Source organism: Hordeum vulgare, chromosome 1H (genome assembly GCF_904849725.1).
Source record: "Hordeum vulgare subsp. vulgare chromosome 1H, MorexV3_pseudomolecules_assembly, whole genome shotgun sequence".
NCBI lineage: Eukaryota > Viridiplantae > Streptophyta > Magnoliopsida > Poales > Poaceae > Hordeum > Hordeum vulgare.
This window is the reverse complement of record NC_058518.1, coordinates 504,953,793-505,025,881: the sequence shown is the minus strand read 5'-3', so window position 1 is coordinate 505,025,881 and position 72,089 is coordinate 504,953,793. Positions and strand designations below refer to the sequence as shown.

At 47.5% G+C, this 72,089-nt stretch overlaps 3 protein-coding genes across 3 annotated transcripts; 1 reads left to right on the top strand and 2 right to left on the bottom strand.

The window, feature by feature from the left end:
* Positions 1-4,258: 4,258 nt before the first annotated feature.
* LOC123451100 (transcription factor WRKY19-like) lies at positions 4,259-5,634 on the bottom strand. The gene has a single exon (XM_045128113.1). The coding sequence runs from the start codon at positions 5,488-5,490 to the stop codon at positions 4,747-4,749; it is 744 nt and encodes a 247-aa protein (XP_044984048.1). The 5' UTR covers positions 5,491-5,634; the 3' UTR covers positions 4,259-4,746.
* Positions 5,635-38,130: 32,496 nt separating this feature from the next.
* Positions 38,131-39,506, top strand: LOC123420228 (transcription factor WRKY19-like). Its single transcript, XM_045107305.1, has one exon. The coding sequence runs from the start codon at positions 38,275-38,277 to the stop codon at positions 39,016-39,018; it is 744 nt and encodes a 247-aa protein (XP_044963240.1). The 5' UTR covers positions 38,131-38,274; the 3' UTR covers positions 39,019-39,506.
* A 17,718-nt stretch (positions 39,507-57,224) lies between these two features.
* Positions 57,225-58,475, bottom strand: LOC123420202 (transcription factor WRKY19-like). The gene has a single exon (XM_045107292.1). It carries the CDS (start codon positions 58,297-58,299, stop codon positions 57,511-57,513), a length of 789 nt encoding a protein of 262 aa, XP_044963227.1. The 5' UTR covers positions 58,300-58,475; the 3' UTR covers positions 57,225-57,510.
* Between the last annotated feature and the right edge of the window lie 13,614 nt (positions 58,476-72,089).

Sequence of the window (72,089 nt, the reverse complement as noted above, 5' to 3'; positions counted from 1 at the left end):
AACTTGACTCTTTTTGACAAGAGATCTAGCTACACCATTCTGGGTAGGTACACGACGTACTGAATATGACCATGAATTTCTCGTGAATCAAATTCAACGATATTTCCATTCCGATGGAATTATCCCATGCATATGCTCCAAACTCGTCAATTTGAGCACTTAATTCAGTAAACACATGGTTTTGTGTGGATTATACACACCTAAGGCCATCTTCTAGATGTGTCTATGAATACAATGAAGTACCAAAATAACCCAGCCAATGGTTGAATAGTTTGCATCATTCTTGAATCCGTTCAAGAATAATGAGTGTCCCATTCAAATTTTAAGGTGAGAGTGCCTTAAAATTAATTCCTCTATGGCACATGTAGTGCACATAAATCTTTCGATTGTTAGGAATATTGCAACTTTGTTGTGGCCAACAGAATTATCAATAATTTTTCTAATCGTCCTCATACCAGACAGGTAAAGGAGGAAAAATTATTGTGTACGCAACAATATTATGTATGAATTCTTCATACACTCAGTTCCTCACAGCTATCATGTCCCGTGGACAAGATGTTGCAAATTATACCACCTATAATAGTTCAATTATAGGCTAATGATATATTGGGATAACTAGGAGACTACATAAGATCTCCAAAATATCTTGGGAATGTCATTCCACAAGCATATCATTAATGTAGAGGAGTGCATTCTCCTTCTACTGCACCAGAATATTTTCTGGTTGTCCATTTGAAGTAGAACTTCAAACTTCTCCCATTTAACTCATTTGCCTTTTCCAATGGGTCGGTGACATGATTCAACCCAAAACATGGTAGTTTGGTAATCATTAGTACGATATTTCGTACAACCACCTCTTTGAAAAACTTGGGAGTTGTCATTGTGATCATTTATTTAAATGACACATTCCTTTGTGAGATATACACTCCATTTCAGCTTGTCTCTTTTTCCACTTTACTTTCAACTCCTAGTGGTTCTCTAACCACATATTTGTTTAGTACTAAAAGCACTAACACAAATTGAAGGTAATGATATTGCACCCATTGGGGTGTACCAGATGATCTTCACAAGAAGGTCATCATATTTTTACCCTGAAATGAAGATGGTATTTCTTTTACCATCATAGGAGGATGTAAAGTGCAGTAAGGACATACAATCAGATCAAGATCTGAGACTGCCTTATCACGTAATCTCAACTAAGTGTTGATTTATAGACAACAAAATTATAAGCATCAATGGGCATGAAGTCCTTAATACAAATGAATACTCATTCGAGTGATGCTTATGAGAACATATCTCTCCTTAAGGTGGTATCAAAAGGGCAAATGGATATTCATCATCCATTAAATAGTTGGTTTTAGAACCAAGACATTGCGATGTCACATAAATGCAAATTTGCACATTTCAGGCATTTATAAAATAGCCATGACATTCTGTGCGGGTGGAATTTCTATGGCGACAAGGCCACGGGTCGACAAAATCATTAATGTCAATGACCTATTTTCAATAGTTACTTCCACCTTATGTCATCACATCGCATTTCCTTTCGAAAAAGGTCATCCATATATTGCATGAAATGCTCATGCATTAATTTACCTTCAATAAATTAAGGACAATGAAAATGCTATGGCTAAGCATAATCATGATCATGGTGATTTTTAGTGACTTATGACGAAGTCCTCACAAGAAGATAATCATCACAATATGATGTAGTTCTTCAAATTGAAGGTATGGTAACCTCATAAAGAATAAATCTTTAATTCCCATAAAACACAGAGGTAATCAACCACCTAGTGGTGCCTCACTCTTATGTATATTTTATTCAATCATAGCCCCTACACAACCTTATGTTATTTAAAACACATGAAGGTAATTACCACGAAGTGGCATAAACCTCTCAGTTGTGCATGAAATTTAATTCATTGCTACGACTACATCTCATAAGTTGTGTACTCATCGAAGGTAATCACCAAAATATGCAAGTCTTTTGCATAATTATCTTCATAGCATAATATGTAGCATATCCGCTACTAATGCCTTGGATTCCTCTCTTGATGGAGCATGTGACACTGTAGTCACAACCAATGACAAATGCTATGAAATTAACAAATATTTGGAAAAACATCATGAAGGTAGGCACCAACGGTGTAGGCCTCATAATGATTATGTCAAAAAAATTATGCCTTTAATTTGCTTTGAACACATGGAGATAATCACTACTGAGTAGTGTATGCCTCATTCTTATGGAGCTTCTCACAACCTTATGTTTTAAAATACATTGAAGATAATCACCACATGGTGGTGTAGACCTCGCAGTTGTGAACGAAATTTAATTCGTTGCCACAAAGGCAATCCATAAGTTGTGTGCAAAATTGAAGGTAGTCATTATGTCTAAACGACATAATATAGACCTCTCAATAACATTGAGTAATCTGCAATTAAGCAGTAGGTACCATTTATCGATTCCGTGTGACAAATGTAAATTTGACATAACGTGGCAGTGTCAAACAGTTCACTACCTCATGTTTTCCAAATTTGCAAGCAAATTCCATATTCTATATGAATAATGGAATTAACATATTGCTTTGCAAAGTATTACTCATGTAATACAAATAAATACAAAAGTATTAACATACTTGTGCAATATATATGAGGACTTGGAGCCTCAAACAGTCATTTTACACGATGTAAAATGATGCATAATCAACTATTATGCAATTCTGCAAGACCTTGTAGTCTATCATGTATATTTGCTCTGAATGCTCGGGGCATAAAATGCAAATACCAATAACCATATGGTTAAAGTGCTGAAAAACAGCAAACGAGAGGGCTAAACTACAAGGAGATAGATATCTGATGGCTAAACGATAGCCAAGGAGATAGATATCTCCTTCCCCGTGCGGTTACAAATCCTGAAGGGGAATTTCCACTAACTGCCGCCGATGGCCTATAGACCAAGGCCATCTCGACGAATGGTGCCACCTGACGTGTACCAGCCATTTGCCACTACCGAGAGGTCGCGACCATGAGCGCCCGCTTCTACACTGGAGCGCATCGATTTACACAACTAACTTCGCATGGTCGCTTTGTCTTGGCGCGGTCATGTCTAGATGTAGACGCCATTGCGCTGCAACGGAGCCGAGGGTCATGGCTGAAGGACGCCGATGCGAATCCGTTATTGATGCGTACGAGTACCAAGTAGTGTGCTGCTCTTGATTGCTCCGTGTCAGGCCGTCTTGGTGAAGATCTTCCAGTCCTCTTTTGGAGTGGCACACGCTCAATCCGAGCGATTCATACATGCATCATAGAAGAATAGAAATTGCACAATACTGATTAGTAGATGTTAACTGTATGAGCAACTTTCTCCTAATCAATTTATCATACATATGCATGCAAGCGGATGAATCCATGTTTTTGCTGTGGTTGTGCCCCAACCATCGGTTCTTCTTTGCGTGTTCCTGATTCACCGAAGAAATCTTCTTGCTTCATCAGTATGAAAACCCATCAAATTATGAAATTGGGGTGTTTAATCGCAAGAAGACAAATAAACTAGCATTGTCCTGATTGATTTCCTGTGAGGCAAAAAGGAAATTGCTCTCCGTTCTAGAAACACACGATCAGTGAGTCGCTGATGCTAATCAGAGAATGAAAATCAAATTGGCCTTCTCCTCATCGATTTCTTCAATGAACGTGCATGCCTTTGCATGCTTCTCTTTGCCGTAGACGCAATGATGGGTCCTGGGCTGAGCGCCGCTGCAGGGGGGCCATCAGCGTGCCATGCACCGGAGGTTGATCCTTCTTTCATGTGTGTGCTGATCCGATGAAGAGATTCATGCATGCTATTCACGAAAATACAATTATTAGATTGCTAATCTTAATCATAAAAAAACAAAGGTTAGCGCTTTGTGATGGATTTCTCTTTATGGATGCATGTCTGTCCTTGACGAGGACGTCCTAATAGCGTCCATTAGCGATCAATTTCCAAGGTCTGTTCTTTGTCTTGGAGGACGAGTATTTGCCGGGCTGCGGAGACTCCAGTTCCTTCCTGAATGACTTCTTCTGGTTCATCTCCACGTAGCAATTGATCCATTTCGTCACGCTCATGCGCCGCCGTCTTCTGTGGCCGGAGCACAACCTTCACACGTCTCGCGTCTGTGTAACCGCCGTCACGAACTTTCCTTTCTCTAGCCAGCCATAGAGACTATGTGCTGATAACGTATTGTAGAATGAAAGCAAAGAGACAAATAAAGAGTCTAAATGATCCACTAGTTTCATTGCAATGTGGGACACCCATTTATATACAAGATGAAGGGGTGTGTTGGAGAGACACATTTTCTTCAACAGACACCTCCTGGAAGGCATCCCTCCCATACAATTGATCACATGTTTTATTTCTCAACAGGGATGACCCGAAGTTTGAGCCGGATTTAAAATGTCATGGTGTAGATGCTCTGGATGCAGACTTTTTGGTGGACCTACAGGGATCAAGATTTGGCCAGAACCAGTTGTAGATGCTCCAGGGCAACAGAAACGACGGCTCCTTTGGGCGGAGGAGCACTGTTTGCCTGCTGATGCAGCGGTTCTCGTGGCCACTCGCAAGTGCTTCTACAGTTCCACAAAAAAGACGGCAGCGAAGTGATGGCTGAATTCGGTCCAGTCCGGTGCCGCCTCGGGCCGGAGCTTCGCATCTCTTCTACTACGTGACTGGCGGCAGCGCGCCTACAGAACCAGGTTCTGAACCTCGGGCTAAAAAAACTCTGACATGTGCAAGAACAGCTCGTCGAGTTGACCCTCGAGCTCCATGTCAACCCCGAGGCCTCCACCAGGCGCCGCGTAGCCGTAGCTCCCGGTAAGCTGGCACCAGGAGCTCGCCGGCGAGGAGGGGAAGGAAAACGGAGTCACGGGCTCTGCCGGCAACTGAACCCCTTCCGGCGCCGCGGCCGGCGGGCTCTGCTGCTCCTGGCCGAAGGCAGCAGGCGGCGGCAGCTGCTGCTCCGTGCCGCCCAGGACCGCGGCCCCGGCGCAGGTGTGCGCGCCCACGTACACGACGTCGAAGAGCAGCGGGTCGGCCGTCGCGCGCTGCACCTGCTTGGTGGCGGCGCAGCCCTGCGTGTGCCGGTGCGTGCACCGGAAGTAGGACCTCGGGTACGTGGCGCCGAGGATGCCCTTCTGGCCGTACTTCCTCCAGCTCATCCCGTCGTCGAGTGGCCCGAGGTCCTGCATTGAGGCCACCCGCACCTGCGTGCGCACCTTCGCCGCTGCCGCCTTCCTGCCGCTCCTGAGCTGGCCGTTCACGCCCGCCCTGGCGCCGGCATTGCGGCCACGGCCGGCGAGGCGCACGGCCCGGTCGACGGACGCGGCCAGCGCGGAGCAGAGCTCCCTGGCGGCGCCGGGCGCGCCCTGGTCGCCGTCGACGCGCGCCTCCAGCTCCCTCGCCATGGCCAGCAGCCCGTCTAGCTCCGTCGCCAGCGTGGCCGCCGCGTCCTCCATGCCCGGCCCTCCGTTCAGCGCACGCACCTAGCTAACCGATCGATCAGTGGCGCCCGACGAGACCGTGAGCGCGCGTGCTTTGCGGGTCTCACTCTCACACTCACTCTTGTGAATTGTGATGATCGATGATGACTGATGAGCTTGGTAGCGACTGGGGAAGGAGGAGGAATCTTATAGTGCCAGACCAAGTAGTTAAGCGCTGAGCACTGTTGGTGCCTTGGTGGCCTGAATCATTGATCTGTAGTTAAGCGAGGTTCCGGTTGACTGAAGACCGGAGAAAAGCTGGAGACTTTGAAATCGAGAAAGAAGAGAAGAAGACCAAAACTGTAGTGCACTCGGGCAACCTCTTGTGGCAACAACGACACTGCACCGAACAGTCCAATAAATACTGCTCCTGTTACCCCTCAACTCTAGCCGCCGGACAGGAAAGAATTCAGTTCGCGGGCGGGAGGAGAAGCTGTGATGTTTTGTGAAGCGCATTCACTGCTATTTTTCAGTTCCTCTTTTATTCCTCTGTTGAACGAAAAAAATCGGATCCAGGCATCTCCTTTTACTGGATCGTGCCATCCCACGATCGGGAGCGCGCGTTTGCCGCTAGCTACAGCCCCGGGAGTGCACAGACCGCGTCCTCGGACGCTAACTGAAAAAATAAGTGGCGAAACTGAATCCTAACACTACTTGACCGACTATCAACAACCTGTCGGTCCTGTCATGCTATGTTATTAGCTAACAATCTCCCCCTAAGCTAGACATGACAGAAAGACTAAATTGCGATCATGCCAATGCACGCACGAAGCTCGTGAAACCGCGTGCGTCCAAAAGACTTTGTGAAAATGTCTGTCAGCTGATTGCCTATGGCGATGTGCTCCACCATGATCTTCCCCTCTTCAACACACCTTCGGGTGAAGGGAAATCGCACGTCGATGTGCTTGCTGCGGTCATGGAAAACGGGGTTCCTGCACAGCTGGATGGTGACGGCGGACTTGTTGTCGATGAACATGGTGACGGCGCCGGCGACTTCCTTCAGCAGATCACCCAAGAGCTGGCTGAGCCAGATCATCTGGCATGCTGCAGTCGTTGCAGCCACAAATTCTGCTTCACACGAGGACAAGGCGGCGATCTTCTGCTTCTGTGATTGCCAAGTGATCGGTGCCCCTCCCAGGAAGAAGAGGTTGCCCGAAGTGCTCTTGCGGTAGTCGACGTCGCCGGCCATGTACGAGTCGCTGTATCCAATGAGTTTGCCATCGCTTCCCCTGACATACCTGCAGCCGTACTTGCGGGTGCCTGCGATGTAGCGCAGCAGGTGCTTGAGAGCAGCGAAGTGGGTTGTGGCTGACGCCTCCATGAACCGGCTGACATACCCTACTGCAAAGGTGATGTGAGGCCGCGTGTGGGTGAGGTAGCGAAGCCCGCCGATGAGGGTGTGATGTCTACTACGCAACCTTCTTCTTCTAGACGTTGTTGGGTCTCCAAGTGCAGAGGTTTGTAGGACAGTAGCAATTTTCCCTCAAGTGGGTGACCTAAGGTTTATCAATCCGCGGGAGGCGTAGGATGAAGATGGTCTCTCTCAAGCAACCCTGCAACCAAATAACAAAGAGTCTCTTGTGTCCCCAACACACCCAATACAATGGTAAGTTGTACAGATGCATTAGTTCGGCGAAGAGATGGTTATACAGGTGCAATATGAATAGTAGATATAGGTTTTTATAATCTGAAAATATAAAAACAGCAATGTAATTAGAAATAAAAGTGAGCATGAACGGTATTGCAATGCGTGGAAACAAGGCCTAGGGTTCATACTTTCACTAGTGAAGTTCTCTCAACAATGATAACATAATTGGATCATATAACTAGCCCTCAAGATGCAACAAAGAGTCACTCCAAAGTCACTAATAGCGGAGAACAAACGAAGAGATTATTGTCGGGTACGAAACCACCACAAAGTTATTCTTTCTCATCAATCTATTCAAGAGTCCGTAGTAAAATAACACGAAGCTATTCTTTTCGTTCAATCTATCCTAGAGTTCGTACGAGAATAACACCTTAAGACACACATCAACCAAGACCCTAATGTCACCTAGATACTCCATTGTCACCTCAAGTATCCGTGGGCATGATTATACGATATGCATCACACAATCTCAGAATCATCTATTCAACCAACACATAGAACGTCAAAGACTGCCCCAAAGTTTCTACTGGAGAGTCAAAACGTGTGCCAACCCATATGCATAGGTTCCCGATGTCACGAAACCCACAAGTTGATCACCAAAACATACATCAAGTACTCACATGAATATCCCATTGTCACCACAGATAGACACGTGCAAGACATACATCAAGTGTTCTTAAAGACTCAATCCGATAAGATAAATTCAAAGGGGAAACTCAATTCATTACAAGAAGGGAGAGGGGGAAGAACATCATAGGATCCAACTATAGTAGCAAAGCCCGCGGTACATCGAGATCATGACATCTGAAGAACAAGAGAGAGAGAGAGATCAAACACATAGCTACTAGTACACACCCTCAGCCCCGAGGGAGAACTACTCCCTCCTCGTCATGGAGATCGCTGGAATGATGAACATGGCCACCGGAGATGGATTCCCCCTCCGGCAGGGTGCCGGAACGGGCTACCGATTGGTTTTTGGTGGCTACAGAGGCTTGTGGCGGCGGAACTCCCGATCTAGGTTTCTTTTGGGGGGTTTATGTATTTATAGGAATTTATGGCGGTGGAATTACGTCAGTTGGGCCCACGAGGAGGTCACGAGCCTGCTAGGCCCTCCCGGGGGGTAGGGCGCACCTACCGGGCTCGTGACTCCCTCGTGGCTCTTCTGGCCTTCTTCCAAAGCTTCAGGGGTCTCTTTTGATCCCAAAAAAATCATCGCGGAAGTTTTATTCCATTTGGACTCCGTTTGATATTCCTATCTGAAAAAGGTCAAAAGCAAGGAAAAACAAAAACTGGCACTGGGCTCTAGGTCAATAGGTTAGTCCCAAAAATAATATAAAATATCATATTAATCCTTATAAACATCCAAAGTTGATAATATAATAGCATGGAATGATCAAAAATTATAGATACGTTGGAGACATATCAGGGTGCAATACTCTGTGGCGTTGACCGACGGCTCAGTTCCCTCCTTTCTCAGCTTGAGGCGAGGCTCCATTTGGGACGTGTCCTGGGTTGCAATCTCACATGCCTGCCCGCTCCAGGAGTTTGCCCGCATACGCCGCCTGTGAGAGGGTTGTCTGTGCAGCCCCTGCTTCACTTCAATGCCAAGGTAAAAGTTGAGTAGGCCAAGATCGCTAATACAGAACCTAGCATTCATCTCCGTCTTGAAACTACGGATCGCCTCGTCATCGGCTCTAGTGTCGAATAGGTCGTCGACGTACACGCCGACTAGTAGACGTGCTCTCCCTTCGCCACGCGCGTACATAGCATGCTCTGAGGGGCAACTCTCAAACCCAAGCCGTTGCAGGGTGCTGCCGAGCTTTGCGTTCCATGCTCGCGGTGCTTGCCGCAGCCCATAGAGCGCCTTGTGGAGGCGGTACACCTTGTGCTCCTCGCCTTGCCGTGCGAAGCCGGGGGGTTGCCTGGCGTAGACCTCCTCCTTGAGCACGCCATTGAGGAAGGTTGACTTGACGTCGAGGTGATGTAGTTCCCGGTCGTGCCGTGCAGCCACGCCAACCATGGTGCACACTGCGTCCAGCCTTGCCACTGGTGCGAACGCGTCGTCGTAGTCCACGTTCTCCTTCTGCACGAAACCTCTTGACACGAACCTTGCTTTGTGCTTGATCACGGTTCCTGCCGCGTCCTTCTTCAGTTTGAACACCCACTTTAGACTAATGGACCAGTGACCATCAGGCAGGACATTGATGGTGCAAGTCCCGTTCTCCACGATTGAGGCCAGCTCGTCCAACATAGCACGTCGCCAGCACTCATGGGGTTCGGCCTCGTTGAAGTTGAGTGGCTCCTCCTTCTCAGCTAGCAGCACGCTTTCACACGGCTGGGGTGTCCTGCTCGGTCCGCCGAGGAGGTCCGCTAGATGGCGGAAGCAGTGGCCAGTCGGCGTCGAAGATATCGGGTCATGTCGTCGGTGGCGTGACGAACTCCACTCCCCTCGGGGCCTTGCCCGGGGGTGTTCTGCTGCTGGATGCCCTCACGGAGGACGTAGACGTGCCGGACCGCGGCATAGCTAGAGGTTCAGCCCTGGCGGTGCTCGTGAGCGTGGCTGGAGAGGCCGCCGAGGTGTCATCGTTGTCTTCCTGGAGCTTGCTCGCGTTGTCCGTCATGGCGGGCACCTCCCGCCCTCTGATGGCTGGCGCAAGCTCGTGGTGAGTGACGAGCGTCTCGGCTGCAGACTTGTCAGTGGCGCCCTAGTCCCATCTAGCCCTCTCGTCGAACACCACATCGCGCGACGTGTATACCCACTTGGTTAGCAGATCGTACATCATGTATGCGTTTAAGTCCGCTTCGTAGCCGATGATGACCATCTTCGTGTTGTGGTCGTCGAGCTTCTTTAGCCCTGGGCGCGTGTTCTTGACGTACGCGATGCAGCCGGAGACACGCAAGTAGTGCACGGCGGGCTTCTTGTCGTACCACAGGTCATATGGAGTCTTGTCGTCGATGTTGCGCGTGTAGATCCTATTGAGGATGAAGACTGCGGTTGCCACGGCCTCCCCCCCAAAACCATCTCGGCATGTTCTTGGCCTTGAGCATGCTTCTAGCCAAGCCGACGATGGTCTGGTTGCGTCGCTCCACCATGCCGTTCTGATATGGCGAGTAGGGTGCCCTATATACGCCTTGGTCCGCAAAGTACTCGCCGAGCACGTTGGAGGTCAACTCACCGCCCCGGTCAGTCCAGAACCTGCGCAGGCGCGCCCCCTGCTCTGCTTCGGTCGCGGCGATGAAGTGCTTCATGTTGGTCGCGGTTGCGTCCTTGGTGGGCAGCATCATGGCCCACATGTAACAGAGATGGTCGTCGACGGCGATCATGAAGTAGCGCTTCCCGTCGGGGGTTGCCGGAGTGATTGGCCCGCACAGGTCGGCGTAGACGAGCTCGGGTGCCCCCGTCGCGAGGTAGCGCGCCTGTGAAGGAAATTGTGGGCGCCATTGCTTCCCCACGAACCAGTGGCATCCCGCACACCATGTGTGCGCGACCCATGCGCCGGAGTGCGTCGAAGTGTTGATGGCCGAACCTGGCGTGCCATTTCCATGCCTCGTCACCTCCATTTGCTGCCAGACATACAGGATGCGAGATGTCCAGACGAACTACGTAGAGGTGCTTGCCATTATGGCATACCTGAGCCAACTCATGCTCGCAGCGATCGTACAACGTCAGGACCCTTCCGTGAATCTTGGTGGTGCAGTCGTGCTCGTCCAACTACCCGAGGCTGATGATGCTTGTCTTGAGGCACGAGATGAAGTAGATGTCGGTGAGTGCTTGTCGATCGTAGCTGCATACGGTGAAGGTGATTGTGTCACGCCCGTGGATGGCCACGCTGGAGCCATCCACTGGTGGAAAAAAGGCCTTTGGTCGCGGTTCGCAACTGCCATTAGTCGCGGTTGCGCAACCGCGACCAACTAAGTGCGACTAAAGCCCCCCACCTTTAGTCGCGGTTTCTTAAGAACCGCGACTAAAGGCCCGTCCACGTGGGCGCCAGGCGGCCGTCGGGGCGGAGGACCTTTAGTCGCGGTTCTTATGGACAACCGCGACTAAAGGCCGCCACAGGTTTAGGGCGCGCGCGCGCCCCCCCCTAAACCTGTTTTCTGTTTAATTTGTATTGTTTTATTTCTTTTGTGCTTTATTTTAATTTTGAAGGAATTTCATATATTCTACGGTACTACATACATGCATATGAATGTACAATTTCAAACAAATTTGAAATTAGAACCAAAAAGAATTCAAGAGGAATATACAATATATATTCAATATCATCGGATGACCATATACAATTTTGAACAAGTTTCCATACATAATTTAATGCATATAAAGTTCTACGTCCTCGTAATGGTGTTCTCCTTTAGGATGGAGGACTTCCCTGCTGAACCATCCAGCTAGTTCCTCTTGAAGTGGTCGGAAGCGAGCTTCTGGACTAAGCATCATCCGGAGGTTATTCCTCTGAGCATTGGTATCACTCAGAACCCGCTCAGAGGTGTATCTCCGGATCATCTCACAGACATAGTATCCACATAGATTGGTCCCCGCTGGCTGAATATCCCCACCATTCTTAGGCTTTGACCTTTTGAATTCTAGCTCTTTTTTGAATTCACCAACCTTTGTATCTACGAACCGTCTCCAAACCCTACGAGGCAAAGAAAATTAAATGAACAAGAGAGTTATTAGTTACTTGATATTAGGAAATGAACGAAATAGGCCGATCGATATAGAGCGCAAATGAATGAAAATAATTACTTCTGCAGCATTCTTCTCATGCCGCCCCAAAGCTTTGGATCCATATTCAGAGAGTCGTGGACGAGACATTCTGAGGTGTTAACTTTAATTACTAGCAGAATCCAGTGGAACCTGCGGACACGATACATGCACAGTACGTCATGCATAACTCATCGATTAGCCGGCCACATACCATGCATGGAGTAAACAAAAGAGAATGTGCTCAAGACAGAAACACTCACCCAAAATGGTAAGGAAATAGAATATCACTTTTGAGTTCCTGCTTTGTAAGAAACTGCCACAGGTCTGCCTCCATGTCGGCGGGGTGATGCTCCAACACATGTCCATTAACGATGTGTGGGTCAATGAACCCAACATCATGGATGTTCCTTACTCTGCATTCCTTAATCTTCATTCTGCATGTATAATAGCGGACACAACAATATAGTTAGGACATATATATAGTGCAGGCAATATGAACGAGATGGGGTAGAAATAAATCACTTACAGAACGTAGCAACTGATGATAGATTTGTCGAGATCGCGCAGATTGAAAAGCTGGAACAATTCACTCAGTTCAATTTGTACATAGTAATGTTTGAAGTGATGCTCATGTCTAACTTCCGCATAAATATAATCTTTGGCGTTTTTATTTTTTATGTAACCCTTGTACCATTTCAGCAGACCTTTCATTTGTGGAGGTAGATCCTTTTCCTGCGCAGGCTCGACGAGAGGCCCATTCTTGACATATGTAATTACTACCTCCTTCACTGGCGCCTCATCAAGGCCTAACAGTTCACGAAGAGTAATACCTAAGTTGGCCGCTTGTTCTCTGGCACTCGTTGCAGTCAATCCCTGTGCTGCCGCAGCTTGTATGATCTCGGGGGCATCCGGACCGGCGGCTTCCACTATAAGCGGGGCAATCGATTGTTTACTTTGTTCCCCGAGCTGGGCAACTTGTTTCCCGCTTTTTTTACTTTCGGCCTTCTCCCGCTCTTTGTTCTCCTTGAACATGAGTGCCTGCCTGCGAAGTTCACGTGCATAGTCGTCAGGCAGATTCTTCGCGGCTTGGGACAGTGTGCTCAAAAATGACTTAGCCCACTTCTTTTGCTCATCAGAAAATACTGGCTTGGGCTCGGGCTCTCTTTTCTTCTTGCAGTCCGCCTTCCATTTCTCCAAATCAGCAGCCGCGGCCGCGTCGACTTCCTCGGCACTACGTTCCCAAGGCCTTGTGGGGAGAGGCTTCAGTGATGGCTCCGGTACCTTTGTGGTCTTAGGTACATAAGGGTCCGGGTTAATAATCCAGGACTGCTTCTGCTTCTGCTTCTTTGCCGGAGGTGGATTGGGGGGCGGCGTCTGATCACCCGCCGGACGAGGACTGGGGGGCGGCGTCTGATCACCCGCCGAACGTTGTGGACTGGGGGGCGTCGGCTGACGTGACGGAGGTGTAGGTGAACCGCCACCACCACCACCACCACCACCACCGCCACCGCCACCACCACCATCGTAGGGGGGTGGACTTGTTGTCCTTGGCGCCTCGCCTGGAAACTTGATAAACTTCTTTTGCCATAGAATGAAATGGCGCTTGACATCTCCAAGTCTTTTCTCCCCTTCAGGTGTAGCAATGTCAATCTCCAGGTCCTCAAACCCTTGGACTATGTCCTCCACCGTGACACGAGCATAGCCATCTTGAATGGGGTTGTTGTGGTGGAGTGCTCCAGGTAAACATGGTAAAGCACTGCCGATGGCTACCTTCATGGACATGTTCCCGATAGGATAATACAGATGACATTCTTTCATCTCCTTTATATCGTCCACGGGGTAGCGAGGAGGCTCCGGTGCAGTAATTTCGACCACCAGAGGCTCCGGTGCAGTAATTTCGACCACCAGAGGCTCCGGTGCATTAATTTCGATCGTCGGTGCATCTGCACCAGCCGGTGGGGCCTCCGTGGAAGCCACGCTGCTTCTCCGCTGCTGGCTTCCGAGATCCGCTGGATGATCTTCATGCTGCACCCGAGCTGCATCTCTTTCGGCTACTAGTACACTCATGGTTTTCTTCATCACATCCATTTCCGATGCCAACCGCGCCACAACATCTGCTTCCCGATCCATCTTTCTCTTACGGCTTCTGTAACCGTACGGGTCATCGTTCTGGGGGAACCCTATTTTCCACGGAATGTGCCCCATGCCTCGTACACGTCCTCCGTGTTCAGGATTCCCGAGGGCTTTTGTCAGCGCGTCGTTCTCTCTGTTGAACTTGATCTTCCCCTCTTGAGCATCCCTCATTGCGTCAATAAGGGCTTGGGTGGGTTTAATTAATTTGCCCCGGTAAACACACTCCCCTGTCTCCGGGTTCAGCGTTCCCCCATGCCCGTACCACCAGCTTTTGGCCCTTGGGTCCCATCCCTCCGTACCTGGACGGATTCCTCGCGCCCTCAGCTCGTTCTCCATCTTCTCCAACCTAGGCAACAAAATGCGATACCCTCCTGGCCCCATAATATGATTGTACTCCTTCTTAGCCGCATTTTCCTTATTTTTTTTCGATATTTGAATGAACTGCTCCGATTTCTTTTGCTTCACAAATTCTGGCCAATCATGTTTCAGTTTCTCATATTGTCCTTTGAAATCCGGAGTCTTGTTCTGCTTGACAAAGTCATGGGCTAGATTTTGCTTGAATTTCCGGAATGCGTCGGCCATCTTATGAAGAGCGAACTGTTTGACTAGCCTCCTCCTCTCCTTGTTTTCCTCAATCTTGTTACCCTCCTCATCGAATTTGTTGTATTCCGGAGGTAGAACGAAATGTTCCATAAGCTTCTTGAAGCAATCTTTTTTTGTTCTCTTATCGACAAAAGTGAAACCTGCAGCAATTCGTGCCTTCTTTGGCTCATTCCACTCCTGGACGGTGATCGAGACGTTGTCTCTAACAACGGCTCCGCATTGGCTGACAAACTTGGTGGCGTTCTTGCGGGGCTCCAGCGGCCTGCCGGTTGCACTGTCGACAACCTCGATGGTGCATGTTTCTCCTTGTTTCATCGTCTTGGTTGCGCCACGCTTTGACGACGTACTCGATTGTTTCGACGATCCGGCCGAGGGCTAAAATAAGAAAGAGAGTCGCGCGCGTTAGTACACACATATTTATTCAAATTAGTTAGTTTGTATCACCAGAGGCTCAATGTATATATATACCTCGGCGCCGGAGGTGGTTGCTACTTCCATTTGAAGATCGTCGTTTATCGACGTTTGTTCGGCATCATCTTGCTGACGGCGCCCTTCATCTTCACCGTCAAGGTTCAGATAAGAAGAGATATCATCTTCTTCTTCTCCGGTCGGCACATATAGAATATCGCCGTTTATGATGCCGAACATATGTGCTTCACCGTCCGGATCATAGTTGTCCATAATCGGGTCAGCTCTATCGTCCGCCATTATGTCAGTCCTGAAAACATGTAGTAAAAACAAATTAATTAAGTGAAGAAGGGGGGCGGTGGCGGTGGCGGTGGCGAAAGGGCGGTGGCAAAAGGAGGGGGCGAGGAAGGGGTGGGAGAGGGTGTCGCGGTAGAGCGCGAGACGGGGCGCTCTTTGTTCTTTATTTCTTTATTTCTTTATCTTTGTTCTTTGTTCTTGCATAGTCTTCCCGACGGCTGTGGCTGAATATCCGACACATGAAAAAGTTTTAACTAGAGTTTTTGACCGTGAACCTGCTGCTTCAGCTTTGCACTGGCCGACCGCCGATTCGCTGGTTCATTTGCTAGTTTTTAATCATAAAAGAAAATACTTTCTTTGTTCCTAAATAATTGTAGTTAAAAAAACTAGACTATCTTTTTTTGACTATAATTATTTAAAAACGGAGGGAGTAAATATTATGTAAGTATCTCATTATTAAAAGAGGAGTTGGTTCCGTTGCCTCTCCTACTCCCTTTGTTTTTTCGTCCCATGACTCCCTCTCTTCTTGGTTTTCTGTTGATTTTTTGATACTCACAATTGATCCCACACATAATTTAAACTACACAAATAAAGTAACTTGAAATAATCTAAAAGATAATTGATACATTCCCAAAATCATGTCCTGCAATAACTCAACCAAAATAGATAGTCTTAAACTCAACCAAAAATGGTGAACTTTTCCAAATTCGCTAATTTTTTTCAATTTAGATTGATTAATTATTTAAATTGATGATTTTTTAACTCGATGATCTTTTTTATATTCGATGAAACTTTTTCATATTTGATAGTCTCTGTTCTTTTTCATATTCGATGAAACTTTTTATATTCGATGAAACTTTTAAATAGATAGTCTCTGTTCTTTTTCTTCCAAGACGAACTACCCACGGGACGTCGGGATGAGATGTTCGTTCTTGATTTCTGCGAGCCCTGTCGGCATCGATGGGCGCGGGGACGAGGGCGGCTATGAGCGCAGCGACGAGCGCAATGCTTCGAGCGGAGGGGGCAGTAGGCGGCGACAGGAAGCGAGGAAGGCGGGCGCGGCGCGGGAAAGATGAAAGGATAGGGGTGAACCCTTTAGTCGCGGGCGAGGGCGACGGCGGGCGGCGACGAGGGCGAGGGCGACGGCGGGCGGCGTCGACGAGGGCGAGGGCGACGGCGGCGGCAGGCCTTCGGCGCGTGCGGCAGAGAATCGGAGAAGACGAGAGAGATGGAGAAGACGGCGGCAGGGGAGGCGACCCGCACTTGTATTTATAGCCCCCCCCTTTAGTCGCGGTTGGGGAGGCGACCCGCGACTAAAGGGTACCTTTAGTCGCGGGTCGCCTCCCCAACCGCGACTAAAGGGTTTTTGGCGGGTTTTTTGCGTTCCCGCGCCCCCCCCTTTAGTCGCGGTTGGGGAGGCGACCCGCGACTAAAGGGTAACCTTTAGTCGCGGTTTGCCAGACCAACCGCGACTAAAGGCCCCCCCCAAATCTTCTTTTATTTTCAGAACCTTTTATCTTTTTCTTTTCAGAAAAATCATCATTGCTTTTATAGAAACTTCAAACATTTTATTTTCTGTTTTCTAAGCATATTTTCGTAGGAAAAATATGCATAGAGACAATACATTGAATCTGCCTAAAACGGGACAGAAAAAAGAGAATCCATTTAAAGGGAACATTGGCCACAGCCTCTCTCCCCCCCGGCCTGGGCCGGCCTTCGGCCTCGACCCATCTTGCTCACGCCAGCCTGGTGCGGTGGCTGTGATGCCCCGCTGAGAGGCCTCTCGCCCGAGCCGTGAGCGCGCCGCCCCTTTCTTCTCCTATCCGCCCGCTGAGAGGTCGTTTTTGCGTTCCCCGCGCGCAACGACCTTTAGTCGCGGTTGGTCTGGCCTTTAGTCCCGGTTGCACCAACCAGCCGGGACTAAAGGTTAGATGACCAGCTCGAAAATGGACACCAAACACATCACGGGTAATATAATTCACATGATCCATTCAACAAAGTTTGGTACAATAAATTATTACACATCATTTCTTCCCTTGTGTCCCTGCTTGCTTACGATTGTGCCGTATCCATGGAGCATCCTCATCATTTAACTTAATGCTTGGGTCGGTGTTCACTTTGAAGGGCGGAATTTCAGCAAACATATTATAATCTTCTGACATGTCTGTCTTGTCCTCCACTCCCACGATGTTTCTTTTCCCTGAAAGAACAATGTGGCGCTTTGGATCATCGCATGATGTACTGATCGTTTTCTTATCTTTCCGTTTCCTCGGTTTGCTACTCATGTCCTTCACATAGAAAACCTGAGCGACATCTTTCGCTAGGACGAATGGTTCGTCAAGGTAACCAAGATTGTTGAAATCCACCATTGTCATTCCGTATTGCTGGTCCACCTTTACCCCACCTCCTGTTAGCTTGAACCATTTGCACCGGAACAAAGGGACCTTAAAGGAGGGTCCATAGTCAAGTTCCCATATCTCCTCTATGTAACCATAATATGTGACCTCTTGCCCATTCTCGGTTGCTGCATCAAAGCGGACACCACTGTTTTGGTTGGTGCTCTTTTTATCTTGGGCGATCGTGTAAAATGTATTCCCATTTATCTCGTACCCTTGGAAAGTCGTTATAGTCGAAGATGGTGTCTTGGCCAACATGTACAGCTGATCTACAACATCATTGTCATTCATTAAATGTTTTCTCAACCAACTGCCGAAAGTCTCCATGTGGGCCTTCCTAATCCAGGATTCAGGCTTCCCCGGGTTGTCAGAGCGTAAAATATTCTTGTGTTTCTCAAAGTACGGAGCCACCAAGCTGGAATTGGTCAGTACAGTGTGGTGTGCTTCAGTCAGAGAATGGCCGTCCATACATATCGTTGATTTCCTTCCGATCGTGCCTTTTCCACTTAGTCTCCCCTCGTGCCGCGATCGAGGAAGACCAATCGGCTTAAGGTCAGGAACAAAGTCAACACAAAACTCAATTACCTCCTCATTTCCATAGCCCTTGGCGATGCTTCCTTCTGGCCTAGCACGGTTACGAACATATTTCTTTAATACTCCCATGAACCTCTCGAAGGGGAACATATTGTGTAGAAATACAGGACCGAGAACGAAAATCTCTTCGACTAGGTGAACCAGGAGGTGCGTCATAATATTGAAGAAGGATGGCGGGAACACCAACTCGAAACTGACAAGACATTGGATCACATCGTTCTGTAACCGTGGTAGAACTTCTGGATTGATTACCTTCTGAGAGATTGCATTGAGGAATGCACATAGCTTCACAATGGCTACTCGAACATTTTCCGGCAGGAGCCCCCTCAAAGCAATCGGAAGCAATTGCGTCATAATCACGTGGCAGTCGTGAGACTTCAGGTTTTGGAACTTTTTCTCCGCCATGTTTATTATTCCCTTTATATTGGACGAGAATCCAGACGGGACCTTCATACTGCTCAGGCATTCAAAAAAGATGACCTTCTCTTCTTTGGTCAGAGCGTAGCTGGCACGACCTTGAAACCATTCCGGATGCCGGTCATCAGGGTCTTTCAAACGTTGCTGGTCCTGCCGTGCTTCCTTTGTATCATTTGTCTTCCCATACACGCCCAAGAAGCTTAGGAGGTTCACGCAAATATTCTTCGTAACGTGCATCACGTCGATTGCAGAGCGGACATCTAGGACTTTCCAATATTCTAGCTCCCAGAATATAGATTTCTTTTTCCACATGGCTGCGTGCCCGTCAGCTCCCTTCGGAACTGATTGTCCGCCAGGACCCTTTCCAAAGATGACTTTCAAATCCTTGACCATATCAAATACCTCAGCACCAGTGCGTTCCGCAGGCTTCGGCCGGTGATCTGCCTTGCCGTTGTAATGCTTGCCTTTCTTTCTTACTGGATGAATTTTCGAAAGAAATCGACGATGCCCAAGGTACACGTTCTTCTTACAATTTGGCAAATGTACACTTTCAGTCTCATGTAAGCAGTGCGTGCATGCATTGTATCCCTTATTTGACAGTCCCGAAAGGTTACTAAGAGCAGGCCAATCGTTGATGGTTACGAAAAGCAACGCTCGTAGGTCAAATTCCTCTTGTTTGTGCTCATCCCACACACGGACACCACCCCACAGCTGTAAAAGTTCATCAACTAATGGCCTTAGGTACACATCGATGTCGTTGCCGGGTTGCTTCGGACCTTGGATGAGCACTGGCATCATAATGAACTTCCGCTTCATGCACAACCAAGGAGGAAGGTTGTAGATGCATAGAGTCACGGGCCAGGTGCTATGGCTGGAGCTCTGCTCGCCAAAAGGATTCATGCCATCCGTACTTAGAGCAAATCTTATGTTCCTTGCGTCAGCTGCAAAATCTTTGAACCATCTGTCGATCTTTCTCCATTGCGTTCCATCTGCGGTGTGTCTCAACTCCCCGTCCGACTTACGGTCCTCTTTGTGCCATCGCAACAACTTGGCATGCTCTTTGTTCCTGAACAGACGTTTCAACCGTGGTATTATAGGAGCATACCACATCACCTTGGCGGGAACCCTCTTCCTGGGTTTCTAGCCCTCAACATCGTCACCAGGGTCATCGCCTCTGATCTTATAACGCAATGCAGTGCATACCGGGCATTCATTCAAATTCTCGTATTCACCGCGGTAGAGGATGCAGTCGTTGATGCATGCATGTATCTTCAGAACCTCTAAACCTAGAGGGCAGACAACCTTCTTTGCTTCGTACGTACTGGTGGGCAACTCGTTATCCTTTGGAAACATATTCTTCAACATTTTCAGCAAGTTTTCAAATGCCGAGTCAGCTACACCTGCCTCTGCCTTCCATTTCAGCAAATCCAGTGTGCAGCCCAGCTTTTTCAGACCATCATCGCATCCGGGGTACAGCGCCTTTCTGTGATCCTCTAACATGCGATCCAAATTCTCCCTCTCCTTTTCAGTTTCGCAGCGTCTCCGTGCATCAGCAATGGTCCGACCAAGATCATCAACGGGATCATCACGTGCCTCTTCTTCACCTTCCCCTTCACCTTCAGCATCCTCCATGAAAGTATCACCGAAATGAGCAAGATAGCTTTCATCGATGAAATCATCCCCTTCTTCATCTTCTTCCATTATAACCCCTCTTTCTCCATGCTTGGTCCAACAATTATAGCTTGGCATGAAACCGTGCCGAAGCAGATGCATGTGAACATCTCTTGAGGAAGAGTAACCCTTCTGATTCTTACAGTTAACACATGGACAGATAACAAAACCCCCCCGCTTGTTCGCATTAGCCACTACGAGGAAATCTTTCAAACCCGTAGTGAACTCGCCGGAGAGTCGGTTAACGTACATCCATTGCCGATTCATCTGCATTATTATAATATAAAATATATAATTAACCATCATGCATTTGTTAAACTAACTAGCTACAAACAATATAAATTAAACAATGAACTACACACATGCATATTTTATCAATGACACACATGCATGAAAGGTTCAAGTTGCTAACCGCGATCGAGGAGGAAAAAATAAATGAGGAACCTCAAGTGTGGCTCCAACACTTCATATCATGTTTGTTTCACGCTCTTGGGGCATTTCATCAAACACCTTGTGTGCATAAGAGGAACCAAAAGCAAACCTACACCCCCTTGTGAAGCTTGTGAAGAGAAGTGGCACCAAATGGCTAAGTGAGTGTGCTGAACTGGTATCTATAGGGGAGGAGATTTAGTCGCGGTTTGCCATGCCAACCGCGACTAAAGGCCTTTGGGCACCTTTAGTCGCGGTTGGCCTGGCCAACCGCGACTAAAGCCCCTCACGTGCACCAGCTGGCCACCGAGCGCCCTGGCCCAGGCCTTTGGTCGCGGTTCGTCTGCCGAACCGCGACTAAAGAAATCATTAGTCGCCGTTCCTACAGTGTCGCGACTTATGGGGCTGGACGGAAGCCTCTTTTTCTACCAGTGATCCCTGAACTTGACACTCCCGGTGATCCACTCGTCGAGCTCCACGACCGTCGCGTGGTCGCCGGTCATATGGTTGGACGCGTCAGTGTCCAAGAACCACCGATCGTCGCACGACGCGTCTTTCGCATCGAGGTTTACCTCTGCTCATTCCTCGACGAGTTGTACTTGTACGCCCGCACCTTGCGGCGGGCTTGTGGCGATCACCATCATTAGGAGCGTCGGGTCCTCGTCATGCCCGTCGGCGGCTTGGCATGCTTATTCAGTGAGGTTCGCCTCCTAGCACAGGCGGGTCCGGCACTCACGTGCCTAGTGCCCATATTTTTTGCAGTGCCGGCACTGGTCCGTGGGTTTGGCGAGACTGCTGGAGCCGCCCTCATGGCCACGCCTGCAACCTCACCCGCAACATCCGCCGCCACGTCCCGATCCAGAGCCGCTGCCTCCAGATCCGTCGTTCTAGTGGCGTTGCTGGCGCACGTGCCACTCCTCTACCGTCACGAGGAATCGGCTGCCGCCCCCGTCAGTGGAGTCCACGCCGTAGCATTCCTCCGCTGCTTTCAACTGCCCGACCAGCTCCTCCATCGAGAGATTGTCAAGGTCGACAAGGGTCTCAATAGAGAGTGCGATCTATGATTACTGTCGGGGACGACAGAGGGGAACTTGCGCACGACCTTCTTCTCCGGGATCAACTCGCCAAGAAGACTTAGTTGATTCACCATACCTGTCAGCTGCATGGCGAAGTCGTCGATGCACTCGGCGTCGCTGAACGCCATGACGGTGGACGGCTTGCTAAGGGTGGCCTCGCGCACACGGGCAACACCTAGGTGCATCTTCTTTAGGGCGTCCCACGCCTTTCCCTTGGCTTCGAGGGTCGCCAACATCTCGAGTGGCACCCCCCCAAGGATCACCTCTATGGCGAGTTGGTCGTCGTTGCAGACCGCCGTGCAGCTTTCGATTGCAACCCAGAGGTGACGCCCCTCGAGCATCACCAGCATCAGGATGTCCCAGTCCCCGTAGTTCGTACGGGTGAGCATCGGTCACGGCCCCTCGCTCTCGGTCACTATCTGAGCCTGCGCCACCTATCCCGACACCTCATCGCCGGCGATGATCTGCGCTCGTGGCGTGCTGCCCGAGGCCTCGGGAATCCTGGCCTTGTTGGCGTCTTCGTCCACCATATCCTAACTCGAGTCTGATGCCAATTGTTACCCCTAAACTCTAGCCGCCGGAGAGGAAATAATTTAGTTCACCGACGAGACACTGGTAGAAAAAGAGGCTTCCGTCCAGCCCCATAAGTCGCGACACTGTAGGAACCGCGACTAATGATTTCTTTAGTCGCGGTTCGGCAGACGAACCGCGACCAAAGGCCTGGGCCAGGGCGCTCGGTGGCCAGCTGGTGCACGTGAGGGGCTTTAGTCGCGGTTGGGCCAACCGCGACTAAAGGTGCCCAAAGGCCTTTAGTCGCGGTTTGCCATGCCAACCGCGACTAAATCTCCTCCCCTATAGATACCAGTTCAGCACACTCACTTAGCCATTTGGTGCCACTTCTCTTCACAAGCTTCACAAGGGGGTGTAGGTTTGCTTTTGGTTCCTCTTATGCACACAAGGTGTTTGATGAAATGCCCCAAGAGCGTGAAACAAACATGATATGAAGTGTTGGAGCCACACTTGAGGTTCCTCATTTATTTTTTCCTCCTCGATCGCGGTTAGCAACTTGAACCTTTCATGCATGTGTGTCATTGATAAAATATGCATGTGTGTTGTTCATTGTTTAATTTCTATTGTTTATAGCTAGTTAGTTTAACAAATGCATGATGGTTAATTATATATTTTATATTATAATAATGCAGATGAATCGGCAATGGATGTACGGTAACCGACTCTCCCGCGAGTTCACTACGGGTTTGAAAGATTTCCTCGTAGTGGCTAATGCGAACAAGCAGAAGGGTTTTGTTATCTGTCCATGTGTTGACTGTAAGAATCAGAAGGGTTACTCTTCCTCAAGAGAAGTTCACCTGCACCTGCTTCGGCACGGTTTCATGCGAAGCTATAATTGTTGGACCAAGCATGGAGAAAGAGGGGTTATAATGGAAGAAGATGAAGAAGGGGATGATTTCATGGATGAAAGCTATCTTGCTCATTTCGGTGATACTTTCATGGAGGATGCTGAAGGTGAAGGGGAAGGTGAAGGGGAAGGTGAAGGTGAAGAAGAGGCACGTGATGATCCCGTTGATGATCTTGGTCGGACCATTGCTGATGCACGGAGACGCTGCGAAACTGAAAAGGAGAGGGAGAATTTGGATCGCATGTTAGAGGATCACAGAAAGGCGCTGTACCCCGGATGCGATGATGGTCTGAAAAAGCTGGGCTGCACACTGGATTTGCTGAAATGGAAGGCAGAGGCAGGTGTAGCTGACTCGGCATTTGAAAACTTGCTGAAAATGTTGAAGAATATGTTTCCAAAGGATAACGAGTTGCCCACCAGTACGTACGAAGCAAAGAAGGTTGTCTGCCCTCTAGGTTTAGAGGTTCTGAAGATACATGCATGCATCAACGACTGCATCCTCTACCGCGGTGAATACGAGAATTTGAATGAATGCCCGGTATGCACTGCATTGCGTTATAAGATCAGAGGCGATGACCCTGGTGACGATGTTGAGGGCTAGAAACCCAGGAAGAGGGTTCCCGCCAAGGTGATGTGGTATGCTCCTATAATACCACGGTTGAAACGTCTGTTCAGGAACAAAGAGCATGCCAAGTTGTTGCGATGGCACAAAGAGGACCGTAAGTCGGACGGGGAGTTGAGACACACCGCAGATGGAACGCAATGGAGAAAGATCGACAGATGGTTCAAAGATTTTGCAGCTGACGCAAGGAACATAAGATTTGCTCTAAGTACGGATGGCATGAATCCTTTTGGCGAGCAGAGCTCCAGCCATAGCACCTGGCCCGTGACTCTATGCATCTACAACCTTCCTCCTTGGTTGTGCATGAAGCGGAAGTTCATTATGATGCCAGTGCTCATCCAAGGTCCGAAGCAACCCGGCAACGACATCGATGTGTACCTAAGGCCATTAGTTGATGAACTTTTACAGCTGTGGGGTGGTGTCCGTGTGTGGGATGAGCACAAACAAGAGGAATTTGACCTACGAGCGTTGCTTTTCGTAACCATCAACGATTGGCCTGCTCTTAGTAACCTTTCGGGACTGTCAAATAAGGGATACAATGCATGCACGCACTGCTTACATGAGACTGAAAGTGTACATTTGCCAAATTGTAAGAAGAACGTGTACCTTGGGCATCGTCGATTTCTTTCGAAAATTCATCCAGTAAGAAAGAAAGGCAAGCATTACAACGGCAAGGCAGATCACCGGCCGAAGCCTGCGGAACGCACTGGTGCTGAGGTATTTGATATGGTCAAGGATTTGAAAGTCATCTTTGGAAAGGGTCCTGGCGGACAATCAGTTCCGAAGGGAGCTGACGGGCACGCAGCCATGTGGAAAAAGAAATCTATATTCTGGGAGCTAGAATATTGGAAAGTCCTAGATGTCCGCTCTGCAATCGACGTGATGCACGTTACGAAGAATATTTGCGTGAACCTCCTAAGCTTCTTGGGCGTGTATGGGAAGACAAATGATACAAAGGAAGCACGGCAGGACCAGCAACGTTTGAAAGACCCTGATGACCGGCATCCGGAATGGTTTCAAGGTCGTGCCAGCTACGCTCTGACCAAAGAAGAGAAGGTCATCTTTTTTGAATGCCTGAGCAGTATGAAGGTCCCGTCTGGATTCTCGTCCAATATAAAGGGAATAATAAACATGGCGGAGAAAAAGTTCCAAAACCTGAAGTCTCACGACTGCCACGTGATTATGACGCAATTGCTTCCGATTGCTTTGAGGGGGCTCCTGCCGGAAAATGTTCGAGTAGCCATTGTGAAGCTATGTGCATTCCTCAATGCAATCTCTCAGAAGGTAATCAATCCAGAAGTTCTACCACGGTTACAGAACGATGTGATCCAATGTCTTGTCAGTTTCGAGCTGGTGTTCCCGCCATCCTTCTTCAATATTATGACGCACCTCCTGGTTCACCTAGTCGAAGAGATTTTCGTTCTCGGTCCTGTATTTCTACACAATATGTTCCCCTTCGAGAGGTTCATGGGAGTATTAAAGAAATATGTTCGTAACCGTGCTAGGCCAGAAGGAAGCATCGCCAAGGGCTATGGAAATGAGGAGGTAATTGAGTTTTGTGTTGACTTTGTTCCTGACCTTAAGCCGATTGGTCTTCCTCGATCGCGGCACGAGGGGAGACTAAGTGGAAAAGGCACGATCGGAAGGAAATCAACGATATGTATGGACGGCCATTCTCTGACTGAAGCACACCACACTGTACTGACCAATTCCAGCTTGGTGGCTCCGTACTTTGAGAAACACAAGAATATTTTACGCTCTGACAACCCGGGGAAGCCTGAATCCTGGATTAGGAAGGCCCACATGGAGACTTTCGGCAGTTGGTTGAGAAAACATTTAATGAATGACAATGATGTTGTAGATCAGCTGTACATGTTGGCCAAGACACCATCTTCGACTATAACGACTTTCCAAGGGTACGAGATAAATGGGAATACATTTTACACGATCGCCCAAGATAAAAAGAGCACCAACCAAAACAGTGGTGTCCGCTTTGATGCAGCAACCGAGAATGGGCAAGAGGTCACATATTATGGTTACATAGAGGAGATATGGGAACTTGACTATGGACCCTCCTTTAAGGTCCCTTTGTTCCGGTGCAAATGGTTCAAGCTAACAGGAGGTGGGGTAAAGGTGGACCAGCAATACGGAATGACAATGGTGGATTTCAACAATCTTGGTTACCTTGACGAACCATTCGTCCTAGCGAAAGATGTCGCTCAGGTTTTCTATGTGAAGGACATGAGTAGCAAACCGAGGAAACGGAAAGATAAGAAAACGATCAGTACATCATGCGATGATCCAAAGCGCCACATTGTTCTTTCAGGGAAAAGAAACATCGTGGGAGTGGAGGACAAGACAGACATGTCAGAAGATTATAATATGTTTGCTGAAATTCCGCCCTTCAAAGTGAACACCGACCCAAGCATTAAGTTAAATGATGAGGATGCTCCATGGATACGGCACAATCGTAAGCAAGCAGGGACACAAGGGAAGAAATGATGTGTAATAATTTATTGTACCAAACTTTGTTGAATGGATCATGTGAATTATATTACCCGTGATGTGTTTGGTGTCCATTTTCGAGCTGGTCATCTAACCTTTAGTCCCGGCTGGTTGGTGCAACCGGGACTAAAGGCCAGACCAACCGCGACTAAAGGTCGTTGCGCGCGGGGAACGCAAAAACGACCTCTCAGCGGGCGGATAGGAGAAGAAAGGGGCGGCGCGCTCACGGCTCGGGCGAGAGGCCTCTCAGCGGGGCATCACAGCCACCGCACCAGGCTGGCGTGAGCAAGATGGGTCGAGGCCGAAGGCCGGCCCAGGCCGGGGGGGAGAGAGGCTGTGGCCAATGTTCCCTTTAAATGGATTCTCTTTTTTCTGTCCCGTTTTAGGCAGATTCAATGTATTGTCTCTATGCATATTTTTCCTACGAAAATATGCTTAGAAAACAGAAAATAAAATGTTTGAAGTTTCTATAAAAGCAATGATGATTTTTCTGAAAAGAAAAAGATAAAAGGTTCTGAAAATAAAAGAAGATTTGGGGGGGGCCTTTAGTCGCGGTTGGTCTGGCAAACCGCGACTAAAGGTTACCCTTTAGTCGCGGGTCGCCTCCCCAACCGCGACTAAAGGGGGGGGCGCGGGAACGCAAAAAACCCGCCAAAAACCCTTTAGTCGCGGTTGGGGAGGCGACCCGCGACTAAAGGTACCCTTTAGTCGCGGGTCGCCTCCCCAACCGCGACTAAAGGGGGGGGCTATAAATACAAGTGCGGGTCGCCTCCCCTGCCGCCGTCTTCTCCATCTCTCTCGTCTTCTCCGATTCTCTGCCGCACGCGCCGAAGGCCTGCCGCCGCCGTCGCCCTCGCCCTCGTCGACGCCGCCCGCCGTCGCCCTCGCCCTCGTCGCCGCCCGCCGTCGCCCTCGCCCGCGACTAAAGGGTTCACCCCTATCCTTTCATCTTTCCCGCGCCGCGCCCGCCTTCCTCGCTTCCTGTCGCCGCCTACTGCCCCCTCCGCTCGAAGCATTGCGCTCGTCGCTGCGCTCATAGCCGCCCTCGTCCCCGCGCCCATCGATGCCGACAGGGCTCGCAGAAATCAAGAACGAACATCTCATCCCGACGTCCCGTGGGTAGTTCGTCTTGGAAGAAAAAGAACAGAGACTATCTATTTAAAAGTTTCATCGAATATAAAAAGTTTCATCGAATATGAAAAAGAACAGAGACTATCAAATATGAAAAAGTTTCATCGAATATAAAAAAGATCATCGAGTTAAAAAATCATCAATTTAAATAATTAATCAATCTAAATTGAAAAAAATTAGCGAATTTGGAAAAGTTCACCATTTTTGGTTGAGTTTAAGACTATCTATTTTGGTTGAGTTATTGCAGGACATGATTTTGGGAATGTATCAATTATCTTTTAGATTATTTCAAGTTACTTTATTTGTGTAGTTTAAATTATGTGTGGGATCAATTGTGAGTATCAAAAAATCAACAGAAAACCAAGAAGAGAGGGAGTCATGGGACGAAAAAACAAAGGGAGTAGGAGAGGCAACGGAACCAACTCCTCTTTTAATAATGAGATACTTACATAATATTTACTCCCTCCGTTTTTAAATAATTATAGTCAAAAAAAGATAGTCTAGTTTTTTTAACTACAATTATTTAGGAACAAAGAAAGTATTTTCTTTTATGATTAAAAACTAGCAAATGAACCAGCGAATCGGCGGTCGGCCAGTGCAAAGCTGAAGCAGCAGGTTCACGGTCAAAAACTCTAGTTAAAACTTTTTCATGTGTCGGATATTCAGCCACAGCCGTCGGGAAGACTATGCAAGAACAAAGAACAAAGATAAAGAAATAAAGAAATAAAGAACAAAGAGCGCCCCGTCTCGCGCTCTACCGCGACACCCTCTCCCACCCCTTCCTCGCCCCCTCCTTTTGCCACCGCCCTTTCGCCACCGCCACCGCCACCGCCCCCCTTCTTCACTTAATTAATTTGTTTTTACTACATGTTTTCAGGACTGACATAATGGCGGACGATAGAGCTGACCCGATTATGGACAACTATGATCCGGACGGTGAAGCACATATGTTCGGCATCATAAACGGCGATATTCTATATGTGCCGACCGGAGAAGAAGAAGATGATATCTCTTCTTATCTGAACCTTGACGGTGAAGATGAAGGGCGCCGTCAGCAAGATGATGCCGAACAAACGTCGATAAACGACGATCTTCAAATGGAAGTAGCAACCACCTCCGGCGCCGAGGTATATATATACATTGAGCCTCTGGTGATACAAACTAACTAATTTGAATAAATATGTGTGTACTAACGCGCGCGACTCTCTTTCTTATTTTAGCCCTCGGCCGGATCGTCGAAACAATCGAGTACGTCGTCAAAGCGTGGCGCAACCAAGACGATGAAACAAGGAGAAACATGCACCATCGAGGTTGTCGACAGTGCAACCGGCAGGCCGCTGGAGCCCCGCAAGAACGCCACCAAGTTTGTCAGCCAATGCGGAGCCGTTGTTAGAGACAACGTCTCGATCACCGTCCAGGAGTGGAATGAGCCAAAGAAGGCACGAATTGCTGCAGGTTTCACTTTTGTCGATAAGAGAACAAAAAAAGATTGCTTCAAGAAGCTTATGGAACATTTCGTTCTACCTCCGGAATACAACAAATTCGATGAGGAGGGTAACAAGATTGAGGAAAACAAGGAGAGGAGGAGGCTAGTCAAACAGTTCGCTCTTCATAAGATGGCCGACGCATTCCGGAAATTCAAGCAAAATCTAGCCCATGACTTTGTCAAGCAGAACAAGACTCCGGATTTCAAAGGACAATATGAGAAACTGAAACATGATTGGCCAGAATTTGTGAAGCAAAAGAAATCGGAGCAGTTCATTCAAATATCGAAAAAAAATAAGGAAAATGCGGCTAAGAAGGAGTACAATCATATTATGGGGCCAGGAGGGTATCGCATTTTGTTGCCTAGGTTGGAGAAGATGGAGAACGAGCTGAGGGCGCGAGGAATCCGTCCAGGTACGGAGGGATGGGACCCAAGGGCCAAAAGCTGGTGGTACGGGCATGGGGGAACGCTGAACCCGGAGACAGGGGAGTGTGTTTACCGGGGCAAATTAATTAAACCCACCCAAGCCCTTATTGACGCAATGAGGGATGCTCAAGAGGGGAAGATCAAGTTCAACAGAGAGAACGACGCGCTGACAAAAGCCCTCGGGAATCCTGAACACGGAGGACGTGTACGAGGCATGGGGCACATTCCGTGGAAAATAGGGTTCCCCCAGAACGATGACCCGTACGGTTACAGAAGCCGTAAGAGAAAGATGGATCGGGAAGCAGATGTTGTGGCGCGGTTGGCATCGGAAATGGATGTGATGAAGAAAACCATGAGTGTACTAGTAGCCGAAAGAGATGCAGCTCGGGTGCAGCATGAAGATCATCCAGCGGATCTCGGAAGCCAGCAGCGGAGAAGCAGCGTGGCTTCCACGGAGGCCCCACCGGCTGGTGCAGATGCACCGACGATCGAAATTAATGCACCGGAGCCTCTGGTGGTCGAAATTACTGCACCGGAGCCTCTGGTGGTCGAAATTACTGCACCGGAGCCTCCTCGCTACCCCGTGGACGATATAAAGGAGATGAAAGAATGTCATCTGTATTATCCTATCGGGAACATGTCCATGAAGGTAGCCATCGGCAGTGCTTTACCATGTTTACCTGGAGCACTCCACCACAACAACCCCATTCAAGATGGCTATGCTCGTGTCACGGTGGAGGACATAGTCCAAGGGTTTGAGGACCTGGAGATTGACATTGCTACACCTGAAGGGGAGAAAAGACTTGGAGATGTCAAGCGCCATTTCATTCTATGGCAAAAGAAGTTTATCAAGTTTCCAGGCGAGGCGCCAAGGACAACAAGTCCACCCCCCTACGATGGTGGTGGTGGCGGTGGCGGTGGTGGTGGTGGTGGTGGTGGTGGCGGTTCACCTACACCTCCGTCACGTCAGCCGACGCCCCCCAGTCCACAACGTTCGGCGGGTGATCAGACGCCGCCCCCCAGTCCTCGTCCGGCGGGTGATCAGACGCCGCCCCCCAATCCACCTCCGGCAAAGAAGCAGAAGCAGAAGCAGTCCTGGATTATTAACCCGGACCCTTATGTACCTAAGACCACAAAGGTACCGGAGCCATCACTGAAGCCTCTCCCCACAAGGCCTTGGGAACGTAGTGCCGAGGAAGTCGACGCGGCCGCGGCTGCTGATTTGGAGAAATGGAAGGCGGACTGCAAGAAGAAAAGAGAGCCCGAGCCCAAGCCAGTATTTTCTGATGAGCAAAAGAAGTGGGCTAAGTCATTTTTGAGCACACTGTCCCAAGCCGCGAAGAATCTGCCTGACGACTATGCACGTGAACTTCGCAGGCAGGCACTCATGTTCAAGGAGAACAAAGAGCGGGAGAAGGCCGAAAGTAAAAAAAGCGGGAAACAAGTTGCCCAGCTCGGGGAACAAAGTAAACAATCGATTGCCCCGCTTATAGTGGAAGCCGCCGGTCCGGATGCCCCCGAGATCATACAAGCTGCGGCAGCACAGGGATTGACTGCAACGAGTGCCAGAGAACAAGCGGCCAACTTAGGTATTACTCTTCGTGAACTGTTAGGCCTTGATGAGGCGCCAGTGAAGGAGGTAGTAATTACATATGTCAAGAATGGGCCTCTCGTCGAGCCTGCGCAGGAAAAGGATCTACCTCCACAAATGAAAGGTCTGCTGAAATGGTACAAGGGTTACATAAAAAATAAAAACGCCAAAGATTATATTTATGCGGAAGTTAGACATGAGCATCACTTCAAACATTACTATGTACAAATTGAACTGAGTGAATTGTTCCAGCTTTTCAATCTGCGCGATCTCGACAAATCTATCATCAGTTGCTACGTTCTGTAAGTGATTTATTTCTACCCCATCTCGTTCATATTGCCTGCACTATATATATGTCCTAACTATATTGTTGTGTCCGCTATTATACATGCAGAATGAAGATTAAGGAATGCAGAGTAAGGAACATCCATGATGTTGGGTTCATTGACCCACACATCGTTAATGGACATGTGTTGGAGCATCACCCCGCCGACATGGAGGCAGACCTGTGGCAGTTTCTTACAAAGCAGGAACTCAAAAGTGATATTCTATTTCCTTACCATTTTGGGTGAGTGTTTCTGTCTTGAGCACATTCTCTTTTGTTTACTCCATGCATGGTATGTGGCCGGCTAATCGATGAGTTATGCATGACGTACTGTGCATGTATCGTGTCCGCAGGTTCCACTGGATTCTGCTAGTAATTAAAGTTAACACCTCAGAATGTCTCGTCCACGACTCTCTGAATATGGATCCAAAGCTTTGGGGCGGCATGAGAAGAATGCTGCAGAAGTAATTATTTTCATTCATTTGCGCTCTATATCGATCGGCCTATTTCGTTCATTTCCTAATATCAAGTAACTAATAACTCTCTTGTTCATTTAATTTTCTTTGCCTCGTAGGGTTTGGAGACGGTTCGTAGATACAAAGGTTGGTGAATTCAAAAAAGAGCTAGAATTCAAAAGGTCAAAGCCTAAGAATGGTGGGGATATTCAGCCAGCGGGGACCAATCTATGTGGATACTATGTCTGTGAGATGATCCGGAGATACACCTCTGAGCGGGTTCTGAGTGATACCAATGCTCAGAGGAATAACCTCCGGATGATGCTTAGTCCAGAAGCTCGCTTCCGACCACTTCAAGAGGAACTAGCTGGATGGTTCAGCAGGGAAGTCCTCCATCCTAAAGGAGAACACCATTACGAGGACGTAGAACTTTATATGCATTAAATTATGTATGGAAACTTGTTCAAAATTGTATATGGTCATCCGATGATATTGAATATATATTGTATATTCCTCTTGAATTCTTTTTGGTTCTAATTTCAAATTTGTTTGAAATTGTACATTCATATGCATGTATGTAGTACCGTAGAATATATGAAATTCCTTCAAAATTAAAATAAAGCACAAAAGAAATAAAACAATACAAATTAAACAGAAAACAGGTTTAGGGGGGGGCGCGCGCGCGCCCTAAACCTGTGGCGGCCTTTAGTCGCGGTTGTCCATAAGAACCGCGACTAAAGGTCCTCCGCCCCGACGGCCGCCTGGCGCCCACGTGGACGGGCCTTTAGTCGCGGTTCTTAAGAAACCGCGACTAAAGGTGGGGGGCTTTAGTCGCACTTAGTTGGTCGCGGTTGCGCAACCGCGACTAATGGCAGTTGCGAACCGCGACCAAAGGCCTTTTTTCCACCAGTGGATGGCTCCAGCGTGGCCATCCACGGGCGTGACACAATCACCTTCACCGTATGCAGCTACGATCGACAAGCACTCACCGACATCTACTTCATCTCGTGCCTCAAGACAAGCATCATCAGCCTCGGGTAGTTGGACGAGCACGACTGCACCACCAAGATTCACGGAAGGGTCCTGACGTTGTACGATCGCTGCGAGCATGAGTTGGCTCAGGTATGCCATAATGGCAAGCACCTCTACGTAGTTCGTCTGGACATCTCGCATCCTGTATGTCTGGCAGCAAATGGAGGTGACGAGGCATGGAAATGGCACGCCAGGTTCGGCCATCAACACTTCGACGCACTCCGGCGCATGGGTCGCGCACACATGGTGTGCGGGATGCCACTGGTTCGTGGGGAAGCAATGGCGCCCACAATTTCCTTCACAGGCGCGCTACCTCGCGACGGGGGCACCCGAGCTCGTCTACGCCGACCTGTGCGGGCCAATCACTCCGGCAACCCCCGACGGGAAGCGCTACTTCATGATCGCCGTCGACGACCATCTCTGTTACATGTGGGCCATGATGCTGCCCACCAAGGACGCAACCGCGACCAACATGAAGCACTTCATCGCCGCGACCGAAGCAGAGCAGGGGGCGCGCCTGCGCAGGTTCTGGACTGACCGGGGCGGTGAGTTGACCTCCAACGTGCTCGGCGAGTACTTTGCGGACCAAGGCGTATATAGGGCACCCTACTCGCCATATCAGAACGGCATGGTGGAGCGACGCAACCAGACCATCGTCGGCTTGGCTAGAAGCATGCTCAAGGCCAAGAACATGCCGAGATGGTTTTGGGGGGGAGGCCGTGGCAACCGCAGTCTTCATCCTCAATAGGATCTACACGCGCAACATCGACGACAAGACTCCATATGACCTGTGGTACGACAAGAAGCCCGCCGTGCACTACTTGCGTGTCTCCGGCTGCATCGCGTACGTCAAGAACACGCGCCCAGGGCTAAAGAAGCTCGACGACCACAACACGAAGATGGTCATCATCGGCTACGAAGCGGACTTAAACGCATACATGATGTACGATCTGCTAACCAAGTGGGTATACACGTCGCGCGATGTGGTGTTCGACGAGAGGGCTAGATGGGACTAGGGCGCCACTGACAAGTCTGCAGCCGAGACGCTCGTCACTCACCACGAGCTTGCGCCAGCCATCAGAGGGCGGGAGGTGCCCGCCATGACGGACAACGCGAGCAAGCTCCAGGAAGACAACGATGACACCTCGGCGGCCTCTCCAGCCACGCTCACGAGCACCGCCAGGGCTGAACCTCTAGCTATGCCGCGGTCCGGCACGTCTACGTCCTCCGTGAGGGCATCCAGCAGCAGAACACCCCCGGGCAAGGCCCCGAGGGGAGTGGAGTTCGTCACGCCACCGACGACATGACCCGATATCTTCGACGCCGACTGGCCACTGCTTCCGCCATCTAGCGGACCTCCTCGGCGGACCGAGCAGGACACCCCAGCCGTGTGAAAGCGTGCTGCTAGCTGAGAAGGAGGAGCCACTCAACTTCAACGAGGCCGAACCCCATGAGTGCTGGCGACGTGCTATGTTGGACGAGCTGGCCTCAATCGTGGAGAACGGGACTTGCACCATCAATGTCCTGCCTGATGGTCACTGGTCCATTAGTCTAAAGTGGGTGTTCAAACTGAAGAAGGACGCGGCAGGAACCGTGATCAAGCACAAAGCAAGGTTCGTGTCAAGAGGTTTCGTGCAGAAGGAGAACGTGGACTACGACGACGCGTTCGCACCAGTGGCAAGGCTGGACGCAGTGTGCACCATGGTTGGCGTGGCTGCACGGCACGACCGGGAACTACATCACCTCGACGTCAAGTCAACCTTCCTCAATGGCGTGCTCAAGGAGGAGGTCTACGCCAGGCAACCCCCCGGCTTCGCACGGCAAGGCGAGGAGCACAAGGTGTACCGCCTCCACAAGGCGCTCTATGGGCTGCGGCAAGCACCGCGAGCATGGAACGCAAAGCTCGGCAGCACCCTGCAACGGCTTGGGTTTGAGAGTTGCCCCTCAGAGCATGCTATGTACGCGCGTGGCGAAGGGAGAGCACGTCTACTAGTCGGCGTGTACGTCGACGACCTATTCGACACTAGAGCCGATGACGAGGCGATCCGTAGTTTCAAGACGGAGATGAATGCTAGGTTCTGTATTAGCGATCTTGGCCTACTCAACTTTTACCTTGGCATTGAAGTGAAGCAGGGGCTGCACAGACAACCCTCTCACAGGCGGCGTATGCGGGCAAACTCCTGGAGCGGGCAGGCATGTGAGATTGCAACCCAGGACACGTCCCAAATGGAGCCTCGCCTCAAGCTGAGAAAGGAGGGAACTGAGCCGTCGGTCAACGCCACAGAGTATTGCACCCTGATATGTCTCCAACGTATCTATAATTTTTGATCATTCCATGCTATTATATTATCAACTTTGGATGTTTATAAGGATTAATATGATATTTTATATTATTTTTGGGACTAACCTATTGACCTAGAGCCCAGTGCCAGTTTTTGTTTTTCCTTGCTTTTGACCTTTTTCAGATAGGAATATCAAACGGAGTCCAAATGGAATAAAACTTCCGCGATGATTTTTTTGGGATCAAAAGAGACCCCTGAAGCTTTGGAAGAAGGCCAGAAGAGCCACGAGGGAGTCACGAGCCCGGTAGGTGCGCCCTACCCCCCGGGAGGGCCTAGCAGGCTCGTGACCTCCTCGTGGGCCCAACTGACGTAATTCCACCGCCATAAATTCCTATAAATACATAAACCCCCCAAAAGAAACCTAGATCGGGAGTTCCGCCGCCACAAGCCTCTGTAGCCACCAAAAACCAATCGGTAGCCCGTTCCGGCACCCTGCCGGAGGGGGAATCCATCTCCGGTGGCCATGTTCATCATTCCAGCGATCTCCATGACGAGGAGGGAGTAGTTCTCCCTCGGGGCTGAGGGTGTGTACTAGTAGCTATGTGTTTGATCTCTCTCTCTCTCTTGTTCTTCAGATGTCATGATCTCGATGTACCGCGGGCTTTGCTACTATAGTTGGATCCTATGATGTTCTTCCCCCTCTCCCTTCTTGTAATGAATTGAGTTTCCCCTTTGAATTTATCTTATCGGATTGAGTCTTTAAGAACACTTGATGTATGTCTTGCACGTGTCTATCTGTGGTGACAATGGGATATTCATGTGAGTACTTGATGTATGTTTTGGTGATCAACTTGTGGGTTTCGTGACATCGGGAACCTATGCATATGGGTTGGCACACGTTTTGACTCTCCAGTAGAAACTTTGGGGCAGTCTTTGACGTTCTATGTGTTGGTTGAATAGATGATTCTGAGATTGTGTGATGCATATCGTATAATCATGCCCACGGATACTTGAGGTGACAATGGAGTATCTAGGTGACATTAGGGTCTTGGTTGATGTGTGTCTTAAGGTGTTATTCTCGTACGAACTCTAGGATAGATTGAACGAAAAGAATAGCTTCGTGTTATTTTACTACGGACTCTTGAATAGATTGATGAGAAAGAATAACTTTGTGGTGGTTTCGTACCCGACAATAATCTCTTCGTTTGTTCTCCGCTATTAGTGACTTTGGAGTGACTCTTTGTTGCATCTTGAGGGCTAGTTATATGATCCAATTATGTTATCATTGTTGAGAGAACTTCACTAGTGAAAGTATGAACCCTAGGCCTTGTTTCCACGCATTGCAATACCGTTCATGCTCACTTTTATTTCTAATTACATTGCTGTTTTTATATTTTCAGATTATAAAAACCTATATCTACTATTCATATTGCACCTGTATAACCATCTCTTCGCCGAACTAATGCATCTGTACAACTTACCATTGTATTGGGTGTGTTGGGGACACAAGAGACTCTTTGTTATTTGGTTGCAGGGTTGCTTGAGAGAGACCATCTTCATCCTACGCCTCCCGCGGATTGATAAACCTTAGGTCACCCACTTGAGGGAAAATTGCTACTGTCCTACAAACCTCTGCACTTGGAGACCCAACAACGTCTAGAAGAAGAAGGTTGCGTAGTAGACATCACACCCTCATCGGCGGGCTTCGCTACCTCACCCACACGCGGCCTCACATCACCTTTGCAGTAGGGTATGTCAGCCGGTTCATGGAGGCGTCAGCCACAACCCACTTCGCTGCTCTCAAGCACCTGCTGCGCTACATCGCAGGCACCCGCAAGTACGGCTGCAGGTATGTCAGGGGAAGCGATGGCAAACTCATTGGATACAGCGACTCGTACATGGCCGGCGACGTCGACTACCGCAAGAGCACTTCGGGCAACCTCTTCTTCCTGGGAGGGGCACCGATCACTTGGCAATCACAGAAGCAGAAGATCGCCGCCTTGTCCTCGTGTGAAGCAGAATTTGTGGCTGCAACGACTGCAGCATGCCAGATGATCTGGCTCAGCCAGCTCTTGGGTGATCTGCTGAAGGAAGTCGCCGGCGCCGTCACCATGTTCATCGACAACAAGTCCGCCGTCACCATCCAGCTGTGCAGGAACCCCGTTTTCCATGACCGCAGCAAGCACATCGACGTGCGATTTCCCTTCACCCGAAGGTGTGTTGAAGAGGGGAAGATCATGGTGGAGCACATCGCCATAGGCAATCAGCTGACAGACATTTTCACAAAGTCTTTTGGACGCACGCGGTTTCACGAGCTTCGTGCGTGCATTGGCATGATCGCAATTTAGTCTTTCTGTCATGTCTAGCTTAGGGGGAGATTGTTAGCTAATAACATAGCATGACAGGACCGACAGGTTGTTGATAGTCGGTCAAGTAGTGTTAGGATTCAGTTTCGCCACTTATTTTTTCAGTTAGCGTCCGAGGACGCGGTCTGTGCACTCCCGGGGCTGTAGCTAGCGGCAAACGCGCGCTCCCGATCGTGGGATGGCACGATCCAGTAAAAGGAGATGCCTGGATCCGATTTTTTTCGTTCAACAGAGGAATAAAAGAGGAACTGAAAAATAGCAGTGAATGCGCTTCACAAAACATCACAGCTTCTCCTCCCGCCCGCGAACTGAATTCTTTCCTGTCCGGCGGCTAGAGTTGAGGGGTAACAGGAGCAGTATTTATTGGACTGTTCGGTGCAGTGTCGTTGTTGCCACAAGAGGTTGCCCGAGTGCACTACAGTTTTGGTCTTCTTCTCTTCTTTCTCGATTTCAAAGTCTCCAGCTTTTCTCCGGTCTTCAGTCAACCGGAACCTCGCTTAACTACAGATCAATGATTCAGGCCACCAAGGCACCAACAGTGCTCAGCGCTTAACTACTTGGTCTGGCACTATAAGATTCCTCCTCCTTCCCCAGTCGCTACCAAGCTCATCAGTCATCATCGATCATCACAATTCACAAGAGTGAGTGTGAGAGTGAGACCCGCAAAGCACGCGCGCTCACGGTCTCGTCGGGCGCCACTGATCGATCGGTTAGCTAGGTGCGTGCGCTGAACGGAGGGCCGGGCATGGAGGACGCGGCGGCCACGCTGGCGACGGAGCTAGACGGGCTGCTGGCCATGGCGAGGGAGCTGGAGGCGCGCGTCGACGGCGACCAGGGCGCGCCCGGCGCCGCCAGGGAGCTCTGCTCCGCGCTGGCCGCGTCCGTCGACCGGGCCGTGCGCCTCGCCGGCCGTGGCCGCAATGCCGGCGCCAGGGCGGGCGTGAACGGCCAGCTCAGGAGCGGCAGGAAGGCGGCAGCGGCGAAGGTGCGCACGCAGGTGCGGGTGGCCTCAATGCAGGACCTCGGGCCACTCGACGACGGGATGAGCTGGAGGAAGTACGGCCAGAAGGGCATCCTCGGCGCCACGTACCCGAGGTCCTACTTCCGGTGCACGCACCGGCACACGCAGGGCTGCGCCGCCACCAAGCAGGTGCAGCGCGCGACGGCCGACCCGCTGCTCTTCGACGTCGTGTACGTGGGCGCGCACACCTGCGCCGGGGCCGCGGTCCTGGGCGGCACGGAGCAGCAGCTGCCGCCGCCTGCTGCCTTCGGCCAGGAGCAGCAGAGCCCGCCGGCCGCGGCGCCGGAAGGGGTTCAGTTGCCGGCAGAGCCCGTGACTCCGTTTTCCTTCCCCTCCTCGCCGGCGAGCTCCTGGTGCCAGCTTACCGGGAGCTACGGCTACGCGGCGCCTGGTGGAGGCCTCGGGGTTGACATGGAGCTCGAGGGTCAACTCGACGAGCTGTTCTTGCACATGTCAGAGTTTTTTTAGCCCGAGGTTCAGAACCTGGTTCTGTAGGCGCGCTGCCGCCAGTCACGTAGTAGAAGAGATGCGAAGCTCCGGCCCGAGGCGGCACCGGACTGGACCGAATTCAGCCATCACTTCGCTGCCGTCTTTTTTGTGGAACTGTAGAAGCACTTGCGAGTGGCCACGAGAACCGCTGCATCAGCAGGCAAACAGTGCTCCTCCGCCCAAAGGAGCCGTCGTTTCTGTTGCCCTGGAGCATCTACAACTGGTTCTGGCCAAATCTTGATCCCTGTAGGTCCACCAAAAAGTCTGCATCCAGAGCATCTACACCATGACATTTTAAATCCGGCTCAAACTTCGGGTCATCCCTGTTGAGAAATAAAACATGTGATCAATTGTATGGGAGGGATGCCTTCCAGGAGGTGTCTGTTGAAGAAAATGTGTCTCTCCAACACACCCCTTCATCTTGTATATAAATGGGTGTCCCACATTGCAATGAAACTAGTGGATCATTTAGACTCTTTATTTGTCTCTTTGCTTTCATTCTACAATACGTTATCAGCACATAGTCTCTATGGCTGGCTAGAGAAAGGAAAGTTCGTGACGGCGGTTACACAGACGCGAGACGTGTGAAGGTTGTGCTCCGGCCACAGAAGACGGCGGCGCATGAGCGTGACGAAATGGATCAATTGCTACGTGGAGATGAACCAGAAGAAGTCATTCAGGAAGGAACTGGAGTCTCCGCAGCCCGGCAAATACTCGTCCTCCAAGACAAAGAACAGACCTTGGAAATTGATCGCTAATGGACGCTATTAGGACGTCCTCGTCAAGGACAGACATGCATCCATAAAGAGAAATCCATCACAAAGCGCTAACCTTTGTTTTTTTATGATTAAGATTAGCAATCTAATAATTGTATTTTCGTGAATAGCATGCATGAATCTCTTCATCGGATCAGCACACACATGAAAGAAGGATCAACCTCCGGTGCATGGCACGCTGATGGCCCCCCTGCAGCGGCGCTCAGCCCAGGACCCATCATTGCGTCTACGGCAAAGAGAAGCATGCAAAGGCATGCACGTTCATTGAAGAAATCGATGAGGAGAAGGCCAATTTGATTTTCATTCTCTGATTAGCATCAGCGACTCACTGATCGTGTGTTTCTAGAACGGAGAGCAATTTCCTTTTTGCCTCACAGGAAATCAATCAGGACAATGCTAGTTTATTTGTCTTCTTGCGATTAAACACCCCAATTTCATAATTTGATGGGTTTTCATACTGATGAAGCAAGAAGATTTCTTCGGTGAATCAGGAACACGCAAAGAAGAACCGATGGTTGGGGCACAACCACAGCAAAAACATGGATTCATCCGCTTGCATGCATATGTATGATAAATTGATTAGGAGAAAGTTGCTCATACAGTTAACATCTACTAATCAGTATTGTGCAATTTCTATTCTTCTATGATGCATGTATGAATCGCTCGGATTGAGCGTGTGCCACTCCAAAAGAGGACTGGAAGATCTTCACCAAGACGGCCTGACACGGAGCAATCAAGAGCAGCACACTACTTGGTACTCGTACGCATCAATAACGGATTCGCATCGGCGTCCTTCAGCCATGACCCTCGGCTCCGTTGCAGCGCAATGGCGTCTACATCTAGACATGACCGCGCCAAGACAAAGCGACCATGCGAAGTTAGTTGTGTAAATCGATGCGCTCCAGTGTAGAAGCGGGCGCTCATGGTCGCGACCTCTCGGTAGTGGCAAATGGCTGGTACACGTCAGGTGGCACCATTCGTCGAGATGGCCTTGGTCTATAGGCCATCGGCGGCAGTTAGTGGAAATTCCCCTTCAGGATTTGTAACCGCACGGGGAAGGAGATATCTATCTCCTTGGCTATCGTTTAGCCATCAGATATCTATCTCCTTGTAGTTTAGCCCTCTCGTTTGCTGTTTTTCAGCACTTTAACCATATGGTTATTGGTATTTGCATTTTATGCCCCGAGCATTCAGAGCAAATATACATGATAGACTACAAGGTCTTGCAGAATTGCATAATAGTTGATTATGCATCATTTTACATCGTGTAAAATGACTGTTTGAGGCTCCAAGTCCTCATATATATTGCACAAGTATGTTAATACTTTTGTATTTATTTGTATTACATGAGTAATACTTTGCAAAGCAATATGTTAATTCCATTATTCATATAGAATATGGAATTTGCTTGCAAATTTGGAAAACATGAGGTAGTGAACTGTTTGACACTGCCACGTTATGTCAAATTTACATTTGTCACACGGAATCGATAAATGGTACCTACTGCTTAATTGCAGATTACTCAATGTTATTGAGAGGTCTATATTATGTCGTTTAGACATAATGACTACCTTCAATTTTGCACACAACTTATGGATTGCCTTTGTGGCAACGAATTAAATTTCGTTCACAACTGCGAGGTCTACACCACCATGTGGTGATTATCTTCAATGTATTTTAAAACATAAGGTTGTGAGAAGCTCCATAAGAATGAGGCATACACTACTCAGTAGTGATTATCTCCATGTGTTCAAAGCAAATTAAAGGCATAATTTTTTTGACATAATCATTATGAGGCCTACACCGTTGGTGCCTACCTTCATGATGTTTTTCCAAATATTTGTTAATTTCATAGCATTTGTCATTGGTTGTGACTACAGTGTCACATGCTCCATCAAGAGAGGAATCCAAGGCATTAGTAGCGGATATGCTACATATTATGCTATGAAGATAATTATGCAAAAGACTTGCATATTTTGGTGATTACCTTCGATGAGTACACAACTTATGAGATGTAGTCGTAGCAATGAATTAAATTTCATGCACAACTGAGAGGTTTATGCCACTTCGTGGTAATTACCTTCATGTGTTTTAAATAACATAAGGTTGTGTAGGGGCTATGATTGAATAAAATATACATAAGAGTGAGGCACCACTAGGTGGTTGATTACCTCTGTGTTTTATGGGAATTAAAGATTTATTCTTTATGAGGTTACCATACCTTCAATTTGAAGAACTACATCATATTGTGATGATTATCTTCTTGTGAGGACTTCGTCATAAGTCACTAAAAATCACCATGATCATGATTATGCTTAGCCATAGCATTTTCATTGTCCTTAATTTATTGAAGGTAAATTAATGCATGAGCATTTCATGCAATATATGGATGACCTTTTTCGAAAGGAAATGCGATGTGATGACATAAGGTGGAAGTAACTATTGAAAATAGGTCATTGACATTAATGATTTTGTCGACCCGTGGCCTTGTCGCCATAGAAATTCCACCCGCACAGAATGTCATGGCTATTTTATAAATGCCTGAAATGTGCAAATTTGCATTTATGTGACATCGCAATGTCTTGGTTCTAAAACCAACTATTTAATGGATGATGAATATCCATTTGCCCTTTTGATACCACCTTAAGGAGAGATATGTTCTCATAAGCATCACTCGAATGAGTATTCATTTGTATTAAGGACTTCATGCCCATTGATGCTTATAATTTTGTTGTCTATAAATCAACACTTAGTTGAGATTACGTGATAAGGCAGTCTCAGATCTTGATCTGATTGTATGTCCTTACTGCACTTTACATCCTCCTATGATGGTAAAAGAAATACCATCTTCATTTCAGGGTAAAAATATGATGACCTTCTTGTGAAGATCATCTGGTACACCCCAATGGGTGCAATATCATTACCTTCAATTTGTGTTAGTGCTTTTAGTACTAAACAAATATGTGGTTAGAGAACCACTAGGAGTTGAAAGTAAAGTGGAAAAAGAGACAAGCTGAAATGGAGTGTATATCTCACAAAGGAATGTGTCATTTAAATAAATGATCACAATGACAACTCCCAAGTTTTTCAAAGAGGTGGTTGTACGAAATATCGTACTAATGATTACCAAACTACCATGTTTTGGGTTGAATCATGTCACCGACCCATTGGAAAAGGCAAATGAGTTAAATGGGAGAAGTTTGAAGTTCTACTTCAAATGGACAACCAGAAAATATTCTGGTGCAGTAGAAGGAGAATGCACTCCTCTACATTAATGATATGCTTGTGGAATGACATTCCCAAGATATTTTGGAGATCTTATGTAGTCTCCTAGTTATCCCAATATATCATTAGCCTATAATTGAACTATTATAGGTGGTATAATTTGCAACATCTTGTCCACGGGACATGATAGCTGTGAGGAACTGAGTGTATGAAGAATTCATACATAATATTGTTGCGTACACAATAATTTTTCCTCCTTTACCTGTCTGGTATGAGGACGATTAGAAAAATTATTGATAATTCTGTTGGCCACAACAAAGTTGCAATATTCCTAACAATCGAAAGATTTATGTGCACTACATGTGCCATAGAGGAATTAATTTTAAGGCACTCTCACCTTAAAATTTGAATGGGACACTCATTATTCTTGAACGGATTCAAGAATGATGCAAACTATTCAACCATTGGCTGGGTTATTTTGGTACTTCATTGTATTCATAGACACATCTAGAAGATGGCCTTAGGTGTGTATAATCCACACAAAACCATGTGTTTACTGAATTAAGTGCTCAAATTGACGAGTTTGGAGCATATGCATGGGATAATTCCATCGGAATGGAAATATCGTTGAATTTGATTCACGAGAAATTCATGGTCATATTCAGTACGTCGTGTACCTACCCAGAATGGTGTAGCTAGATCTCTTGTCAAAAAGAGTCAAGTTGCATGGCCATTGCTACAGAATTGTGATGATCCAACATTTTGTTGTTGGTAACATGCGGACTCACATGCCACATATTTGGTCTAAATGAGATCAAATGCATTTAATACCCTATCCCCTTACGGTCTGTACGTGGAAATCAGTGAAGTATTTCCCATCTGCGATAATTCGGTTGCACACCGATATCACCATCCCAGTGTACATTACAGCCTTCACATATATTTGGGATCTATGTGAGGAATAACTGTGGTATCATTGTTAATCCGTCAAATACCTTAACCCTAGCGAGGGAGTTATTTGCAGCTCGTACGCTGATTCCTTTTGCAATGAGGATATTTTCTGGCATTAGGGGGAGAAATGTACCGCAGAGAATGCCACGAAATGCAAAAGAAATGGCATAGACATTTTGTCCACGTACTTGAGAATCTGAACTAGAGATTCAGATTATGAGAATTTGCAACATATTGCAAATAATCTGCCATATACATTTAGTGATGGAAAAGGTGTCACTGAATTTTCGTACCAGAACGAGTGGAGGTACCTAATAACCACTCGTATCCCCACATGAGGGCAAGAGGGGGAGAATTCTGGTCACATGGGATTAAGTTCTCATATGTTTTCGCGGAAATAGAGGAAATGGTCTCCTCAATCAGTAAATGTGATTCAACCTTATGTTGAATGACACACCTGATGGACGCGCGTCATCCATAGCCCAGCACCGATGTGCACCCATTTTTATGGTGCTGGGACATCGAAACACCTTGACTCCATTGTTGTGGGAAATCATAAGGAGTTAAGAGGCATAACGAGAATTCCACAAATCATATCGACTCAAGAAAATCATATATTGAAAGTCTACAAATGTCGACATAAATTTCTTCTTGAGAATTGCAGAAATCCTTTTGGGCCCTGAACCAAAATCCATGAAAAGTGTTGTTGACACTTATATTGGTTCAAATGAAAGGAAGCAATTAAGAAGAGTAGCACTCGCTCATCAAAAGAGAGGTGTTTACCATAGTAAAACCTGCTCCTCATAAGTATCTTCCATAGTGAAGAGAAGTGATTTTTCGTTCACAAACGAAATAGATGAGGTGGTGAGAAAGCGAGGCTTGTAGCACATGGGTTTCCGCAGAGACCCGACATCAGTTATGATGTAGCATACCTTCTCGGTATGAGTGGAATTATGTTTCGATACTGAATTGACAGTACAAATCCATAGAGTTGATGTATGTAATGGCTACATACTCACATGGATCATTCAGTTTGGATATATATATTGAAGTCATGAAATGGCTTAGTATTCTGAATCCAATGATAAATCGCAACATGTGTGAAGCTTCAGAAGTCATCCTATGACTCTGAAGATGTCGGAGAGTTGTGTGGTACAACCGACTAAGTGAGTTACTCCTTGACAAGGATTACTCTAATACTGATGATTGTTGATGTGTATTCATGAAGATATCATGAATTGGATTTACATCTTATTATTGATGTGGATGATCTTATCATCAATGTCTATACAAGACATATTAAATACACACAATCATTTTGAGATGGATATTTGGGTCAAACCAAATGATGCTAAGTTTATAGCTTTAGCAAAATCCCTCAGGAATAAATGTATGACAGTCTTTATATATCTGGAAATATTGAAAACGTTCAATATGGATATATCTTATCAGAGACACATATGGCCATATTATACTTGACATGGGACACAAGTCCATGGGAGATGGTGAAGTGATAATGGACATGAGTACCATCGGAGCACTCATATATATTGCAAAGTAAGTCAGGCCTGACACTATATTTTTTGGCAATTTATTGAGAGTGCAATCCCCAATAAAAGGTATAATGGTTGGTGTAAGGAATATCCTCGGATATGTCCAAGACACAAAAGGTCTTGATTAATTCCATTGAGAAAATCAAGATGGGACCATGGTGTGATATCCTGATAGTGGCTGATAATCTGATCCCAGCAATGCCATATCAAGGACTTTGCATCAAAGATTTTGCAGCTGACGCAAGGAACATAAGATTTGGTCTAAGTACAGATGGCATGAATCCTTTTGGCGAGCAGAGCTCCAGCCATAGCACCTGGCCCGTGACTCTATGCATCTACAACCTTCCTCCTTGGTTGTGCATGAAGCGGAAGTTCATTATGATGCCAGTGCTCATCCAAGGTCCGAAGCAACCCGGCAACGACATCGATGTGTACCTAAGGCCATTAGTTGATGAACTTTTACAGCTGTGGGGCAGACCTGGTGTCCGTGTGTGGGATGAGCACAAAGAAGAGGAATTTGACCTACGAGCGTTGCTTTTCGTAACCATCAACGATTGGCCTGCTCTTAGTAACCTTTCGGGACTGTCAAATAAGGGATACAATGCATGCACGCACTGCTTACATGAGACTGAAAGTGTACATTTGCCAAATTGTAAGAAGAACGTGTACCTTGGGCATCGTCGATTTCTTCCGAAAATTCATCCAGTAAGAAAGAAAGGCAAGCATTACAACGGCAAGGCAGATCACCGGCCGAAGCCTGCGGAACGCACTGGTGCTGAGGTATTTGATATGGTCAAGGATTTGAAAGTCATCTTTGGAAAGGGTCCAGGCGGACAATCAGTTCCGAAGGGAGCTGACGGGCACGCAGCCATGTGGAAGAAGAAATCTATATTCTGGGAGCTAGAATATTGGAAAGTCCTAGAAGTCCGCTCTGCAATCGACGTGATGCACGTTACGAAGAATATTTGCGTGAACCTCCTAAGCTTCTTGGGCGTGTATGGGAAGACAAATGATACAAAGGAAGCACGGCAGGACCAGCAACGTTTGAAAGACCCTGATGACCGGCATCCGGAATGGTTTCAAGGTCGTGCCAGCTACGCTCTGACCAAAGAAGAGAAGGTCATCTTTTTTGAATGCCTGAGCAGTATGAAGGTCCCGTCTGGATTCTCGTCCAATATAAAGGGAATAATAAACATGGCGGAGAAAAAGTTCCAAAACCTGAAGTCTCACGACTGCCACGTGATTATGACGCAATTGCTTCCGATTGCTTTGAGGGGGCTCCTGCCGGAAAATGTTCGAGTAGCCATTGTGAAGCTATGTGCATTCCTCAATGCAATCTCTCAGAAGGTAATCAATCCAGAAGTTCTACCACGGTTACAGAACGATGTGATCCAATGTCTTGTCAGTTTCGAGCTGGTGTTCCCGCCATCCTTCTTCAATATTATGACGCACCTCCTGGTTCACCTAGTCGAAGAGATTTTCGTTCTCGGTCCTGTATTTCTACACAATATGTTCCCCTTCGAGAGGTTCATGGGAGTATTAAAGAAATATGTTCGTAACCGTGCTAGGCCAGAAGGAAGCATCGCCAAGGGCTATGGAAATGAGGAGGTAATTGAGTTTTGTGTTGACTTTGTTCCTGACCTTAAGCCGATTGGTCTTCCTCGATCGCGGCACGAGGGGAGACTAAGTGGAAAAGGCACGATCGGAAGGAAATCAACGATATGTATGGACGGCCATTCTCTGACTGAAGCACACCACACTGTACTGACCAATTCCATCTTGGTGGCTCCGTACTTTGAGAAACACAAGAATATTTTACGCTCGGACAACCCGGGGAAGCCTGAATCCTGGATTAGGAAGGCCCACATGGAGACTTTCGGTAGTTGGTTGAGAAAACATTTAATGAATGACAATGATGTTGTAGATCAGCTGTACATGTTGGCCAAGACACCATCTTCGACTATAACGACTTTCCAAGGGTACGAGATAAATGGGAATACATTTTACACGATCGCCCAAGATAAAAAGAGCACCAACCAAAACAGTGGTGTCCGCTTTGATGCAGCAACCGAGAATGGGCAAGAGGTCACATATTATGGTTACATAGAGGAGATATGGGAACTTGACTATGGACCCTCCTTTAAGGTCCCTTTGTTCCGGTGCAAATGGTTCAAGCTAACAGGAGGTGGAGTAAAGGTGGACCAGCAATACGGAATGACAATGGTGGATTTCAACAATCTTGGTTACCTTGACGAACCATTCGTCCTAGCGAAAGATGTCGCTCAGGTTTTCTATGTGAAGGACATGAGTAGCAAACCGAGGAAACGGAAAGATAAGAAAACGATCAGTACATCATGCGATGATCCAAAGCGCCACATTGTTCTTTCAGGGAAAAGAAACATCGTGGGAGTGGAGGACAAGACAGACATGTCAGAAGATTATAATATGTTTGCTGAAATTCCGCCCTTCAAAGTGAACACCGACCCAAGCATTAAGTTAAATGATGAGGATGCTCCATGGATACGGCACAATCGTAAGCAAGCAGGGACACAAGGGAAGAAATGATGTGTAATAATTTATTGCACCAAACTTTGTTGAATGGATCATGTGAATTATATTACCCGTGATGTGTTTGGTGTCCATTTTCGAATGATTCGAGATACCACTGATGATACATGAATTTTGGAGTGATTTAGTCATACTCCTGCCTAGGCGTATAATATGCATACTCGTAGTCTTCATAGCCGCTGTCGTCGTTGTACTGGTAGTCGTCGCCTTCTAAGTTGCCGCCGTCGTCGTCGCTGCTGTCGTCGCTGTCGTCGGGCGGCGCTCGTGGCTCGAACTGAGGGTAGCGCAGGCGGGGGATATCGCCGGCCGTGATGTAGTCCATGACGCTCTGCAGAGTCCGGCCGTACCACCATAGCCGACGGCCGGCCTCGTGGAAGTTCCCAGGAGGCAGACCGTCCTCCTCATACCTGGCGAGCGCCCTCTCACGCCGATTGATGAAGAAGGCGTCCCAAGTATGCTGGTTATCGGGATGCCAGCGGGGATTCATCCGCTGCTCCGGCGTGAGGTCGAGGTAGTAGTGGTTCGTGATGGCCGCCCGGCGCGCAGTACCCTGAGGGACGGGAGGGACCGGCACGCCGCCGGCGCTTAGGCTCCAGCCGGTGGGGACGCGGTAGCCCGGTGGACAAGGGTAGTTCGAGGCGCAAAGCTCCTCCACCTGCTGGTAGGTTAGAGTGGGTGCGGTGGAAGCCATGAGAGAGTGATGAGAGATTGTAGAGATGTGATAATGCTGGCCAAGCCGGGCTACATATATGTAGTGAGAAATGGCGGGAAAAATGGGAGCGGGAAGACAGGAGGCGGGAAGAAAGTGGCGGGAAGAAAGAGGCGGGAAGACAGGGAAGAAATGGCGGGAAGAAGAGGAATCCAGAGCTGGTCATCTAACCTTTAGTCCCGGCTGGTTGGTGCAACCGGGATTAAATGTGGTTTTGTGTCATCTAAGAAAACTGTCGGTGGGATAAGGACGTTTGAATTGAATTAGTGTTATTTTTCTGAATTTTTTGATATATTATTTGTATTTTTAACATTTTGAATTGAATTAGTTTTATTTTTCTTAATTTTTTGATATAATTTTTGTGTTTTTAACATATTGAATTGAATTAGTTTTATTTTTCTGAATTTTTTGATATATTATTTGTATTTTTAAGATATTGAAAACGAAAAGTATTTTGAAAAATACCTTTAGTCGCGGTTGGCCAGACCAACCGCGACTAAAGGTCGTTGCGCGCCGGAACGAAAAAACCCTTTAGTCGCGGTTGGTTTATCCAACCGCGACTAAAGGTTACCTTTAGTCGCGGGTCGCCTCCCCAACCGCGACTAAAGGGGGGGGGGGCGCGGGAACGCAAAAACCCGCCAAAAACCCTTTAGTCGCGGTTGGGGAGGCGACCCGCGACTAAAGGTAACCTTTAGTCGCGGGTCGCCTCCCCAACCGCGACTAAAGGGGGGGTTATAAATACAAGGCCTGCCGCCGTCTTCTCCGATTCTCGTCTTCTCCGATCCTCGCCCTCGACGCCCGCCGTCGCCCTCGCCCTCGACGCCGCCCTCGCCGCCCGCCGTCGCCCTCGCCCTCGACGCCGCCCGCCGTCGCCCGCCGTCGCCCTCGCCGCCCGCCGTCGCCCTTGCCCGCGACGCCGCCCGCCGTCGCCCGCCGTCGCCCTCGCCGCCCGCCGTCGCCCTTGCCCACGTACGCCGCCCGCCGTCGCCCGCCGTCGCCCCTCGCCCTCGCCACCGGCCGTCTCTATCCCCACACTAATCCCCACACTAACCATGAGAAAGCTTAGTTAAAAATTTCATAAGCTTAGGAAACCTCATTAGGTTCAAATAACTTTGTCAATAACTTTGTCAAATAACTTTGTAGAACTTTGTCTATAAAACTTTGTAGAACTTTGTCTATAAAAATTTGTAGAACTTTGTAGAACTTTGTAGAACTTTGTCTATAAAAATTTCATAAGCTTAGGAAACCTCATTAGGTTCAAATAACTTTGTCAATAACTTTGTCAAATAACTTTGTAGAACTTTGTCTATAAAACTTTGTAGAACTTTGTCTATAAAAATTTGTAGAACTTTGTAGAACTTTGTAGAACTTTGTAGAACTTTGTCTATAAAAATTTCATAAGCTTAGGAAACCTCATTAGGTTCAAATAACTTTGTCAATAACTTTGTAGAACACTAAAGGCCCCATTTACAATGAACATATAGTTTAGGAAACCTCATTAGGTTCAAATCCCCAAGATCTATGTTGCAAGTTAACCAACCTGTGGTTGGATGGTTAGAAAAATAGCCCTACGATCAAGGTCCTGGATCACTATGAAGATGCATATAAGGTTAGATCGGATCTTTACCAACTTCGAGATGTAGAGGAAGAAGAGTTGGTGTAGGTTGTTCTTGATGTCCCTTGAACAGTCCACAACAACCCCTCGAACAAAATATCAAAAGCACAACCTCTATAGATTGCAAGCATACAAACTTCACGATCCGGACACCCTCTCCCACCCCTTCCTCGCCCCCTCCTTTTGCCACCGCCCTTTCGCCACCGCCACCGCCACCGCACCCCTTCTTCACTTAATTAATTTGTTTTTACTACATGTTTTCAGGACTGACATAATGGCGGACGATAGAGCTGACCCGATTATGGACAACTATGATCCGCACGGTGAAGCACATATGTTCGGCATCATAAACGGCGATATTCTATATGTGCCGACCGGACAAGATCAAGAAGATGATATCTCTTCTTATCTGAACCTTGACGGTGAAGATGAAGGGCGCCGTCAGCAAGATGATGCCGAACAAACGTCGATAAACGACGATCTTCAAATGGAAGTAGCAACCACCTCCGGCGCCGAGGTATATATATACATTGAGCCTCTGGTGATACAAACTAACTTATGAAGAGTGTACTAACGCGCGCGACTCTCTTTCTTATTTTAGCCCTCGGCCGGATCGTCGAAACAATCGAGTACGTCGTCAAAGCGTGGCGCAACCAAGACGATGAAACAAGGAGAAACATGCACCATCGAGGTTGTCGACAGTGCAACCGGCAGGCCGCTGGAGCCCCGCAAGAACGCCACCAAGTTTGTCAGCCAATGCGGAGCCGTTGTTAGAGACAACGTCTCGATCACCGTCCAGGAGTGGAATGAGCCAAAGAAGGCACGAAATGCTGGTTTCACTTTTGTCGATAAGAGAACAAAAAAAGATTGCTTCAAGAAGCTTATGGAACATTTCGTTCTACCTCCGGAATACAACAAATTCGATGAGGAGGGTAACAAGATTGAGGAAAACAAGGAGAGGAGGAGGCTAGTCAAACAGTTCGCCCTTCATAAGATGGCCGACGCATTCCGGAAATTCAAGCAAAATCTAGCCCATGACTTTGTCAAGCAGAACAAGACTCCGGATTTCAAAGGACAATATGAGAAACTGAAACATGATTGGCCAGAATTTGTGAAGCAAAAGAAATCGGAGCAGTTCATTCAAATATCGAAAAGAAATAAGGAAAATGCGGCTAAGAAGGAGTACAATCATATTATGGGGCCAGGAGGGTATCGCATTTGGGTGCCTAGGTTGGAGAAGATGGAGAACGAGCTGAGGGCGCGAGGAATCCGTCCAGGTACGGAGGGATGGGACCAAAGGGCCAAAAGCTGGTGGTACGGGCATGGGGGAACGCTGAACCCGGAGACAGGGGAGTGTGTTTACCGGGGCAAATTAATTAAACCCACCCAAGCCCTTATTGACGCAATGAGGGATGCTCAAGAGGGGAAGATCAAGTTCAACAGAGAGAACGACGCGCTGACAAAAGCCCTCGGGAATCCTGAACACGGAGGACGTGTACGAGGCATGGGGAACATTCCGTGGAAAATAGGGTTCCCCCAGAACGATGACCCGTACGGTTACAGAAGCCGTAAGAGAAAGATGGATCGGGAAGCAGATGTTGTGGCGCGGTTGGCATCGGAAATGGATGTGATGAAGAAAACCGTGAGTGTACTATTAGCCGAAAGAGATGTTCGGGCGCAGCATGAAGATCATCCAGCGGATCTCGGAAGCCAGCAGCGGAGAAGCAGCGTGGCTTCCACGGAGGCCCCACCAGCTGGTGCAGATGCACCGACGATCGAAATTACTGCACCGGAGCCTCTGGTGGTCGAAATTACTGCACCGGAGCCTCCTCGCTACCCCGTGGACGATATAAAGGAGATGAAAGAATGTCATCTGTATTATCCTATCGGGAACATGTCCATGAAGGTAGCCATCGGCAGTGCTTTACCATGTTTACCTGGAGCACTCCACCACAACAACCCCATTCAAGATGGCTATGCTCGTGTCACGGTGGAGGACATAGTCCAAGGGTTTGAGGACCTGGAGATTGACATTGCTACACCTGAAGGGGAGAAAAGACTTGGAGATGTCAAGCGCCATTTCATTCTATGGCAAAAGAAGTTTATCAAGTTTCCAGGCGAGGCGCCAAGGACAACAAGTCCACCCCCCTACGGTGGTGGTGGTGGCGGTGGCGGTGGTGGTGGTGACGGTTCACCTACACCTCCGTCACGTCAGCCGACGCCCCCCAGTCCACAACGTCCGGCGGGTGATCAGACGCCGCCCCCCAGTCCTCGTCCGGCGGGTGATCAAACGCCACCCCCCAATCCACCTCCGGCAAAGAAGCAGAAGCAGTCCTGGATTATTAACCCGGACCCTTATGTACCTAAGACCACAAAGGTACCGGAGCCATCACTGAAGCCTCTCCCCACAAGGCCTTGGGAACGTAGTGCCGAGGAAACTGCCGCGAGGGCGGCTGCTGATCATGAGAAATGGAAGGCGGACTGCAAGAAGAAAAGAGAGCCCGAGCCCAAGCCAGTATTTTCTGATGAGCAAAAGAAGTGGGCTAAGTCATTTTTGAGCACACCGTCCCAAGCCGCGAAGAATCTGCCTGACGACTATGCACGTGAACTTCGTAGGCAGGCACTCATGTTGAAGGAGAAGAAAGAGCGGGCGGAGAACCAGGAGAACAAAGCCTTGGAGGAGGCCGAGAAAACGGAATTAGAAAGTAAAAAAAGCGGGAAACGAGTTGCCCAGCTCGGGGAACAAAGTAAACAATCGATTGCCCCGCTTATAGTGAAAGCCGCCGGTCCGGATGACCCCGATATCATAGCAGCTGCGGCAGCACATGGATTGACTGTAACGAGTGCCAGAGAACAAGCGGCCAACTTAGGTATTACTCTTCGTGAAATGTTAGGCCTTGATGAGGCGCCAGTGAAGGAGGTAGTAATTACATATGTGAAGAATGGGCCTCTCGTCGAGCCTGCGCAGGAAGAGGATCTACCTCCACAAATGAAAGGTCTGCTGAAATGGTACAAGGGTTACATAAAAAATAAAAACGCCAAAGATTATATTTATGCGGAAGTTAGATATGAGCATCACTTCAAACATTACTATGTACAAATTCATCTGAGTGAATTGTTCCAGCTTTTCAATCTGCGCGAGCTCGACAAATCTATCATCAGTTGCTACGTTCTGTAAGTGATTTATTTATACCCCATCTCGTTCATATTGCCTGCACTATATATATGTCGTAACTATATTGTTGTGTCCGCTATTATACATGCAGAATGAAGATTAAGGAATGCAGAGTAAGGAACATCCATGATGTTGGGTTCATTGACCCACACATCGTTAATGGATATGTGTTGGAGCATCACCCCGCCGACATGGAGGCAGACCTGTGGCAGTTTCTTACAAAGCAGGAACTCAAAAGTGATATTCTATTTCCTTACCATTTTGGGTGAGTGTTTCTGTCTTGAGCACATTCTCTTTTGTTTACTCCATGCATGATATGTGGCCGGCTAATCGATGAGTTATGCATGACGTACTGTGCATGTATCGTGTCCGCAGGTTCCACTGGATTCTGCTAGTAATTAAAGTTGACACCTCAGAATGTCTCGTCCACGACTCTCTGAATATGGATCCAAAGCTTTGGGGCGGCATGAGAAGAATGCTGCAGAAGTAATTATTTTCATTCATTTGCGCTCTATATCGATCGGCCTATTTCGTTCATTTCCTAATATCAAGTAACTAATAACTCTCTTGTTCATTTAATTTTCTTTGCCTCGTAGGGTTTGGAGACGGTTCGTAGATACAAAGGTCGGTGAATTCAAAAAAGAGCTAGAATTCAAAAGGTCAAAGGCTAAGAATGGTGGGGATATTCAGCCAGCGGGGACCAATCTATGTGGATACTATGTCTGTGAGATGATCCGGAGATACACCTCTGAGCGGGTTCCGAGTGATACCAATGCTCAGCGGAATAACCTCCGGGTGATGCTTAGTCCAGAAGCTCGCTTCCGACCACTTCAAGAGGAACTAGCTGGATGGTTCAGGAGGGAAGTCCTCCATCGTAAAGGAGAACACCATTACGAGGACGTAGAACTTCATATGCATTAAATTATGTATGGAAACTTGTTCAAAATTGTATATGATCATCCGATGATATTGAATATATATTGTATATTCCTCTTGAATTCTTTTTGGTTCTAATTTCAAATTTGTTTGAAATTGTACATTCATATGCATGTATGTAGTACCGTAGAATATGTGAAACTCCTTCAAAATTAAAATAAAGCACAAAAGAAATAAAACAATACAAATTAAACAGAAAACAGGTTTAGGGGGGGGGCTAAACCTTGTGGCCTTTAGTCGCGGTTGGCCAGAAGAACCGCGACTAAAGGTCCTCCGCCCCGACGGCCGCCTGGTGCCCACGTGGACGGGCCTTTAGTTGCGGTTCTTAAGCAACCGCGACTAAAGGGGGGGGGGCCTTTAGTCGCGCCTATTTGGTCGCGGTTGCGCAACCGCGACTAATGGCAGTTGCGAACCGCGACCAAAGGCCCTTTTTCCACCAGTGAGAGGAGGAGGATGACGACTGAAGCAGCGCACTTACCACTGCTTTTCGGTTTCTATTTTATTCCTCTATCGAACGGGAAAAATGAATCGAGACGGCTTCTTCTACTGAATCGTGCCATCCCATGATCGGAAGCGCCCGCTAGCTACTAGCTACGGCCCCGGAAGCACACAGACCGCATCCTCGGACGCTAACTGAAAAAACAACCGACGAAACTGAATCCTAACAATACCTGACCAACTATTAACAGCCTGCCAGTCCTGCCAGTCCTAATAATATAAACATCAACGTAAGTATGCATGTTCTCTTGTCTTAGTTATTAGATAGATGTGTCAGTGCTAACTACCCGGCGCGTGACGGACGACGTGGCTGGCCGCGAGTAACCAACCAGCGCCGTCGTTCTCTACTGACAGGTCCCATGGGATGTAGGGTGGCAGTACATGGCGTGAAGTTGAGTGTGATCTTCCCGGAATATTCACCGCGGATGTACGCGGCGGTGTCAGTACCTGATGGCTTGCCGTTGCCGGGAGCGGGAGGAAGATGCCCGGAAAGTGGCGCGCGGTTGGCCGGAGACTTCGTCGGAGCTCGGTCAATTTAATTTGCACGCCACAACTGAGCTGCGGCGTGTAACTTTAAGGCTAGCAGCCAGGCAATTGGGCCAGGGTAAACGACCGACGTGAAGCGTCCAGGCCGAAGCCTATGCGGGTACGTACGTACGTACGTACGTACAACACGAGCCAACCAACCAACCATGATCCATCCATGCATGTACGGGTGATACAGCGGCAGGGCTACAAAACTGGTACCGTACGAACGAACCGGCGTGCCCACACGACACGACCAGTGCACCGTCCCTGGACAGCAAGCGACGCAACTAGACCGACAAGTGTACTGCGTATCTTGTCCGTGGATCCTCGCAGCCGGCAGGGTTTGAAGTTTCCTTGCCTTTTACTTCCTCCGGTCCTTTTTACACCGTCTATTAAATTTGTATCGACTCAAATTTATATTAAAAAAAATCAACATCCATAATACCAAATGTATATAATATGGAACTATATTCCACAATGAATCTAACAATATTGAGTTATCATTGTGGATATTTATATTTTTATAAATTTGGCCAAAGTAGTAATACTTGAACTTCGAATAAAACTTATATACGAACTAAAAAGGATTGAAGGGAGCACATCCACAGAGATCGTGTTGCCATCAAGAGCTAGCAGCGGTTAAAAATTTCAACGGGAATTCAATAAAATTTCCAAATTTTTGCATATTTCAATAGGGTCTGAAATACTTTTAACCCTGAAATTTCAAGGTAGAATCAAATTAATTTTAAATTATGTTAGTGAAGTGAAATTTGAAATTTCAAAATCTAAAATAATTATGGAAATATCCAAAATTTATGAAATTTCGCATATTTCAATGAGGTCTGAAATTATGTTATTTTGAAAACCTCAGATGTTAATGAAGGATTTTGAAAAGAAAGGTTTCTATTAGGTGTTGTACCCGACAGTAACACAGTACTCATAAATTTGCTCTAATAAGAGCATCTACATACGGACTTAGGAAATATGATCCCCAAAACGTCTGCAGGCACGTCTGATCCATGATTCCCTAAATATGGCAGCTAAGCACTTTGTAATATGACAACTAGGTACATGTAAATTTGACATCTAATTTTGAAAATATGCAACTAAGTACCTATAATCTAACAATTAAGATGTTTAAATTTGGCAACTAAGTAGTTTGTAATTTTAGCAATTAGCACTTTAAACTTGACTACTTCTAATGAAGTAACTAAGGATTTTAAACTTGACAACGAAGAACATCTTACCAGTTTAAGGTCAAGGAGAAAAGTCAGTGATATTTGGCAGTTGGATGCAACGTCCGCAGATGGATTCGACGGCCCTGTTCTTTTGCACTGCAGCATAGGGACACTAGCTTAATCTAGGTCCCGTGATTTTTTTGAAACACCTCTGTGTCGGTAGTCTGCAACTACGCATAGTTTTTTTCCCCCTCTGTGAGCTTGCAGCGAGACACGCTATGCAAGTGATTAGTAGCCGTCACACGTCAAGACGGGTATGTAGCGCGTCTACGTAGTCAAGTCATTCGTTCTAACTCTCTACATCAGAAAATTTTGGTGCGGAAATAGAAGCAAGATCAAGCAACTACGGTTCGCCGATGCAAGAATCAAATGCTCCCTCCGTTCCTTACTAGACGTTTTTGCAAGGTATGTTATGAAGGGAGAGAGTAGTTTCATATTTGCTCTACGTTTCGGCTCCGGAAGAATCATATTATAAGGCTCTAGATGTTGATGGTTCAGTTGTTTTCTCTCACCATGGGCAACCGAGCTAACATCCTACACGACTCCTTCAATAACCTGGTCGGAACCAGTTGGAGTAACACTAACTACTTCTCCTTCGATGCCGATCCCCTGCTCCAGAGATTCAACAGCAGCACGTCTGCCCAGGCCGGCGATCACACGAGTCTGAATCTAAATACAGTACGATACTGGCCGCGGCGCCTACAGGTTCTGAACCTCGGGTTGGAACACCTCGGACAGATTCAACAACAGCTCGTCGAACTGAGGGTCGTACTCGTACGCCATGTCAGCGTAGCCGTGGCTGCCGGCAAGCTGGCACCAGGGGTTCCCCGGCGTGTAGCAGCCCGCCGGCGACGAGGGGAAGGAAGGCGGCGTCAGGGACTCTACCGGCCACTGGATCCCTTCCGGCGAGCTGCTCTGCTGCTGCTGCTGCTCCAGGCCGAAGGCGGCAGGAGGCTGGTGCTCCAGGCTGGCCAGGACCGCGGCGGCCTGGGCGCAGGTGTGCGCGCCGAGGTACAGGACGTCGAAGAGCAGCGGGTCGGCGTGGGCGCGCTGTACCTGCTTGGTGGCCCGGCAGCCCTGCGTGTGCCGGTGCGTGCACCGGAAGTATGCCCTGGGGTACGTGGCCCCCAGGATGTCCTTCTGGCCGTACTTGCGCCAGCTGAGCCCGTCGTTGAGCGGCCCCACGTCCGTCACCGACGCTACCCGCACCTGCGTCCGCACCTTGTCCGCCGCCGACTTCCTGCCGCCCCTGACCTGCCCGGTCACGCTCGACCTGCCGGTGGCATTGCCCTCGCCCTCGCCCTCGCCGCCGGGCGGGCTGCGCCCGGCGAGGCGGATGGCCCTGTCCACGGACTCGGCCAGCGCCGCGCAGAGCTGCCTGGCGTCGCCCGGCGCGCCCTGGTCGCCGTCGACGCGCGCCTCCAGCTCCCTCGCCATGGCAAGCAGCCGGTCCAGCTCCGCCGCCAGCGTCGCCGCCGTGTCCTCCATGCCTGCCCCCCCGGTTCAGCTCAGCACCTAGTTAGTTAGCTTGCCGATCAGTGGCGTCTTGTGATGAACTGAGGATGAACTTGGTGTGGTGGCGGCAGGGGAGGAGTAGGATTTATAGTGCCGGACCGGGTAAGCGCCAAGCACAGTTCATGACCGTGAACCCGTCCGCAAGTTTGACCGATGACCGAAGAAAAGTTTCAAGAATACATACGTATAATTGAGACCTATTTAGAACCGCTTAGATTATATAATCCAATTATAAACGGAAATTGCTTTTGGTGGCCGAGCTCCATGAAGGCCTTTAAATTTAAAATTCAAATTTCACGAAAATTCATATTTTTACATTTCAAAAAATTATGAAAAAAAATACAGTGATAAGTGAAGGCGTAATACACATGTGTGTAAATTTTCAGAAAAAAATACATTGAAATGAGGGCTATGCAAAAACGACAAATCTGAGGCTTTTTTTACACATGACACTATTCATCATTTCACGTCATGAATTTGTTTTTTTTTGTGCAGATCGTATTTTAAGGTATTTCATCCTAAATTTTTGCACACATACGCATAACATCCTTCTTTACTTCCATGTTTTTTTCAGATTTTTTGAAACCAAAAAGTTTGAATTTTGAATTATTCAAAAATTTCGGCCTTCATGGAGGCCGAACACCAAACGTCCGCACTCAATTATAAATTATTTTATCTTTAAACAAGACGACATATTATTAAAAACTCATAATCTATTTTACGACAGCTAAAATCAGATTATGGATTGCTAATGACCCATTATCCTTGTAAAGTTGGAGTTAATTACATTTCTTCCACTGTCATCCTCATCTTTTTTTTAAAAAGGGGGCAAACAAGTCATTATGCAATGTAAAATATGAATTACAGTTTATATAATCTGACGTCCAAACATGTTTCATCTAGATTATTTTTATAAACCAGATTATATAATCAATCTTCATAATTTGTTTGTGGTTTTGTGAGTAGATCTGCCCAGATCTTGCAAGTGCGTGTACGTGATCCGTACGGCTTGGCCGACACTAAATACTCGTGCAAGCTGCTCTGTCTCCGACAACTTAATCATTCGTCATCGGTCTTAATGAACGGAGCTAACGAACTCGCTCCTGATTGGCCCAGTGACGTGGCTGCTCTCAGTGACCAGCCAGCCGCGTCACTTCTCGGCGGTCACGCTGAGATGGTTTTTTCGGTCGCTTCGTTTGTGTTAGAGTTTAATTAATTATGTAATTAATTAAGTTAATCTCTACTTGTAACCGCACGCACGATGCGGGAACCACACGCACGATGCGGGAACCGACATATGCTGGAATCGCCTTTCCCTGTCATATAAAGTTCATCATCAAGAATAAAGTGGATAGTTGTTTTCCATTACATCTCTCTCTTTTCAATTACAACACGTTATCAGCACTGCTTCTTCCACATCGCCTTCGACGAGAAGAGATAGACAGGAAGAAGAAAAGCTTTCTACGGTGACAATCCGATGGAAGAGGAATTATGCCTTGTGGACAGTGCTACCACAAACTCCATCCTGAGGGAGTTGAAATATTTTCAGACTCTGAAAAAGATGAATGGAGATATTTTGACAATCGCTGGACGCGATACGGTAATTGCTGGCACTGGACGTGCCATATTTACCCTCCCAGGTGGTACACAGGTGACAATTGAGGATGCCTTGCTGTATCCCGATTCATCCCGTACCCTCATCAGTTTTCGAGATATCCGTAAAAATGGTTTTCACATTGAAACTCATCAGGACAACAAAGAAGAGTTTCTATTCTTCACAAAAGATTACGGATATGGCAAGCAAGTACTTGAAAGAATTCCTTCACTATCGTCCGGACTGTACTATACGTACATCAAGCCCATAGAACATGTTGCTTACAAGGTAATTTTTCAGAATGTTAATGCATTCCAAACTTGGCATGATCGCCTTGGTCACCCCCAGTGTTGGGATGGTGAGGAAAATTACTAGCAATTCCATTGGTCATAATTTGCTTGAGTCAAAGTTTCCTCAGTCATCAGACTTTGTGTGCACATCCTGCGCCACAGGGAAACTAATTTTGAGGCCATCACACCTTAAAATACAAGGTGAACCGCTTCAGTTCCTTGAACGCATTCAAGGTGACATTTGTGGTCCTATCCAACCATTATCTGGACCATTTCGGTATTTCATGGTTCTGATTGACGCATCTACACGATGGTCACACGTGTGCCTTCTATCCACACGAAACCATGCATTTGCCAAGATAATGCGGGAAGTAATTAAGTTACAGGCCCATTATCCAGAAAATCGGATTAAATCAATTCGCATGGACAATGCTGCAGAATTCTCCTCACGTACTTTCAATGACTATTGCATGGCCTTGGGGATAGAAGTTCAGCACTCTGTCCCATACGTCCATACTCAAAATGGTTTGGCTGAATCTCTAATTAAAAGGATCAAACTCATTGCAAGACCTTTGTTAATGAATTGCAGCTTGCCAACTTCGTGTTGGGGTCATGCAATTTTACACGCTGCTGACTTAATCCAATTGCGACCTACTGCATATCACAGTACTTCCCCTCTGCAATTGGTACGTGGAAATCCTCCCAGCATTTCCCATTTGCGTAAGTTCAGATGTGCTACGTACGTCCCAATCTCACCACCACAGCGGACATCCATGGGCCCACACAGGAAACTTGGGATCTATGTGGGGTACAAATCACCGTCGATTATTAAGTACCTAGAACCTCTTACTGGGGATCTATTTACAGCCCATCACGCTGATTGCATTTTTGACGAGCAACATTTTCCGGTATTAGGGGGAGATTTCAAGTACCAGAAAGAATGCCCGGAAATTGATTGGAATGCCATTGCCATTTCAACCTCTGATCCACGTACTCAAGAGACCGAACTACAAGTTCGGAAAATTATTAATTTGCAACATCTTGCAAATAATCTGCCAGATTCATTTACTGATCTAAAAGGTGTTACAAAATCCTTGATTCCAGCCAGGAATGCGCCCGAAAGAGTGGAGGTACCAACTAAAACCACTCAACTCCCTGTTCCTAAAAAGAGGGGGAGTAGTACGGCCGCTGACCCGGAACCTGCTTCTCGCAAGCAGCAAAGGAGAGAGAGGAGAAAATCCTCAAAATCAGTAAATGCAAGTCAACTCAACGTTGATGAACACCTTATGGGTAGTTTTCATCCGGTAGAAGGCCAACCTTCACAACCCAGCTCCAATGTGCACAAAATAGCTGGAACATCGAAACACCTAGACTCAATCATATTGGGAAATAACGAAGAGTCTCTAGGGGTGCAAGAAATTTCCATCAACTATGTTGATTCTGGAGAATCATTTGACCGCAAGTCTACGACTGTCGACATATATTTTGCTGAAAATATTGCAGATATCCTTATCACTGATCATGATCCAAAGTCTATCGTCGAGTGCCAAAGGCGCTCCGACTGGCCTAAATGGAAGGATGCAATCCAAGCAGCAATTGCCTCGCTTAACAAAAGGAAGGTATTCACTGAAGCAATACCTACACCTCCCAATGTTTTCCCTGTGGGATTCAAATGGGTTTTCCTCCGGAAACGGAATGAGAACAATGAGGTGGTGAGATATAAAGCAAGGCTCGTAGCACAAGGTTTTACGCAGAAACCCGGCATTGATTTCAATGAGACATACTCTCCAGTAATGAGTGGAACAACTTTCCGATATCTTATATCAATGGCAGTACAAAATCGTCTATCCATGCAGTTGATGGACGTCGTGACCGCATATCTTTACGGGTCACTAGATTCGAACATATATATGAAGGTTCCTGACGGTATCTCTGTCCCGAGTAACAATGCAAAACGCAACATATATTGTGTAAAGCTGAATAAGTCATTGTATGGCTTAAAACAGTCGGGGCGGATGTGGTACAACCTGTTGGAATTATGCCCTAGAGGCAATAATAAATGTATAGTTATTATTATAATTCCTGTATCAAGATAATAGTTTATTATCCATGCTATAATTGTATTGAATGAAGACTCATTTACATGTGTGGATACATAGACAAAACACCGTCCCTAGCATGCCTCTAGTTGGCTAGCCAGTTGATCAATGATAGTCAGTGTCTTCTGATTATGAACAAGGTGTTGTTCCTTGATAACTGGATCACGTCATTGGGAGAATCACGTGATGGACTAGACCCAAACTAATAGACGTAGCATGTTGATCGTGTCATTTTGTTGCTACTGTTTTCTGCGTGTCAAGTATTTATTCCTATGACCATGAGATCATATAACTTACTGACACCGGAGGAATGCTTTGTGTGTATCAAACGTCGCAACGTAACTGGGTGACTATAAAGATGCTCTACAGGTATCACCGAAGGTGTTAGTTGAGTTAGTATGGATCAAGACTGGAATTTGTCACTCCGTGTGACGGAGAGGTATCTCAGGGCCCACTCGGTAATGCAACATCACACACAAGCCTTGCAAGCAATGTAACTTAGTGTAAGTTGCGGGATCTTGTATTATGGAACGAGTAAAGAGACTTGCCGGTAAACGAGATTGAAATAGGTATGCGGATACTGACGATCGAATCTCGGGCAAGTAACATACCGAAGGACAAAGGGAATGACATACGGGATTATACGAATCCTTGGCACTGAGGTTCAAACGATAAGATCTTCGTAGAATATGTAGGATCCAATATGGGCATCCAGGTCCTGCTATTGGATATTGACCGAGGAGTCTCTCGGGTCATGTCTACATAGTTCTCGAACCCGCAGGGTCTGCACACTTAAGGTTCGACGTTGTTTTATGCGTATTTGAGTTATATGGTTGGTTACCGAATGTTGTTCGGAGTCCCGGATGAGATCACGGACGTCACGAGGGTTTCCGGAATGGTCCGGAAACGAAGATTGATATATAGGATGACCTCATTTGATTACCGGAAGGTTTTCGGAGTTACCGGGAATGTACCGGGAATGACGAATGGGTTCCGGGAGTTCACCAGGGGGGGGGGGCAACCCACCCCGGGGAAGCCCATAGGCATTGGGGGAGCCATACCAGCCTTTAGTGGGCTGGTGGGACAGCCCACAAGTGCCCAATGCGCCAAGAGAAGAAAAATCAAGAGGAAAGAAAAAAAAAAGGAAGGAGGTCGGAAGGAAGGGGGACTCCTCCCACCAAACCAAGTCCAACTCGGTTTGGGGGGGAGTCCTCCCCCCTTTGGCTCGGCCGACTCCTTGGGGGTCCTTGGACCCCAAGGCAAGGCCCCCCCTCCCTCCTCCTATATATATGGAGCAATTAGGGCTGATTTGAGACGACTTTCTCACGGCTGCCCGACCACATACCTCCACGGTTTTTCCTCTAGATCGCGTTTCTGCGGAGCTCGGGCGGAGCCCTGCTGAGACAAGGTCATCACCAACCTCCGGAGCACCGTCACGTTGCCGGAGAACTCTTCTACCTCTCCGTCTCTCTTGCTGGATCAAGAAGGCCGAGATCATCGTCGAGCTGTACGTGTGCTGAACGCGGAGGTGCCGTCCGTTCGGTACTAGATCGTGGGACTGATCGCGGGATTGTTCGCGGGGCGGATCGAGGGACGTGAGGACGTTCCACTACATCAACCGCGTTCTCTAACGCTTCTGCTGTATGGTCTACAAGGGTACGTAGATCACTCATCTCCTCTCGTAGATGGACATCACCATGATAGGTCTTCGTGCGCGTAGGAAATTTTTTGTTTCCCATGCGACGTTCCCCAACAGTGGCATCATGAGCTAGGTTCATGCGTAGATGTCTTCTCGAGTAGAACACAAAAGGTTTTGTGGGCGGTGATGTGCGCTTTGCTGCCCTCCTTAGTCTTTTCTTGATTCCGCGGTATTGTTGGATTGAAGCGGCTTGGACCGACATTACTCGTACGCTTACGAGAGACTGGTTTCATCGTTACGAGTAACCCCCTTTGCTCAAAGATGACTGGCAAGTGACGGTTTCTCCAACTTTAGTTGAATCGGATTTGACCAAGGAGGTCCTTGGATGAGGTTAAATAGCAACTCATATATCTCCGTTGTGGTGTTTGCGTAAGTAAGATGCGATCCTACTAGATACCCTTGGTCACCACGTAAAACATGCAACAACAAAATTAGAGGACGTCTAACTTGTTTTTGCAGGGTATGATTGTGATGTGATATGGCCAACGATGTGATGTGATATATTGGATGTATGAGATGATCATGTTGTAATAGAAATATCGACTTGCACGTCGATGGTACGGCAACCGGCAGGAGCCATAGGGTTGTCTTTATACTAACTTTTGTGCTTGCAGATGCGTTTACTATTTTGCTAGGATGTAGCTTTAGTAGTAATAGCATAAGTAGCACGACAACCCCGATGGCAACACGTTGATGGATGATCAAGGTGTGGCGCCGGTGACAAGAATATCGTGTCGGTGCTTTGGTGATGGAGATCAAGAAGCACGTGATGATGGCCATATCATGTCACTTATGAATTGCATGTGATGTTAATCCTTTTATGCACCTTATTTTGCTTAGAACGACGGTAGCATTATGAGGTGATCTCTCACTAAAATTTCAAGACGAAATTGTGTTCTCCCCGACTGTGCACCGTTGCTACAGTTCGTCGTTTCGAGACACCACGTGATGATCGGGTGTGATAGACTCAACGTTCACATACAACGGGTGCAAAACAGTTGCACACGCGGAACACTCGGGTTAAGCTTGACGAGCCTAGCATGTACAAACATGGCCTCGGAACACATGAGACCGAAAGGTCGATCATGAATCATATAGTTGATATGATTAGCATAGGGATGCTTACCACTGAAACTATACTCAATTCACGTGATGATCGGACTTGGGATAGTGTAAGTGGATCATGAACCACTCAAATGACTGGAGAGATGTACTTTTTGAGTGGGAGTTTAGCATATAATTTGATTAAGTTGAACTCTAATTATCTTCAACATAGTCTAAGTCCACTTTGAATATATTTGTGTTGTAGAACATGGCTCACGCGACAGTCATCCTGAATTTTAATATGTTCCTAGAGAAAGCTAAGTTGAAAGATGATGGAAGCAACTTTGTAGACTGGGCTCGTAACCTTAAGCTAATCTTACAAGCTGGGAAGAAGGATTATGTCCTTAATGCTGCGCTAGGAGATGAACCACCCACTACGGCTGATCACGATGTTAAGAACGCTTGGTTAGCACGTAAGGAGGACTACTCAATAGTTCAATGTGCAGTCTTGTATGGCTTAGAACCGGGACTTCAACGTCGCTTTGAGCGTCATGGAGCATTTGAGATGTTCCAGGAGTTGGAGTTTATCTTTCAGAAGAACGCCCGGATCGAGAGGTATGAGACCTCCGATAAATTCTATGCTTGCAAGATGGAGGAAAACTCGTCTGTCAGTGAACATGTGCTCAAAATGTCTGGGTACTCAAACCGTCTAGCTGAGCTGGGGATTGAACTCCCGCAAGAAGCTATCACTGACAGAATCCTTCAATCACTGCCGCCAAGCTATAAAGGCTTTGTGTTGAACTACAACATGCAAGGGATGAACAAGTCTCCCGGCGAGTTGTTTGCGATGCTGAAAGTCGCAGAGTCTGAACTCCGTAAAGAGCATCAAGTGTTGATGGTGAGCAAGACCACTAGTTTCAAGAGAAACGGCAAAGGCAAGAAGGGCAATTCGAAGAAGAGCGGCAAGCCTGTTGCCAATCCGCCGAAGAAACCCAAGGCTGGACCTAAGCCTGAAACAGAGTGCTTCTATTGCAAGGGTATGGGTCACTCGAAGCGCAATTGCCCCAAGTATCTGGCAGATAAGAAGGCGGGCAAAGAAAAATCAGGTATATTTGATATACATGTTATTGATGTGTACTTAACCGGCTCTCGTAGTAGTGCCTGGGTATTCGATACCGGTTCTGTTGCTCACATTTGCAACTCGAAGCAGGAACTGCGGAATAGACGAAGGCTGGCGAAAGACGAAGTGACGATGCGCGTAGGAAATGGTTCCAAGGTTGATGCAATCGCCGTCGGCACAGTGTCACTTCAGCTACCATCGGGATTAGTGATGAACTTAAATCATTGAGGATTGTTCATATTGAATCTTGATAGCGATACATAACATTGAGACCAAAAGAGTTAGAGTAAACAATGATAGCGCCATATTTTTGTGGCACTGCCGCTTGGGTCATATTGGTGTAAAGCGCATGAAGAAACTCCATGCTGATGGACTTTTGGAGTCACTTGAATTTGATTCACTTGACACGTGCGAACCATGCCTCATGGGCAAGATGACTAAGACTCCGTTCTCAGGAACAATGGAGCGTGCAAGTGACTTGTTGAAAATCATACATACCGATGTGTGTGGTCCAATGAGCGTAGAGGCACGCGGCGGATATCGTTATTTTCTCACCTTCACTGACGATTTAAGTACATATGGTTATGTCTACTTGATGAAGCACAAGTCTGAAACATTTGAAAAGTTCAAGCAATTTCAGAGTGAAGTGGAAAATCATCGTAACAAGAAGATCCAGTTCCTACGGTCTGATCGTGGGGGTGAATATCTGAGTTTCGAGTTTGGTGCTCACTTAAGACAATGTGGAATTGTTTCGCGGATAACACCGCCTGGAACACCACAGCGTAATGGTGTGTCCGAACGTCGTAATCGTACTTTGTTAGAGATGGTGTGATCTATGATGTCTCTTACTGATTTGTCGTTATCATTTTGGGGTTATGCATTAGAAACAGCTGCATTCACTTTAAATAGGGCACCATCAAAATCCGTTGAGACGACACCATACGAACTGTGGTATGGCAAAAGGCCAAAGTTGTCGTTTCTTAAAGTTTGGGGATGTGATGCTTATGTCAAAAAGCTTCAGCCTGAAAAGCTGGAACCCAAAGCGGAAAAATGCGTCTTCATAGATTACCCAAAAGAGACAGTTGGGTACACCTTCTATCTCAAATCCGAGGGCAAAGTGTTTGTTGCTAAGAACGGAACTTTTCTCGAGAAGGAGTTTCTCTCGAGAGAATTGAGTGGGAGGAAGATAGAACTTGACGAGGTTGTCGAACCTCTCATCCCTCTGGATGGTGGCGCAGGGCAAGGGGAAACCTCTGTCATTGCGACGCCGGTTGAGGAGGAAGTTAATGATGATGATCATGAAACTCCAGTTCAAGTTTCTGTTGAACCACGTAGGTCGACGAGTTCACGCGCTGCTCCAGAGTGGTACGGTAATCCCGTCTTATCAATCATGTTGTTAGACAACAATGAACCTGCAAATTATGAAGAAGCAATGGTTGGCCCAGATTCCAACAAATGGCTAGAAGCCATGAAATCCGAGATAGGATCCATGTATGAGAACAAAGTGTGGACTTTGGAGATACTACCTGAGGGCCGCAAGGCTATTCAGAACAAATGGATCTTTAAGAAGAAGACGGACGCTGACGGTAATGTGACCGTTTATAAAGCTCGACTTGTGGCAAAGGGTTTTTCACAAGTTCCAGGAATTGACTACGATGAGACTTTCTCTCCCGTGGCAATGCTTAAGTCCGTCAGAATCATGTTAGCAATAGCTGCATTTTTCGATTATGAAATCTGGCAGATGGATGTCAAAACGGCGTTCCTTAACGGTTTCCTTAAGGAAGAGTTGTATATGATGCAACCCGAAGGTTTTGTTGATCCTAAAAGTGCTAACAAGGTGTGCAAGCTCCAGCGATCCATTTATGGACTGGTGCAAGCATCTCGGAGTTGGAACAAACGCTTTGATGAGGTGATCAAAGCATTTGGGTTTATACTAGTGGTTGGAGAATCTTGTATTTACAAGAAAGTGAGTGGGAGCTATGTGGCGTTTCTAATATTATATGTGGATGACATATTACTGATTGGAAACAACGTAGAGCTTTTGGAGAGCATAAAAGGTTACTTGAATAAAAGTTTCTCTATGAAGGACCTAGGAGAAGCTGCTTACATTCTAGGCATTAAGATCTATAGGGATAGATCAAAACGCCTGATAGGACTTTCACAAAGCACATACCTTGATAAAGTTTTGAAGAGGTTCAAAATGGAACAGTCCAAGAAAGGGTTCTTGCCAGTGTTACAAGGTACGAGATTGAGTAAGACTCAGTGCCCAGCAACTGATGAAGATAGAGAGCATATGCGCTCCGTCCCCTATGCTTCAGCCATAGGTTCTATCATGTATGCGATGCTGTGCACTAGACCGGATGTTAGCCTGGCCATAAGTATGGCAGGTAGGTTCCAGAGTAATCCAGGAGTGGATCACTGGACAGCGGTCAAGAATATCCTGAAGTACCTGAAAAGGACTAAGGAGATGTTTCTCGTGTATGGAGGTGACGAAGAGCTCGCCGTAAAAGGTTACGTCGATGCAAGCTTTGACACAGATCCGGACGACTCTAAGTCGCAAACCGGATACGTATTTATTCTTAATGGGGGTGCAGTAAGCTGGTGCAGTTCCAAGCAAAGCGTCGTAGCAGATTCTACATGTGAAGCGGAGTACATGGCTGCCTCGGAGGCGGCTAAGGAGGGTGTCTGGATGAAGCAGTTCATGACGGATCTTGGAGTGGTGCCAAGTGCACTGGATCCAATAACCTTGTTCTGTGACAACACTGGTGCCATTGCCTTAGCAAAGGAACCAAGGTTTCACAAGAAGACCAGACACATCAAACGACGCTTCAACCTCATCCGCGACTACGTCGAGGAGGAGGACGTAAATATATGCAAAGTGCACACGGATCTGAATGTAGCAGACCCGCTAACTAAGCCTCTTCCACGGCCAAAACATGATCGACACCAGAACTGTATGGGTGTTAGATTTATTACAATGTAATTCACATGGTGATGTGAGGGCTAGATTATTGACTCTAGTGCAAGTGGGATACTGTTGGAATTATGCCCTAGAGGCAATAATAAATGTATAGTTATTATTATAATTCTTGTATCAAGATAATAGTTTATTATTCATGCTATAATTGTATTGAATGAAGACTCATTTACATGTGTGGATACATAGACAAAACACCGTCCCTAGCATGCCTCTAGTTGGCTAGCCAGTTGATCAATGATAGTCAGTGTCTTCTGATTATGAACAAGGTGTTGTTCCTTGATAACTGGATCACGTCATTGGGAGAATCACGTGATGGACTAGACCCAAACTAATAGACGTAGCATGTTGATCGTGTCATTTTATTGCTACTGTTTTCTGCGTGTCAAGTATTTATTCCTATGACCATGAGATCATATAACTTACTGACACCGGAGGAATGCTTTGTGTGTATCAAACGTCGCAACGTAACTGGGTGACTACAAAGATGCTCTACAGGTATCACCGAAGGTGTTAGTTGAGTTAGTATGGATCAAGACTGGGATTTGTCACTCCGTGTGACGGAGAGGTATCTCGGGGCCCACTCGGTAATGCAACATCACATACAAGCCTTGCAAGCAATGTAACTTAGTGTAAGTTGCGGGATCTTGTATTACGGAACGAGTAAAGAGACTTGCCGGTAAACGAGATTGAAATAGGTATGCGGATACTGACGATCGAATGTCGGGCAAGTAACATACCGAAGGACAAAGGGAATGACATACGGGATTATACGAATCCTTGGCACTGAGGTTCAAACGATAAGATCTTCGTAGAATATGTAGGATCCAATATGGGCATCCAGGTCCCGCTATTGTATATTGACCGAGGAGTCTCTCGGGTCATGTCTACATAGTTCTCGAACCCGCAGGGTCTGCACACTTAAGGTTCGACGTTGTTTTATGCCTATTTGAGTTATATGGTTGGTTACCGAATGTTGTTCGGAGTCCCGGATGAGATCACGGACGTCACGAGGGTTTCCGGAATGGTCCGGAAACGACGATTGATATATAGGATGACCTCATTTGATTACCGTAAGGTTTTCGGAGTTACCGGGAATGTACCGGGAATGACGATTGGGTTCCGGGAGTTCACCAGGGGGGGGGCAACCCACCCCGGGGAAGCCCATAGGCATTGGGGGAGCCACACCAGCCCTTAGTGGGCTGGTGGGACAGCCCACAAGTGCCCAATGCGCCAAGAGAAGAAAAATCAAGAGGAAAGAAAAAAAAAAGGAAGGAGGTGGGAAGGAAGGGGGACTCCTCCCACCAAACCAAGTCCAACTCGGTTTGGGGGGGGGAGTCCTCCCCCCTTTGGCTCGGCCGACTCCTTGGGGGTCCTTGGACCCCAAGGCAAGGCCCCCCCTCCCTCCTCCTATATATATGGAGCAATTAGGGCTGATTTGAGACGACTTTCTCACGGCTGCCCGACCACATACCTCCACGGTTTTTCCTCTAGATCGCATTTCTGCGGAGCTCGGGCGGAGCCCTGCTGAGACAAGGTCATCACCAACCTCCTGAGCGCCGTCACGCTGCCGGAGAACTCTTCTACCTCTCCGTCTCTCTTGCTGGATCAAGAAGGCCGAGATCATCGTCGAGCTGTACGTGTGCTGAACGCGGAGGTGCCGTCCGTTCGGTACTAGATCGTGGGACTGATCGCGGGATTGTTCGCGGGGCGGATCGAGGGACGTGAGGACATTCCACTACATCAACCGCGTTCTCTAACGCTTCTGCTGTACGGTCTACAAGGGTAGGTAGATCACTCATCCCCTCTCGTAGATGGACATCACCATGATAGGTCTTCGTGCGCATAGGAAATTTTTTGTTTCCCATGCGACGTTCCCCAACACAACCGACTAAGTGAGTTCCTTCTTCAGAAAGGTTACTCCAATAGTGATGATTTCCCATGTGTCTTCATAAAGAAGTCCTCTACAGGATTTTGCATCATTTCTGTGTATGTTGATGATCTCAACATCATCGGCAACGCACCAGATATTGATAAAGCACGCAATCACCTAAAAATGGAATTTGAGATGAAGGATTTGGGTCAAACCAAATTTTGCTTGGGTCTCCAACTCGAGCACCTTACCTCAGGAATAATGGTACACCAAGCTGCCTATATCCAGAAAATATTGGAGAAATTCAATATGGACAAATCCTACCCATCTAAAACTCCCATGGTGGTTCGATCTCTAGACGTAGAGAAAGATCCGTTCAGACCAAGGGATGATGGTGAAGAGATTTTGGGACCCGAGGTTGCATATCTCAGTGCTATTGGAGCGCTTATGTATCTTGCAAATTGCACAAGACCCGATATTGCATTGCAGTAAATCTACTTGCTAGACACAGCGCAGCTCCTACCAAACGCCATTGGTCGGGAGTCAAGAATGTCTTTCGATATCTCCAAGGCACAAAGGATCTTGGTCTATACTTTCAATTCCAGGAAAAACTGGACTCTAGTATAATTGGATATACAGATGCTGGCTATTTATCTGATCCCCATAATGCCAGATCGCAGACCGGTTTTGTGTTCCTACATGGTGGAACTGCTATATCATGGAAGTCTTCGAAACAGACCCTAGTTGCAACATCTACCAATCATTCTGAAATAATTGCTTTATATGAGGCATCACGTGAATGCACGTGGCTTCGCAGAATAATAAACCACATACAACAGTCATGTGGAATTGGTTCTATCGAATCACCTACCATTATCTATGAAGATAGTGCGGCTTGTGTTGCACAGATGCAAACAGGATACATAAAGAGCAATATCACTAAGCATATTGCCCCTAAGTTGTTTTATCCCCATGAACTCCAGAAAAGTGGTGAAATCAACATCTTGCAAGTCAAGTCATGTGATAATCTCGTTGATCTTTTCACAAAGTCTCTACCAGCTTCAACA

Excerpts from the sequence above, each read along its gene's own strand:
- LOC123420202 (XM_045107292.1), bottom strand. The coding sequence starts at position 58,299 with ATGGAGGACACGGCGGCGACGCTGGCGGCGGAGCTGGACCGGCTGCTT.
- LOC123420228 (XM_045107305.1), top strand. The coding sequence starts at position 38,275 with ATGGAGGACGCGGCGGCCACGCTGGCGACGGAGCTAGACGGGCTGCTG.
- LOC123451100 (XM_045128113.1), bottom strand. The coding sequence starts at position 5,490 with ATGGAGGACGCGGCGGCCACGCTGGCGACGGAGCTAGACGGGCTGCTG.